Source organism: Sorex fumeus, unplaced genomic scaffold, assembly GCF_029834395.1.
Source record: "Sorex fumeus unplaced genomic scaffold, SorFum_2.1 ptg000044l, whole genome shotgun sequence".
Classification (NCBI taxonomy): Eukaryota; Metazoa; Chordata; class Mammalia; order Eulipotyphla; family Soricidae; genus Sorex; species Sorex fumeus.
In genome coordinates this window covers 15,115,143-15,187,231 of record NW_026606101.1, presented here as the reverse complement: position 1 = coordinate 15,187,231, position 72,089 = coordinate 15,115,143, and positions in this window count along the sequence as shown.

The following is a 72,089-nucleotide window of genomic DNA, read 5'->3' as shown; positions in this document are numbered from 1 at the left end:
AACATGTTATAATTTTAAAAATTTATGTTATAATTTTAAATATATTAGTTAAAATATATGCTCATTGTGTAAGAATACACATAGCATACTATTTTGCAATCTTTACCAAATGAAATGGAGCTTAGTGGTATAAAATATATTCATATTATTGTACAATTGTCACTAGGATTCTTCTCCTGAACTCTTGGCAAGATCTTGCAAAACTGAGACTCTGTGGGCTGGAGAGATCAAGAGTGGGGAAGGTGCTTTCTTTACATGCGGTCCACCCAGGTGCAATCTCCGGCACCTCATAGAGTCACCTGAGTCCTGTCATGAGTGACCCCTGAGCACAGAGCCAGGAAGAAGCCCTGAGCACCGCTGTGCGGCCCCCAAACTAAAACAACCTGTGTTGGCTTTACATTTATTATTTAAATTTTTTAATTAATTTTTTGAAGTCATATCACTGTGAGATAGTAACAAAACTTTTGTGATCGGGTTTGAGTCGTACAAAGTTCCAACACCCGTCCCTCCCTGAGTGTACATTTCCCATCACCAATGTCTCCAGTTCCCCTCCTGTCATACTCACCTCCCCTGGCCTGCCTCTATGACAGGCACTTTTCTTCTCTATCTCTGTCTCTGTCTCTCTGTCTCTGTCTCTCTGTCTCTGTATCTTTCTGTCTCTCTGTCTCTCTCTCTCCCTTTTGGGTATTATAGTTAGCAATACAGATACTGAGAGGCCGTCGTTTGGTCCTTTACCCACTTTCAGCACTCATCTCCCTTCCAGAGTCATCCCTCCCGACCATCATTGTCATAATGGTCCCTTCTCTGTCCCAACTGCCTCTCCCCCAGCCCTTGAGGCTTCCAACTGTGGAACAATCCTCCTGGCCCTTGTTTCTACTGTCCTTGGGTGTTAGTCTCATACTGTTTATTTTTTTTTAAATGTTCCACAAATGGCGACTCTACCTTTAAACAAAAAAAACTTTCCATTCCTTTCACCTCCTGGTCCTCGGGAACCCTCTGCTTCCCTTTCTAAGGATTTGACTGGTCTAGGAATTTTATGTAAGTGAAACTGTATGGCACTTGTCCTTTGGTGGATGGTTTGCTTCACTGACCATAATATCAGCAGGCATTTTCCTTGAGGGTGGTGTGCTAGATACCTTCCAGCGTTGCTCGGGAGCTGGTGACCATTCTCAGCCATGCCTGGTCTGGTGCTGTTGGCTGGAAGGCTGGAAACTCTGACTCAGTGATGCGGTGCTGAGGGGCCATCATGGTTGTCCTCAGGGCCCTCGCGGCCACACCTGAAGGTGCTTGGAGGCCACTTGGTGCGTATGGTCCTGGGCAAGTACTCCAGCATTTTCACTAGCTCCTTAGCCCTGCCCTCAGGGTTTACCTACATCATAACAGGTGCAAGAATTTCTTTCCTGCTTAAAGTCTAACAATATCCATACCCAATTGTGTTTTTTCAAGCTGTTTATCATCTATCATTATCACATTTTAGATGCTTGTCTAATCATCTGTTGTTGGATATTTGGAGTGCCCCTACCTTTTGGATACTGTGAATAATGCTGCTGTTTTCACGGTGAGGAGTGAGATTAATATTTTATCAGGATCCTGATTTCCATTCTTTTGAAAATATATCCCCCAAATGGAATTGTTAAATCAATAGCATTGGTTATTCAAGGAATCATTGTATTGCTGCCACAGCTGGGGTAATGTTTTACCCACCCCCTCCTGAAATTAAGTCTCAGAGGCTCTGATTTTGCTGACACTTGTTACTTATTTTCTCTAGTGAAAGGTGCCTGAGTGGGTCTGAGGTGCTTTCTCATTGTGGCCTTGAAGTGCATCGCCCAGCAATTTTAGGGCATCTAGCAATAGCACAGCAGATAGGGCGTTTGCCTTGCACATGGCCAACCCGGGTTCAATTCCCAGCATCCCATATAGTCCCCTGAGCACCATCAGGAGTAACTCCTGAGTGCATGAGCCAGGAGTAAGCCCTGTGCAACGCCAGGTGTGATCCAAAAAGCAAAAAAACAAAACCAAAACAAATATATTTTGAATACACATTTTTATGGCAAGTTAATATTTATGGAAAAATTGAGAGCAAACATTCCCTTTCTCTACCCCCCTCAATCCCCCCCCCCCCAAACACACAGCTTCTCCCTTTATCAGCATTCTTCCAGCGTGGTACATTCTCCCAGAGTGGCACATCAGTGACAGTTGGAAAGCTACATTTGTACCCTGTTTTCACCTATAGCCCACCATTGACATTTGGGCTCACACTTGGTATTGTGAGTCCTTTTGAGTTTATACAAATATATGACCCATACCCACCATTATAGTATCAGACAATAATTTCATTGTCTTAAAAACCCCTCTGTGCTCTGTACCCCTTCACCGAGTGGGCAGCCACGAAAAACATGGCCCAGCCTGATGCCAAAGACGTGACAGTTGGAAGGAGGGGGTGAGCACCAGGCCTTGCTGCTGACTAGCCATCTTCCTGGAAGCGAGACTAGCACTGCTCTCTGAAATAAAGAGATGGTGGCCTCACTAGAGAGTCCCCCCCGGGACGATCAGCGTGGAGCGTCGTGACGGACACTGGGGCAGATAAGACCCGGCCTTGCAAAGTGGCTTAGAAGTGAATCTTCGAAAGAGGGAGTATCTGGGCAGAGTTGGCAAGAACAGGGTATCAGCACAGAGTGTTTGGCGTTGAACCTCACTGAACCTCCTAATAACATGCGCCCAAGACACAGAAACTGTCACGTACGCTTAGCAGGTCATCCTAACCACAGCATCTAGCCTTGATTGGGATTGGACCGGGGCAAAGCAGAGTAGGAGAGATGATAGGCCAATAATGCTGGACTTCTTGTGATTGGGCCTTCTTGTAAGCCAAGATGCTCTATAAAATATGGCAATAAAGTGAACAGCAATCAGCTACTCCTGGAGGGTGTTTCTTCGCGCGCCTGTCATTCTTTGCCTCACGTCTGCCCGGACCTGGTGTGCAATGTGTTTGGGCACGTTGGGGGAAAACTGTTCCCCAATTCCCCAACAGATCAGGTTTCAGGTCCCCCAAGTTGAGCATGCATGGGGGATGGGTAGCAGGGATGGTATTGGGGCTTCACAGATTCAATAGCTCATGGGTATTTTTCCATTTAATTCCCACCACTCTTTAAAACGTAAAATAGCGGCCATGAAAGAGAGCATGGGGGATAAAGCCCTTACTTGTCTTGCATGTCACCCACCCTGGTTTGATCACACATTGTCCCCTTAGCACCATCAGGGGGGCACTCTTGAGCACCAAACCAGGAGTAATCCCTGAAAACTGCCAGGTAGAAAATATTATGACCCTTATCTTTCCCCCCTGATTCTTCTTTTTTTTTTTTTTTTGCTTTTTGGGTCACACCTGGCGATGCTCAGGGGTTACTCCTGGCTCATGCACTCAGGAATTGCTCCTGGCGGTGCTCAGGGGAACATATGGGATGCTGGGAATCGAACCTGTGTCGACCATGTTGGCTGAGTGCAAGGCAAACGCCTTACTCGCTGTGCTATTGCTCCAGCCCCCTTCCCCCCCAATTCTTCTTGAAGAAAAATTATTTTCATTCAGACATAGTAAGTGTTTATGCTTTCGGCGTACAAAGTTACTTCCCTCCCTCCACTAGCAAAATTCCCTGTATCTTCCACACCGTTCTTATGCCACGTCCCCCCCCAGCCACACCCCCCCACCCCAGCATCAATTCTGCATTCAGAGTCCAAGGTCCAAGGATTTATTTCCACTGCCCATTAAATGCCCATCATGTCTTGAAGGAAAAGGGAAGGTCAATAAGGTTGTTCAGTTGCTCCCAAACACTGAGGTTAGGATTTGAACCTGAGGTTATTCTTAGACGCTTCACCGTCACCTGGCTGTGTCCCCTGAGAGTCGCACAAGGCTAGAAGTTGCCACGTTCTGCATCCTGAAGTCACATAGGAATAGCTGAAGGGCTGTGATTATGCTTTTGGCCCGCGGTGGAGCGGGAAAGACTGGGATTAGGGACAGAAATGGTCTATGCACGGAGGACACTCGCAGGGTCCATGCAAAGATAAGAGAGGCCACAAGAGGGCGTCCGGGTTCAGACAAATGCCCACGGGGCCGGGCAGGCTGGGGAGGCGGTGGGCCGCTTCTGTGTTCTGATTCCCTCCTAGGCGGCTCACCGGGACCCCACAGACAGCTCTCCCCTCAGTGCTGCCAGCCTTCCGACTGCAGGCAGAGCTGACCCCAGGGAGAAACCGTCTTGAGAAATCACAAAACCTGCTGAGCTGCTCAGTCTCTGAGGTCCTTCCTGCATCCTCCGTGTCCCTCTGCAAACGTCCTTGCCTCCATCCTTTAGGGTCAGGATCCTGACCCTCCCCAGCCCCCACCAAGCCCAGATGCAGCCTGGAAGTCTCTCCAGGCGCTCGCCTCCCGTTGGTCAGCTCCGGGTCTGGACACCCAGCATGACTTGGGAGACACAATTTTTTTTTCTTTTTGGGTCACACCCAGTGTTGCACAGGGATTACTCCTGGCTCATGTACTCAGGAATCACTCCTGGAGGTGCTCAGGGGACCATATGGGATGCTGGGAATCGAACCTGGGTCGGCCGCGTGCAAGGCAACCGCCCTACCCACTGTGCTATTGCTCCAGCCCCTGGGAGACACGAATTTTGCTTCCTCAGCCATGAAGCATCCTCCATGGGCTTCCTGGCGTCGAAATACGCACATGTCTAACATGCCTATTAAGACACATACTCCATAAACTACAAATATACGTAAGAAACATTCTTCAGGATCACTGACTACAAGAATGAATGCAGAGGGGTGGTGTCTGAGTCCCACAGCCTCGTCACACCTGATGGCTAGCTCTCTGGGCAAACCAGGGCCAGTGACTGATCCCACTGTCTTAACAGGTGGTGATGGTCTCTCCTGAAGGTTGTTGAGAGGTTTTCTGATGATGAGTTCACTGGAGTACCTCCCTTCGGGCCTGACACATGGCAAAGGTTCATTATGTATTTCCTCCTGTTGTTTAACTGAGTCACTGTGAGATACACCGTTACAAAGTTGTTCATAGTTGGGTTTTGGTCATACAATGTTCTGACACCTGTCCCTTCACCAGTGTGCGTTTCCCAGCACGAATGTGCCCACTTTCCCTCCTGCCACCCACCCAGTCTGCCTCTATGGCAGACACCTCTGTCTCTTTGTGTCTCTGTCTCTGTCTCTGTCCACCCCTCCCCCCTCGCTGCCCCTGGGTGGTCCTTTATTTGAGATAAAAAGGCCTCAGAGAGAAAGATGAAGTTATGAAATTTGCTTATAAGTGGATGGTCATGGAAAGTATCATGCTTAGTGAAATGAGTCAGAAAGAGAGGGCCATAGAAAAACTGCACTCATTTGTGGAATATAAAATAACATAATATGAGACTGACACCCAAAGACACTAGACACAAGGAATACTGCTCCATGGCTGGAAGCCTGCCTCATGAGCTGGGAGAGAAGGCAGCTGGAATAGTGATCCTACTGGGATCACTAAGACAATGATGGTTGCAGGGAGATGTGTGCTGACAGTAGATAAAGGACCAAATGTGATAGCGTCTCAGTATCTATGTTGCAAAGCAGAATGCCCAAAAGTAGAGAGAGAGAGTACAGGGGACATTGTCTGCCATAGATCAGGGGGAGGTATAAAAAAAGGGAGGTATAAAGGGGACATTGGTGATGCAGAATGGGCACTGGTGGAGGGATGGGTGTCCGGTCATTGTATGACTGAAACTCAAACATGAAAGTTTAGTAACTGTATCTCACGGCAATTCAATTAAAAAAAAAACCAATAACTTCAATTTAAAAAAAGTGAGAAAATAAAGTTATGAAACTGTCACAAGTTCACAGGAAAAAAAAAGGCCTAAGAAAATGGCTCCTGTTTATTGGGGGATTTACCAGTGTGTCTGGAACGTGGCTTGCCTGATTGAGCTCCATGCCTTTTTTTTAAAAATTATTTCTTATTTAATATGAAACAGAACATCTAAGAAAACAAATATAAAATTTTAACTTAAGTGAACTTCTTAGGATTCAGTGCCAACTTTTATAAAGATGTGGTTTCCTGGGTATAGAGAGATAGCACACGGGGTAAGATACTGCCTTGCGTGAGGCCAAGCATGGTTTGAGCACTCATTCCTGAGAAAATAGTCAGGTAGAGCCCTTAAGAAATGCCAGGTGTGGTCCATTCTGCCTCCCAACCTGCGCACACCAAAAGAGAGGGTTTATTTTGGGAGTAAGAGGCTCCCAAGTGGTGCTGAGAGGTTCTGGGGGCGACTCCTGGCAACTGAACTTGTATTTCAATTCTAGAATCCAGAGATGCAGTTTTGCTCCAGCCCTAGAGTACCTAGGATTAACTGGTCACCCCAGAGATGCTCAGCGTCCTCTAAGATTGCACTCAGTGTTGCCTACGAGGCCGTGCGTTTCCAGGAATGGAACTGAGGTCAGTTGCATGCAAGACATGTGTGCTGATCCTTTCAACTCTCTTAAACCCAAGAGGAGATGACTTTTATAATGTACTGATAGTTCTGTCTTTCTATTTTGAATTAAAAAATAATGTGGCTAGGGAGATGGGTTTAGTGGTAGAACACATGGAGACCCTAAATTTGATCCCTTCCTCTTTTTAACTTCCCCCAAATTGCTTTGTGAGTCCCTGTGTACTGTGGAGTGTAGACATCATAATATCTGACACTGATGTGAATTCCATGCTCTTAACTACTCTTTTGGGAGTGATTAAGTAGCGCAGAGAGGTGTTGTAGCTTGTGCAGGGTCACCCAGTGAAGAAAAACAAAGTTGGATTTTAGGGTCTTGGCCGAAGCATGGTGGCACAGACTTCCTGATTCAAATCCAGGCAGTGTGACCTCAGGGACTTTCCTAGGGATCTAACTAGGGGCACAGCAGGCCACTGCATGGCCTAGGTGCTTGCCAGAACCCAGAGAGGTCAAAGATAACCAACCAGAAATGGAGCAGCTGCCAAGACCCCAGAAACCTGCTACCCTAATCACGCATCAGACTATTTCCACAGCGGATGCCCTGGACTCCATCTAGAGCTGACAATCTAGTTGGGAGACCAGGCCACCTCCTGTCCGCACCCTGGTCCCCCATGCACACAATTCCAGAAGGGGATAGTGTTGACTTTTGCTATGTCATCTTTTTTTTTTTTTGAGGGGGGTGCAGGTGGCAGGGTGCATGTGGTCACAGTGGTAGAGCTTATGACTAACTCCTGACTCTATGCTCATGGATCCCTCCTGACAGGGCTCAGGGGACCATATAAGGTGCCAGGGATCGAACCCAGGATGGCCACCTGCAAGGCAAGCGTCCTACCCACTGCACTATCCCTCTGGCTCTTGCTGTGTCATCTTGATGCTGAAGTCTTTGAGTCCGTGTTCCCTCATTGGACAGTGACGGGGGTGATGTGGCGAGTCTAGTAGGAGGCTTATCTCAAAAACACATGAGGGAGGGCTGAGTGCTGAGCACTGGAGGCGACTACGTGGCAAACGAAATTCCAAGATATATTGACATGAACACCAGGCTCTAGGGAACAGGGGGGTAGCTCAAACGTTAGAACACCGGCCTTGTGTGTGGGAGGTCCTGGCTGAGATTCACACAGAGCATGCCCCAGCACAGAGCAGGGTCCTATGAGCCCCTGAGCACCACTTCCCTAATGAACCCTGAGCACCCTGGGGTTCCCCTAGCACCGGTGGGTGTGGCCCTCAAAACAAGGATGAGAAAAACGCCCAAACCAGGGGTTCTGGGAGATAGTAAAGTGGTTGGGGTGCAGGCTTGCATGTTCCCGGCCCTGGTTGAATCTTTGCCCTATCCCCCACCCCAAGAAGCATTCTGAAGGCCCCCAAGCATTGCTGGGTGTGGCCTGGGTGGTTCCTGCGCTGCTGTGTCCAAGCAGGGACCGGAGGGAAACCAGGGACATTGGTGGAGGGCGGTAGGCACCAGAGAAGGGATTGGTGTTGGAACAATGGGCGCCTGAAACTCAATCATAAATATCTTTGTAATTTTGTAATTCACAGTGATTCAATTAGAAAGAAACTGGTTTGGGCCAGAAAAGCCCTGGAGCGGGCTGGTGTTACGCAATAATATGTATGAAGGGTCCAGAGTGAAGTGGCATGAGGAACAGTGAGGCAGGAATGAGGAGGGCACAGTGGAGCTAGGGAGGCCATAGAAGATCTCTTTGATCAGGGACATTTGACTAAAGAACTGCAGGAGGTGAGGAAACCAGCCAAAGAGATGTCTCAATCAGGCGGAAGAGGCAGTGCAAAGGTCCTGAGGTAGGAGGGTAACTGACATGTATGACTGGAACATGGAGAAATCAGAGGGGTCATCAAAAATTACACATAGGGAAAGACATGCAAATCTTTGGAGAGGACTCTTAAGCAGTGCTCTGGGGGTCTGGCATTACCTAGCCAACTGGGCTATATGGTTCAATGCTAGGGCACAAGGAGGTAGTGCTGCTTGGGTCCTTTGGTGCTAGGGACAATGTTGGCCATGCCAGTGGTTCTTGGAGCTTCTAGGGTCACATCTGCTAGGATTTGGGGTCAGGGTTATACAGTGCCAAGAATCGAACTGGGGTCCTGTGCATGCAAAGCCCACAACCTTGGCAACTTCTTTTTCCTTTTCTTTTCCATCCTTCCTTCCTTCCTTCCTTCCTTCTTTCCTTCCTCCCTCCCTCCCTCCCTCCCTCCCTCCCTCCCTCTCTCTCTCTCTCTCTCTCTTTCTCTCTTTCTCTCTTTCTTTCTTTCTTTCTTTCTTTCTTTCTTTCTTTCTTTCTTTCTTTCTTTCTTTCTTTCTTTCTCTCCATCACTTAGTATTTTTAAGGTAAAGGTAAAGGTAAAGGCCCTCCCGTTGATCGTCGATTTGCTCGAGCGGGCCCAGTAACGTCTCCATTGGAGACTTTGTTGTTACTGTGTCTGGCATATCGAATACTCTCGGTAGCTTGCCGGGCTCTCCGAGAGGGGCGGAGGAATCAAACTCGGGTCGGCCATGTTGGCCGCTTGTAAGGCGAACGCCCTACCCGCTGTGCTATCGCTTTAAAAAAAAAAAAAAACCTTCACCCCACAGCCTGAGAGCAGAGGCAGAGTCCTGCAGATTTTAGTGGAGAGGGGGACTGAGGTGTGGTAATCATGAGGGCAAAGGGGGCTGAAGCAAGAACCATCCCCTCCCAGCCTGGCTCTCCTGGGCCCCGGGAGGTCCAGAGGGAAGCAGAACTGTTGGTCTGGCCTTCAAGGCACAGCTGAAAAGAGATTTAACATTCACGACAGCCACAGCAGGTGAGGGTCTCCTCGGAGGTCACTGCAAGCCACCAGGAAATAGAATGGACCAGGGCCGCCTGTCACGTCTGCTAAGCTAAGCGCATCTTCTGAGTGCAGGTGCCAGGCCTGTTCCCCATCCAGGCCCTAAAGCTATGGGAGAGGGCCTGAAAGGTATAATAGGATCAGGAGACCCAAACCCTTGAGAGAGAACGTCTGCCCAGCACAGCACTTGATTTCTTGTCTTGGGGAAACTGAGGCAGAGAGGAAATGGCACAGCCAGGGTCTGACGAAGGCAGCTGCCAAGTTGGGCTTTGAATTGAGACTTCCTAATGCTAGAGGCAGCTTCCTTCTCGGTGCTGGGGGAGCAACCAGCCTCGAGCTAGATGCTGGCTCCGAAGACTGGCGGCACCCGCTACTGGCTATGTGACATGGCTGCGTCGCTTCACCTCCTTGGCCTCAGCCTCCTCACTTATAAATGGGGGGCTTCAATCAGAGCAATGCCTGTTGCAGGAGGTGGTGGTGAAAAAATTGAAGGGGAGACCTGCATAAGATTCCAAGAAGTGAAGATGGTATTGGAGGACTTCTGAACACTCCCTGTTTTAGGAAAGCTATGGGCGATGCTGGCAGAAATACTGGTTTTGAAAAGTTCTGACCTTTCCAGAATCCTGCCAATGAGTGGAAGGCTTTCAGCCATCAAGGGAGCCTTTGTTTGAGAAAAGTACCAAGTCAACAACAGCGACTTTTGCAGCATTTTGACTTGCCCCTGTCCCCACCTTGTCTCCTCCCAAGCCTGCTGGATTTGTTGTCCAGCAGTCGAGCCCCAGTAGAGAGGACAAAAAAAAAAAAAAAGAGGTTGAAATTCCCTTTCCAGAGAGCCATTATTCATTACCTGACCCATTTGGTGATATTTGTCATGCTTCTTTATTGGAATGAACTAGGATCTTATCTATTTTTTTTTTTAAAAAAAAACCCTTTTCAGGGGGTGCTTGTCAAAAGCATTTGAAGGCTGTTTAATTTGGGGGCTGCCTGAGGGGCTGGGCAACTTTTGGGGAAAACAGTAAGCTAACTAAAAGCTTGAAAGGATGGTCTGGAGGAGGAGCTATCTCAGGGGTTTTGAAAAGCTCTGACACATTCCTGGGACTCTAGAAAACCAAGTTCCTGGGTAGGGCTAAGTCCCGGGAAAGATCAGAGAAGGCCCTCAACCCTCCCCTCTGGCTGATCACAAGTCTCTGCACAAACAGGAAGTGAAGACTCAGGCAGTGCTGTCCCCTGCCTGGCTTGAGGACTGAGTGCAGAGTAGAGAGCCTTTGCATAGAGACCTGTGAAAGTAGCAGGTCCCGCAAATAACTGGGAAACCTAGGGGTTCCCTGTTAGGGAACATAAGAAAACCGCTGCCCAATCACTCGCTGTCCAGTGGGAATTTCAGTGCCACACATGTAAGAACACCAACTTATTGGAATTAGTTTGGAGAAGTCATGGAAATGAATCACTGTAATTCCTGGGGATAAGGAAGAATCTGATAACCAGGGTAGCCACCTTATATTATGTAACGTGTCCATTTCCAACAAAGTAATCATGAGACATGAAACCAGAAACTACCGGTCCTCGACCAGAGAAAAACAATCAATAGAAATTGCCCTGAGGAAGTCTAGACTTTGACTCATAGGACAAAGACGTTAAATACGGTAATTCAATTGCATTGGGAGAATTAAAGAAAACCATGGCTAAAGAAGAAAAAGAAAGTGAGAAAGATGTTTCACCAACTTGAGAATAGCAATAAAGACAGAAATTCCATAAAAGAAACCAAATGGAAATTTTGGAAAGGAAAAGAACTACTAAAGAGTCATAAGGGGAGCAGCAACCATGTGGCAGGTAGACAAAGAGCCCAAGAACTTGGTGTTTGTTCAATAGGGATGATCCAGTCTCAAGAAATGATAGAGGGAAAAGGGGGAAAAATGAGCAGAGCCTCAAATGGGGGGGTTATCATCAAGGATAACATTGTATGCATCCAGAGGATCCACTTAATCACTTAATCACTTAACTTCCCATTAGTCTTCGATTTGCTCGAGCGGGCACCAGTAACGTCTCCATTTGTCCCTGTCGCGTGCTAGTGTAGCCCAATGGCATCTGTTCGCTCTGGGAACATGAAGGGCCTCGAACCAATCGTTCATGATCTTGACGAAGAAGTCTGACCATCTGGAAGGTGGGCGGCCACGCGGTCTTTTGACATCCCGTGGAATCCAGTCAGTAACAGCTCTAGTCCAGCGGTCGTCTTTAAATCTCATTACGTGACCAGCCCATCTGATTTTCGACACCTTGGCAAATGAGACAGCGTCCCTGATTCTTGATCGTCTACGGATGTCGGAACTCCGGATTCTTTCTCTCATTTGAGTGAAACGTGATATTCCAAGCATAGCTCTTTCTATTCTTCTTTGGGAGACCTGAATTGTTTGCGTAGGGCCCAGGTCTCTGAGGCATATGTTAATGCAGGAAGAACAGTGGAATCAAAGAGATGTGCCCGGAGCCGGAGGTTCTTCTTCCTCTTAGCTATTTCTTCCACGTTCTTGAAGGCGTTCCAAGCCGCTCTCTTCCTCCTGCGCAGCTCGGGTGCCAGGTCATTTGTCATGTTGACTTCTCGACCTAGGTACACATAGCTGTTGCATTCGGAGATGGTCGTTCCGTTGAGAGCGAATGGGGCGTCAGGAACGAGGCTGTTTCTCATAAACATTGTCTTCGTAAGATTCAGCTGTAGTCCTACCTTTCCACACTCACGGTCAAAGTCGGCCAGCATTTGTGCCGCTTGGCTGATGTTTGGTGTTATTAAAACAATGTCACCAGCAACTACAACTGCAACTACAAACCAGTAACTACAACTGGTCTCATTCACCTGACCCTGAGGATCCAAGAAGGAAAAGATCTTAAGTAATGCTGTTGGAATTCTAGAATGATGCACCACTTTTATGGTCTTTTGTTTTGGAGTTTGTTTTTTTTTTTGTTTGTTTGTTTCCAGGCCATATCTGGCAGTTCTCAGAGCTTACTCCTAACTCTGTACTCAAGGAGCACTCCTGGTAGGATTCAGGGGACTATATGTGGATCTAGAGATCTACTGGGGCTCAATCACATGCAAGACAAGTACCTTACCTGCTGTACTATCTTTTCAGCCCAGTGAAGCATCTTTGGGAAATGATTTTGTCGATATTTAAATATTAAACATAGGGTTACCATACCTCAATCTTGGTTTTAGATCTTTTGACCTAGTTCTGGTATTGGAATTCATAGTTATATGGAAACATCTGACATTGTCACACTAAAAATTGGCACATTAGTGTCATTGGTGGTACCTATCATAATAATCCAAAAGTGGAAACCACTGGACTGTCCACCCATTGATAAATGGATAAACAAAATGTTTGTATAGAATATTGTTTGGTCAACCAAAATACCAAGTAGCGATACTACAAGAGTGAGCCTTGAAAATATTATACTGAGGGGGAAATGAGACAGAAAACACTACTATATATTTACAGGAAATATTCAGAATAGATGTAGAAAGTATATTGTGGTTGCCAATAGCAGGAAAAAGGATACAAATTAGTGACTGCTAAATTTTTTTACTTTATTTTTGGAGATGGGGTTGGGGAGGGTTTCTAAGAATTTTTCAGGGAGTCCTGGGGGGCTTCTCCCAGAGATTCTCAGACAGTTCAGTGTAAGGGTTTGAGGATGCTGCTTGGATCCTTGGTGTGGGAAGCCCCTATACCACCCCCATGGTGTTGGGGAAACCTCTAGGGTCATGCCCAGAGATACTAGGGGCTCTTACAGTCCTAGGGATTGGACCAGGTCTTGTATTTAACCAAACAGCTGGAATAGCTCCCCAGCCCCCCTTTTATCTTTAAAAATACAGATAAAGTATTTATTTAAAAGGCAAGTTTAGGTTCACGGCAAAACAGCCCCCTCCTGCCAAAGCCTCCCCCATGATCTAGATCCCACAGTGGATTTCCTGACTCTGCACCAGGTTATCTTCACCAGGGAAACTCTGAGGGGGGCAGGTTGAGTTTCCCTTCCTGCCCTAATAGAGCCCCGGCAGTCGAAAACTTCCAGAAGCCAATAGCCGCCATGCTCAGGGCTGCTCTTCACAGACCCAGATGAGCCTTACTCATGAGGGAATTTGTATAAAAACACAGGTTTGTGGGCCCCATGACTGAAGTCTCCAAGCTCGCTCCGAGTGGGAATGGGCCTCCCCCAGCCATCTCCCAAGTTTACCAGTAACTTGGCAGTCACACCCACAAACTGCCCTTGGTGCCATATAATCTCATCAACGGCCAAGATCCAGAGACTCAGAAACAAAGCTCCCAGAAGAGAGCGACATAGAACGTGCTGACCCCACACCAGGCTGTCTTTAACAGGATAACTAGGAGGGAGGCCTCACCTAATGAGTGAATCTGCTCTATAATCGTATTCTAAATTTTAGAATTCCTGGAGTGCTCATACCCTACACCACTGTCATAACCTACACCGCTGCTGTACCAAGAGCAGCACACAACATTTGACTGGCTTTAACAAACATAATTTATTAATAAACTCTTATACAAGGACTTAATGGCTTTAGGATGAAATACAACAATCTTCACACACTTTCCTCTAAGGAAACTTTATTGGACCATTTTTAGTGGATTATTCATAATAAGCAATACAAAATTAATTTAAATTAATAAATTAATTGTGGTGATGGGAAATGGGCACTGGTGGAGGGATGGGTATTTGATCATTGTATAACTGAAACCCAAGCACAAAATTTGTAAGTCTACAACCGTACCTCATGGTGTCTCAATAATAAAAATTAAAAACTTAAAAAAAAATTAATTTTTTCAGTTCTGCTTTTGGGGGCATGGTTTGGAATTTGGGGTGGAAAAATTTGAAATATGGTGGTGGGAAGGTGCAACGGTGGTGGGATTGGTGTTTGAATATTAAACGTAATGAATTATTGTGAACAACTTTAAAAAAATAAAATTAAAAAAAAATCTCACAGTGGAAAGGCACAAATGTCGCAATCAAAGGGCATATCAATACTTGGCAACATCAATGTCAAAACATACAAGAGGAGCCTTGCTTTACAGAGGGGGATCTTTTTAGGTGATACAAATGTCCTGAAATTAGGGATAGGTAGAGAGTTCTCCAGGCCGCAGTGTGTGCTAAGGATGCGGGGAGGCGCTGATTCCCTCCCTGACACCATGTGGTCCCCCAAGCACAGCAGAGAGTAGTAACCCCCAAGCACAGAGACAGGAGTAGCCCCTCAGCGCCACCAGTGTTGTCCCCAAACAAACAAATTGGTGGAAACTGAGGTTCAGTAAGGAGGGATAGGAACAGTTTCCTCGGCCATGAAGGCTCTTTCTGACCACGTTCTTTTCTTTCCCAAACTGATTGAGGGCAGGACTAGTCTTGCTCAGCTCCTATGTCCCTCCACTGAGCCCCTCTGAGTTATCCCTGACAATGGTTTCCCACTGGTGCTTGGGATCCCCTGCTCCAGAGATAATTCAGTCACTCTTTTCCATTACTGACCTGAAATTCAATTTTAATTCAATCTTAAAATGGATTCAACTTTAATACAAATCCATTTTAAAGTGGGTCTTTGAAACTTTACAATGGATTCAAATGGAAATTCACCTTTAAAACTGATCAAAATCCCAGGAAATTCTTTGTGTGTGTGTGTGTGTGTGTGTGTGTGTGTGTGTGTGAGAAATGTCGCCCTCATTCTAAGACTTACATGCAAATCCAAATAGCTATGTGTAGCAAATACAGACTGGACAAAGAAAGTTAGGAAAATACACTCTAAAAGACACCAGGGGTAACTGTGAAACCAGTAACCAGGTCAAGGTAATAGTGGTACAGAGACAAGTGGAAAGTGATTGAAAGGATGGACACAATCATGTTATTCCCACATGAATACTCGATTGGGACAAATTGACAGAGCTTGAAGTGAAAGGAAGATAAACTTTTCAATTCACCTTCTTTTTTTTTTTTTTTTTTTTTTTTAAATTTATTTATTGAATCACTGTGGGAAAGGTTACAAAGCTTTCAGGTTTATGTCTCAGTCATGCAAATATCAAACACATTTCCCTTTACCAATACTTATTTTTTACCATGAAGAACCCCAAAAAAACCCCACCCCCCACCCCTCCCCGTCCCTGTGAGGCAGATGAATTCTAGTTAACACTCTATCTGCTTTGATTAGATTCATTGTTTCAATAAAAGATTCACCACTATTATTTAGAGTTTACCCCCCCCCCCCCAAATCAGACACGCTGAAAAAGCATTGTGAAGTGATTTGCTTTCTACAGCTGGGTTCAAGAATTAAATGTTGGTTTTGGATTTCTGCTATTTTACCTATTGACCCTGGAAGTATTTCTACTGAAAGTCAGATAGTTAAGAAATTGGTTTCTGTGTTCTGGAGTCGTGGCCGTGCTGGAGAGCCGCTCGCGGGGGGCAACCGGTGGCCTTGGTAGGGCGTGAAGGGCGGAGCGAAAGGCCCCCCTTCCCATGAAGTTTTAGTCGCCCCCACACTCCCGGCTCATACCTGCTGTCCACAAGGCTCCCATGTGGCCGCCATCTTTCTTTCCAGAGAGGAGAGGGCGAATGGGGCAACACCCTTTCCCCTCCGGCAGACTTGATGGCCTGGATCAATGCATAGTCCGTTCACTTTTCTGCTCCAAGCTGCTGGGTTCTGCATTAAGTCCTTGTGCTTCTGGGGCCATGGCCGTGCTGGAGAGCCGCTCGCGGGGGGCGACTGCTGACCTCGGTAGGGCGTGAAGGACGGACCGGAATGCCCCCCTTCCCATGAGGTTTTAGTCGCCCCCACTCCCCCGGCTCATACCTGCTGTCCACAAGGCTCCCATGTGGCCGCCATCTTTCTTTCCAGAGAGGAGAGGGCGAATGGGGCAACACCCTTTCACCTCCGGCAGACTTGATGGCCTGGATCAATGCATAGTCCGTTCACTTTTCTGCTCCAAGCTGCTGGGTTCTGCATTAAGTCCTTGTGCTTCTGGGGCCGTGGCTGTGCTGGGGAGCCACTCGTGGGGGGCAACCGGTGACCTCGGTGGGGCGTGAAGGACGGACAGGAACGCCCCCCTTCCCATGAGGTTTTAGTCGCCCCCACACCCCCGGCTCATACCTGCTGTCCACAAGGCTCCCATGTGGCCGCCATCTTTCTTTCCAGAGGGAGGAGGGCGGAAGGGAGCAACACCCTTTCCCCTCTGGGCAGAAATGATTGCCTGGATTAACGCATAGTCCTTTCACTTTTCTGCTCCAAGCTGCTGGGTTCTGCATTAAGCCCTTGTGCTTCTGGGGCTGTGGCCGTGCTGGAGAGCCGCTCGTGGGGGGCAACTGGTGACCTCGGTAGGGCGTGAAGGACGGACCGGAACGCCCCCCTTCCCATGAGGTTTTAGTCGCCCCCACACTCCCGGCTCATACCTGCTGTCCACAAGGCTCCCATGTGGCCGCCATCTTTCTTTCCAGAGAGGAGAGGGCGAATGGGGCAACACCCTTTCCCCTCCGGCAGACTTGATGGCCTGGATCAACGCATAGTCCGTTCACTTTTCTGCTCCAAGCTGCTGGGTTCTGCATTAAGTCCTTGTGCTTCTGGGGCCGTGGCTGTGCTGGAGAGCCGCTCGTGGGGGGGGTGACTGGTGACCTCGGTAGGGTGTGAAGGACGGACCGGAACGCCCCCCTTCCCATGAGGTTTTAGTCGCCCCCAAACCCCCGGCTCATACCTGCTGTCCACAAGGCTCCCATGTGGCCGCCATCTTTCTTTCCAGAGGGAGGAGGGCGGAAGGGAGCAACACCCTTTCCCCTCTGGGCAGAAATTATTGCCTGGATTAACGCGTAGTCCTTTCACTTTTCTGCTCCAAGCTGCTGGGTTCTGCATTAAGCCCTTGTGCTTCTGGGGCTGTGGCCGTGCTGGAGAGCCGCTCGTGGGGGGCAACTGGTGACCTCGGTAGGGCGTGAAGGACGGACCGGAACGCCCCCCTTCCCATGAGGTTTTAGTCGCCCCCACACTCCCGGCTCATACCTGCTGTCCACAAGGCTCCCATGTGGCCGCCATCTTTCTTTCCAGAGAGGAGAGGGCGAATGGGGCAACACCCTTTCCCCTCCGGCAGACTTGATGGGCTGGATCAACGCATAGTCCATTCACTTTTCTGCTCCAAGCTGCTGGGTTCTGCATTAAGTCCTTGTGCTTCTGGGGCCGTGGCTGTGCTGGAGAGCCGCTCGTGGGGGGTGACTGGTGACCTCGGTAGGGCGTGAAGGACGGACCGGAACGCCCCCCTTCCCATGAGGTTTTAGTCGCCCCCACACCCCCGGCTCATACCTGCTGTCCACAAGGCTCCCATGTGGCCGCCATCCTTCTTTCCAGAGAAGAGAGGGCGAATGGGGCAACACCCTTTCCCCTCTGGGAAGAAATGATGGCCTGGGTTAACTCATCGTCCGTTCGCTTTTCTGCTCTAAGCTGCTGGGTTCTGCATTAAGTCCTTGTGTTTCTGGGACTGTGGCCGTGCTCCAAACTTAACTCTGACTTTCAGGGAGAAAGATTGGGTGGTTTACTTCTCATTGATCACTTTGTATATAGAGAGATGTCGTGCGGCCGCGTACGCGGCCACGCGGTTTTGAGAGAAAGTCCTCGTTCCCGCATACTCGAGCTGTGTTTGTAGAGGCTTCTGGTCACCGGGGTTCCATCTGGGGGAGGCGGGATGCGGCACCTACTCCATCTGGAACTTGCGGGTGATCTCGGCTCTTTTTGGAACCTGTTTTTTCTTTTTTTTTTTCCTCCGGGATCCCGCACCCTCCATGTGTTCCTTCTCTTATGCTGAACGCTTCAAAGATGGCGCTGGGGGGCGGGCTGTGGGCGTGACTTCCGGAATCAGAGGTTACCTGGGAGGTGTAGTCCGGCAGATTTGAGAGAAAGTCCTCGTTCTCGCATACTCGAGCTGTTTTTGTAGAGGCTTCTGGTCACCGGGGTTCCATCTGGGGGAGGCGGGATGCGGCACCTACTCCATCTGGAACTTGCGGGTGATCTCGGCTCTTTTTGGAACCTGTTTTTTCTTTTTTTTTTTCCTCCGGGATCCCGCACCCTCCATGTGTTCCTTCTCTTAAGCTGAACGCTTCAAAGATGGCCTCACCTTCTTTTTTAAAAAATATTTATTTATTTATTTATTGAATCGCTGTGAGAAGAGTCACAAAGCCTTTCAGTTCAAGTCTCGGTCGTTCATACATTGATGAAACACCCATCCCCCTTCACCAGTGCACATTTTCCACCACCAAGAACGCCAGTAACCCCCTCTCCTACCCACCCCCTGCATGTGTGGCAGATTTTCACTTTACTCTCTCTATCTCTCTCTCTACGTTGATCACATTCAATATTCCAACAAAAGATCCAACATTGTTATTTGGAATTTTCCCCAACATTCAGACCTGCCACAAAGACATAATTAGAAAATTTGTTTTCTATTGCTGATTATGAAGAGCATATGATGTCGTGTGGCCACAATAGTGGCTATGTGAATTAGGATTTCTGACATTTTAGTAATAAACCTAGAGGGATTACTGCCAGAAGCCCCTGGGTTCCAAGATTGGTATGTGTGCCTCTGGGATCATGGTCGGTCAGAAGCCAGATGAGGCATTTGAGGGTGGCAACTCGGAGCATTGTCATGGCGGGGAGCATGGCCGATTCTACCCCCATCCCATGAAGCCCCACATGCCTTATCAATACAGTCTCATACCTATCTGTTCATTAGGCTCTAAAAGATGCAGGCCACCATGCTGCCACCGCAAAGGGGGGCAGGAGAGGGACAGACACCTTTCCCCTCCCAGGATGGCATAGGATCATAAAAGGTAAAGGTAAAGGCCCTCCCATTGTTTGTCGATTTGCTCGAGCGGGCCCAGTAACGTCTCCATTGGAGATTTTGTTGTTACTGTGCTTGGCATATCGAATACTTCACGGGGAACTTGCCAGGCTCTGCCGTGCGGGCAAGATACTCTCGGTAGCTTGCCGAGCTTTCCGAGAGGGGCGGAGGAATCGAACTTGGGTCAGCCATGTGGGCTGCGTGCAAGGCAAACGCCCTACCGCTGTGCTCTCATAGTTAAATACAAAGTCCAGATGTGTTTTGGTTGGGCATTATCTTTTGCTCAGATTTTCCTATCACCATTCAAACCTGATTTTCAGGGAAAAATGCTAGATCATTTGCTTTCCATTGATCACTTTGCATATCAGGAAATGTCACGCAGCCGCATAAGCGGCTTCATGATTTGGAAGAAAGTCCTGGTACCTGCATGCCAGCCAGAGTCATGCTTGTAGAAGCTCATGGTCACTGGAATTTTATCTGGGAAAGGCGGGGAGACAGCACCTACCCCATCTGGAACCTCCCAGTGATATCGGCTCTGGACAGGTCCTGGAGCATTCTCCAGGAGCTGTAGGGCCCTCCAGCTGGTTTTTTTCTTCACTACTGTGTGCTGTAAGATGGCGCTGGGGGTGGGCTGTGGGCATGACTTCTGGAATCAGAGGTTTCCTGGGAGCCGGGGTGGCCCCGTTACAGTTCAGAAAAAAGTCCTGGTACCTGCATGCCAGAGCCATGCTTGTAGAAGCTCATGGTCACTGGGATTCCAGCTGGGGAAGGCGGGGAGAACTTTTCAATCACTTTCAAGTGATGGTTGACCAGTTGGTTATGTAACTAAGAAATAAAATGAATTTTGATTTCTACCTTTCACATCATATCAAAAATATTCTAAATAGTTTAGGTGAAAATTAAAATGATCAAGAAAACAATTGGTAAATATATTTATAAGCTTAGGCAAAGATTCCCTAGACATTTCAAAAAAACGCTAATTATAAAGGAAAAACTAATAAATTGGAATTTGTTTAAAAATGTCTGCTCCTTTAGACCGAACATGATTGCCACTCAATGTCTTTTTTTGCAAACTACAGCACTTAAAAGGAGAGAGATAACAAAAGGGAATGTCTTGCCACAGAGGTTCGGTCGGATTGGGGGTATGGGGGGGTGGGAGGGATACTGGGATCAGTGGTGGTGGAGAATGGGCACTGCTGGAGGAATGGGTATTTGATCATTGTATAACTGAAACCCAAGCACAAAAATTTGTAAGTCTACAACTGTATCTCATGGTGTTTCACTAATAAAATTTTTTAAAAAATGTCTGCTCTTGTAGCTGGAGTGATAGTACAGTGTGGAGGGCCTTTGCCTTGCATGTGGCCAACCTAGGTTTGATCCCTGGTACTCCATATAGTCCCCTGAGCCTGCCAGGAGTGGTACCAGAACACTGCCAGATGTGAGTCCTTCCTGCCCGTCCCCAAAATAAGTGTTCTTTCAGACACTGCTAAGAGACCGAAAAGCCATAAAATATGAGGAAGTATTTCCTATATGAACAACTGCTAAAGGACTTATTAGCCAGAACATATAAGAAGCAATTTCATTGACCCAACAATTTCATTCCTTAGAATGTAACCCCCAAACATACAAAAGTATTAATTCAAAAAGATATATGCACACCAATGTTCATGACACTACTTGGTACAATAGCCAGAATATGGAAACAACCTAAATGTTCAATAACAGATGAATGGAATATATATGTATATGTATATATATGTATATATATACGTATATATGTGTTACATATATGTATGTGTCTCTGTGTGTATACACACATATAGAATACAATAGTGTTTCTAGGGAAAATAAAATGCAATTCATTGCAATGTAGATGAAACTAAAAGGTACCATGTTGAATGGTCAGTCAGAGGGAGAAAGAAAAACACTCAAACACCAGATGATCTCACTTATCTGCAGGCAGAATATAACGAGAAAAAAAAAAACAATATCAAACAAAGACAAACCCTTGACCTTGGATTATAATACTGAGACCCGGCCCTAGGAGAATGGTGGGGGAGAGTAATGACTGAATTAAAGATGACCAGAGAACAATGGTGGAAGGTGGTGGGCACTCTAGGGGAGGGGGGTGGGATGCAGTGACTAAGTATAATGTCATATAATTTAGCACTAATTAACCATCTACTCCAACTATAATAAAACATTTAAAGAAAAACAATTTTGTAGCAGAACTCACTCAGACAGGTAAGCTTCTCACAAAAGAAATTTTCCAAGTGGCCAATAAAGCCCCCAAAAAGATACTAATCTTGTTACTTGTCAAATAAGCTAACATTTCAGCCTACCTCTACACATTCACCAGGTTGCTAAAAATGCAAAAGTCTGCTGATACCAATTGTAGACCAGGATGTGGAGCAATTGAAACATTTATGCACTTTGGCTTAAACTGGTACAGATATTTAAAAACTCTAATAGTGTATAAAAAAACATGTGCATCCCATGACAGGCACTTCCACTCCTAAGATTTTACCTAAGAGAAATTAGTTAATATGTGCAGAACAGATGTATACAAAGTGTTCCCAGTATTGTTATCTCTAACAACCCCAAACTGGTTCAAAGTCAAATGCCCATTGCCATGCAATGGACGCCAGCAACTCTGGTATATAAATTATAGTTGAATAAAATGGCCTAACTTTTATTTAAAAGAGTGTGATGACAATAATGACTTTGTGAAAAATAAATCATGATGATGAATAGTCAAGAGCATCAAACCTATGTATGTGTTGGGCACTGAGTAAATACTTCACACACATGTACCAAAGCTTAACATTTTGGTATACATCAACATGCTTACCCCTTTGACCTAAGTTTTCCCCAAGCAGCCAGAGGCAATCTTGTGCGTTCCTGGTGGATTAGGAAGTCCAAGTGAAAGAGCTGATATTTAGTTGGACTCTTGAAATAGAAATTCGGAGTCTCTTAAAAGAAATATTCTTGAAAGCATGTGTTATTTGGAGAAAAGCATTTTCCCCCCCTCAATCCCTAGGATGCCATTAACCGGTCAGGAAGATGGATATGGACCATAAACCAAATGAATGAAAAAAATCCTAGATGAGTTATCAGGGTTATTCCATCTCCTAGCAAGAAAGATCAGGATGAGAAATAGCCAGGGGAAATGGGGTCGAAGTGATAGTACAATGGTGAACTGCATGGGCGCCGTGCACAGAGAGGAACGGCAGTGATCGCTGTACGTTCAGTCTAGGTGGGCCAGAGCCCAGTGCATCTATATTTGTGTAATTACACTTTGAGCTTTGGCACAAGGAGGCAATCACTGCTGACCTGGTTCTTAGTGCTTCCCTGTTGCTAACAGAGCCAGTGCCCACGTTGGCGATAAGACATCCTGTTCCTCCCCAGGCTGTAGAGGGCGCTGTAATCAGCCAACAGAATTTATGCTTTAGACAACTCTGATTCAGCCACCAACCAGCAAGAAGCCCGGGAATGAAAGATAAAGTGGTCTCCCTGACCACCTAGCTCTTCTTCCTGCCCGCTGTCCTGTCTGTCCTTAAGGAGACACTCAAAGGTGTTGTGGGCCGGGGCACTGTGTCCACGAGGCCTGGAGGAGCAGAAAATAGAGGGGTGCAAGCCCAGAGACTGAAACCTGTTTGGAAGTGTGGAGCGCAAGGGCAAGGGAGGCAGTGGGGGAGGGGAGAAAGGGAGAGGAGCCGAGTGCTAAGGAGGTGGTTTTGGTTTTAGCTTTTATTTCTGTTAGGTCATAATGAGAAAATATTCAAACCAGATGCTGGTCCTAGTGGTTCGTGGTAGTTGAGTGTGGGGCTGTGCTGTGCTGATCCCCTCTTAGCTCTGAGCCATCCATCTATCCATCCCCAGCCCCTGCCAGATTGAAACAGTTGTCATTTGCAGGAACTGTGTCCCCACGCTTGAGTTCAGAGTTTGAAAGGGCTTCAGACCCGGGCTGGGTTTCCACACTTTTCCAAGAAGGAGGCGTTCTTCAGAGTCTGGCCAACCCGCATCTTCCACTCACTCCTCTGCAGACCACCCCACTCACTGGCCAAGGCTGAGACCCCAATCACTTACTTGGCAACATATCTGAGTAGATTGGGGAGGTAGGAGTAGCCCCAAAGAGCCGAGCTGGGGGAGAGGGGGGCATGGAGTGTGGCCCAAATAGCTCTTGGGTCAGGCCACAGTATTATTAGTTTTTAATTAAAAGGGCGTCTTTCCACCTTATTACAAAAGTCATGTTTGTTTATTTTTGCAAAATTAGACAGGCCAGACTAGGAAAAAAGAAAAAGCTGAAAAAGATCCATGACCCAATGAGAGACATTGCTGATGTCTGGAGGGTGACAGGGAGTCACAAACTCAGTGCTTGGAAGTCAGGCCGACAACGCGCATGGGCCATGGATGGCATTGCAATGCATATAGATAAATGAACCACGTGGGGTCAAAGTTCATATAAATGTACAAATAGAGTGTGTGATGATGCGTATTTATGTGCAAGTTACACATCGATATGTATCAGGAATCTGAATCTGTGGAGTAACGAAGAGTACACAGCTAGTCCCAAGACATTCAAAGTTAAAGTGATTTTATTTATTTTAATTGATTTTTATTAAAAACAGTGATTTACAAAGTTGTTCATTATACAGTTGTTTCAAGCATTTAGTGTTCTAACACCACCACTATGACCTTCCCTCCACCAGTATCCCCAGTTTCCTTTCCAATCCCAACCTGACCCCTTTGGCACACTACAAATTTACTTTACATTGCTTATTCCAACAAAACTTTAAGAGTTGGCAAATAAAATGATCAGAAAATAAGTCAGTAAGGGCCAATTAGTGATTTCTGTATGATCTAGTCAAAGTGATTTTTAATACTGGCTTCTGCTCCAAGGGATTCCAGCTTGAAACCTCTTCTATGTACTTTTCTAGATTTATATATGTATGTATCCTCCCATCTATTCACATATAGATAACAAACACACATTTACACACAGAGCAGGCAGAATTTAAGCAGAAGATCAACATGCTACTCAGGTAAAAGTGGACGTGATGGTATTGAATGAAGGAAACTAGTGCCTCTACCCTTTCTCCCCATAATCTCGCCCTAGAAGTAACCTCAAATAAAGGAATATTATGGCTGGAGCAATAGCACAGCGGGTAAGGGTGGTTGCCTTGCACACAGCCCACATGGCCGACCCAAGTTCAATTCCTCCGCCCCTTTCAGAGAGCCCGGCAAGCTACCAAGAGTATCTCGCCCACTCAGCAAACCTGGAAAACTACCCGTGACATATTCGATATGCCAAACATAGTAACAACAAGTCTCACAATGTTACTGGGCCCGCTCGAGCAAATCGATGAACAATGGGAGGACAGTGAGAGTCACAGTGATTTGAAGACCAGTTATCTAGTCCAGTGGCTCCTAGTCTCTGGCATCTCATGAACCAGTAAATCCTCCCTATCAAAAATTAGAGATCAGTGATTCTGAACTGCTGGAAGCAGCTTTTCTTTCTTTCTTTCTTTTTTTTAATTTCTGCACATGAGTTTATTTATTTATTTAAATTTTTCTTAGTGAGACAACATAAGGTACAGTTGTAGACTTACAAATTTTTGTGCTTTGGCAGCCTTACTTACTATGGAACAAGGTAGGCAAAACTAGGTGGCTCCCTTGGAAGGATTTTCTTAGGGTACATTCCTTAGAAGTGGAATTTCTAGATAGAAGAATATGTATGTTTTAGGCATCAGCTTCAAACAGTCAACTATCTTTGACAAAGAAAACACCAAGTTAGATGGTATTCTCCCTACAGTGCTTCAGGCAACTTGAATTGAAAGAAGTCATCCCTGGACCCTTCCCATCCTGTGCTTTGGGTCAAGGTGGTTGGAGTTGGCTGACTTCTATCCTCTGACAACCAAGAGTCCTGATTTACACACCTGTGCCACCTCCAGCCCTACCCAATAGGATAGCAACTTGTCTGTTTGTAAGTGGTGACAGGACCACCTTTCCCTCCCCTTCCCTCCCCCAGTCCTCACCTGAGAGCCAGGAGAACGACAGGGTTCTGAACACTGGGCCGCATCATAGACCCACTGGCGTTGGCAGCCTCATTGCCTACTTTATCCCTGAAAGCCCAGCCAATGAATCTATTTCCTGTTCTACCAACACATTGTGTTTTTGTGCTTCTATACTGTATCCATGGTGTTCCCATCCCTGGGCAGGTCTTGTGTCTCTCTTGTGCCCACTCATATCCATCTTTCAAAATTCAGCCCAAACATCACGGCCATGTGGGCAAAGGCCTCACTTCTCTCTGTGATGAGCCTCCTCTAGTGTCCTGGTCCCACTTGATGGCAAATTTTTGTCTGTCTGTATTATTCCCCCATCAACCAATAAGGTGCAAAAAGGGAGGAGAGAGAGGAAGTGAGAGAGAAACAGACAGACAGACAGACAGACAGACACAGAAACAGAGACAGAAAGACATAGAGACAGAGACAGAGAAAGAAGATGCCCTGAGAGGGAAATTAGTTTTGCTTCCTGCTCTCAGGCAAAATTTGTCCACTAATCAAAGACTTTCACAACCTGACACCCAAAGGCCCTTCCCTGGTGACCTCTGGGCCCTATTGTTCTTTTCCTTGTCCACACAGGAGGCAGTTGACTGAGAGCAAGGATTAGAACCATACCTGGTCTTGTCCTTTGTCTTCACATAGGTAGCTGCAACAGAACACTATACATAGGGGTGTGTGTGGGGAGGGGGCAGTGGGGTCAGGGAGTTGTGGAAGAAGAAAGTGGGGGCCTTAAATAATGAACATTTCTTTATCTGGTTGTTTGATTTTGGACCACACCCAGCGATGTTCAGGGGTTAATCTTGGCTCGTGCCCACATGGGGCACTGGGATCAAACCTAGGTTGGCCGCATGCAAGGCAAGTAGTGCCCTACCCACAGCACTATCATTCTGGCTCTGAACATTTCTTTCTCATGGCTCTGAAACTCAGGAAGCCCAAGATGAAGGTGGTGATGGCAGGTTTTGTGTCTGTTGAGGGCTCCTTCCTGATTTGCACATGGCCCCCTCCTCGCTGTGTCCTCACCAGGCAGAGAGAGGATGCTGGCCTCCACCTTCTCCAGCAATGTTGCATCTCATCAAAGGACCCCCACCTCCCTGACCTCAATCAAACGCAATCGCCTTCCAAAGGCTCCCCTCTGATAACAGCATCACAGCTGGGGTTCAGGTTTCTACAGATGAATGGGGGGAGGGACACACACATTCAGTCCTTTGCATGGTGGGAACACTATGTGGCCACAGGCACAGACATTCCTTCCCCTCTTGCCAATTTCAAAAGGGAAGAATTTGGAAAACTTCTGGATTTGGAAATTTGAAAGAAGATCTGGAAAGTTGAAAGGAGGCATTTATAATTTATGACTTTATCCAGCCCAGCATCTACAGGCTTTTTGAAAAACAAAAGAAAACACACACACACACACACACACACACACACACACACACACACACGTTTTCTTTCAGGGAGCCTACTGTCCACCTTTTTTCAGCCCAAGAGGCTAGGGGTGGGGCAGTGAATTCAGGTCAATTTGACTTCCATTTTTTTCCCCCTGGCCATAGTGATTGGTTCAGGCATGTGGGCATGTGACCTGAGAGTGGATTACTGCGAATTCTGTATAGAAAGATTGCTGCTGCCTTTGCAGTGCTGGAACCTAAGAGCTCTGGCAACCGGCTTTGTTGCAGAGTGGACTCCACACAGATGCATCAAGAGAGAGACACACCAGGTTTTGAGAACACTCAACCCATAGTCCTGCCCTTCCTGTACTAAGCAATCTTTTCTTACCCTTGCTTTTAAAAAATTTTTCCTTGGAGGGAGGGCAGGCCACTCCTGGTGATGCAGTGCTCAGAGCTTACTCATGGCTCTCTGTGCTCAGAGATCACCCCTGGTGCTGCTCCAGGGACATGTGCAGTGCTGGGGATCGAACCAGAGCCGGATGTTTCCAAGGCAAGTGCCTCAGCTCCTGTGCTATCTCTTTGCCCTTACTTTGCTTTTTCTCCAATTTCTCCTCTTCTCCTTTGTTTCTCTGTTTTCTATCTGCCTCCACACCCACCCCATGTCCTGTTTCTTCTCCCTGTTTCCCTGATGATCTCACACATACAACATTTCAGCCTCAAGTCTGCTCCTTCACCCCAGAAGTCCTGATTCAACCTGCAAAGGATGATACAAGAGAACAAATACTGGTGGTAGGTCTGGATTCATCCTCAATCTTCTCTGACAATCCAATTTACAGATGTATATTTGTAGATCTGCACCCTGCTTTGAATCATTTTTCAGTTGGGAAATATCACAAAATATCAGAATTATTTCAAATTTCCACATATAACGCCATCTCCTTTGCATGGGGCATGATTCTTTCCAGTTCACCCCAGCACCCACCATTTCTCATTGCCTACTGTCAGGAAAACTGGCTTTTAGTGATCACATAATTCTTCTTGTTTTTTTTTTCCCCCTACTGGAGAGGAATACTTCTCTGCAGCACCATCTACATTAAAAAGAGTATAAACATAGATTAAAAGGGCCTCATATTAAAAAAAAATCAGTGTGACTACATTCTTACTAGGAGAGAAGAATGCGTCTGTGTAATAGGCATCTAAAGTAATGTATTTTATTTTAAACATTTTTTTCTTGGTTTTGGGGCCACCCTGGATGGCTCGGGGCTCAGGGGTCACTTCTGATGGGGCTCAGGGGGCCTACATAGGATGTTCAAGACTGAATCCATGAGAAAAGCAAATAATATATTTTAAACTACAACCACCACAGTTTATAAATGTTATTGCCTGACTTATGGAGGCTAATGTCCTTAACTCCCCATCAAGGAGTCATGATAATCTGGCCCTTCCAGGCTTTAAGACACCTTCTCATAGAGATGAAAAGCCTAGATCCCTGCGTTGAGGAGGTGTTAAACAGGTTAAGGTACATGCAAGGTGGACTCCCCTAACTCTCAAGCTATCACCCCAATCCCTTGGCTTCAATCTTAAAATTTTATTTACCTATATATTATTTCTCTCTCTCACTGAACAACAAGCTTATAGCTTGAGGGACTTGCTCAGTGTCTGACACAAGAGCCGTTAAAAATGGAATGGTGAGATGCATGAACAGTCAAAGAAAAAGGTACATCCTAGTACACAGTGTCTGAGTCAGAATGAATGGATGAGCGTGTGAGTGGCCCCTTGTATACTCCTGCAGCTCATTCATCTGCAAGCATCTTCTCTTAGACCCGACTCAGCGTGAGAGGCAGCAGAAGGCCCACGTAAGGGGGGATCTTGCTGCTTTCTTTTTGTTTTTGCCCCTTTCTGCAAAATTCTCCTGTGACCGTTTAAAGCCAGGAAACAAAATCAAAGGGCCATGGATTCAAAGAACACTAATTACCTTTCAAAGAGTTCCTCTTGGCTTTAGCCACACGATTCCCGTCAGAGGCTGTGGGAGTTTGTGGTTCCTGTGCTGGGCTTTGAAACTGGGAGGGATTAATGGGGCTTGATTAAACCACAAATGTCAGGAAGTGTGGAGGGCAGCTCAGAAGGCTGGCCACCTCCATCCTGGGAGTGGGGACAGTTGTTGACCTCTCTCCTTCCCCCAAGTTTGAGTGGCTGATAAAGGAAGTTGAATAGTAGCCTCACATTCCACAATAGGCTCCTGCTAAAATAACTAATAGAGTGATGGTCCTGGGTATCAGCTCACTGAGTATGAGTACTAAGATTAGAACTAGAAAGTGAGGTTGTTCACACTTTATCCTCATATCTCGGCTGAGCAGAGAGAGGGGATTTCATGAGCTCATTTCATAGATGAAGAAACTGAGGCTCAGAGAGAAAAAGCGCCTGGCCCAAAAGCACAGCATGGAAGTTGGCCCTGACTCTCTTCAACTTCAGGACTGCAAATGCACTTCCCTCCTTGCATCTTCTGGTAAATTCTGAAGTTCTATCTTTATGATATTTTAGAAGAAGTAATTCTGCAGAAAGGAAGACAGTAAGATATGAGAAATCAAGACACGTTGAAGAAATCTGTACCAACTATAACATAGTCTCGTTTTATTTTTGCACCAGATGTGGGCCTGAATTTTACTTTATTTTATGAACTCTCCCAATCTATTGAAGAAGAAGCTAGATACACTTTCCATCACAAAGTTTTTGTTTTTGTTTTGACTGTGAGTATCCAAACTCAACTCAGCAAGCAAGACTCTGTGGACTTGCTCACCCCACATCATCACCAATCCTCGTGGGCCGTTATTATAAAAGTGGGGAAAAATATAAAAAAAAATTTCCCAGACTCCTTTGGAGCTAGAGTGCCCATGTGATCAAATCTGGCCAATCAGAGGTACTGAACTTCCCCCGGGCTTTAAGCTAAATTCTCACTTCTTCCTGGGAGAGGATGCGACAATGCTGAGTAGCCAGTCAGTCTTAGATGCAGCCTATATCTAGGTTGTTTTTTTTTTTTTTGAAACTGAGAAGAATAAAACCCCTGTTCCGTTAAGCTTCCATTGACTGTTTTTTCTATGGCTTGAAAGCAAGGACATCACAATAGGTACTGCCGTCCATCCTATGTTCCTTAGTAAGAATGAAAACATTTGATATTCTACAGGGCTGGAGCGATAGCACAGCGGGTAGGGCGTTCGCCTTACAAGCGGCCAACATGGCCAACCCGAGTTCTATTCCTCCGCCCCTCTCGGAGAGCCCGGCAAGCTACCGAGTAACAACAAAGTCTCCAATGGAGACGTTACTGGGCCCGCTCGAGCAAATCGACGATCAACGGGAGGGCCCTCGAGCAAATGTGAGGAAGATCCTATCACTGTAGGGGCACAGGGGGATTAGACAGGGGTGGGGGACATAGGGACAAGGTGGAGGGAAGCTGATGCTGTGGTGATGATGTGGTGCTGGAATATTTTTTTGAATGAAAACCTGCCATTATCAATATTGTAAATCATGGTTTAAAAAAATTAAAATTTAAAAAATGAGGAATTCTCCTCGCATCTCTGTCTAAAATTCCATCCAACATCTCTTTCTAAGCTGATTGCGGCTTAGGGAAAAAGGACCCCTGTGGTCAGTTAAGCAGGAGTTCTCAAACTTGGAGTGTGTCAGTATCTTACCTAGGAGATTTGTTAAAGCCTTAGCTTTTGATTCAGTAAGTCTGAGGACTTGCGTCCTAGGAAAATGTTCCGCTCCACTATATGCAAAGTGCAGATGGGGGTGGGGCGAAGGGAAGGAGACAGTGAGAGAGAGAAAGAGAGAGAGAGAGAGAGAGAGAGAGAGAGATTTCACTGTGGAGTGGTGGAGAGGTCAAGGAAGTCTTCTTAGAGGAGGGATCACAAGCAAAACCTTAAAGAAGAATTAAGAAGTGGAAGTTTTGTGGAAGGAGGTTAAGTCTTGAGTGAGACCAAAACACTTAGAGTGGGGCATATCAATAAATCTGTATTTGGTATTTCATGAGTTGATGGTTAGAGTGGATCTTGATGTCTTGTAGGCTAAATCCTTCTCTATTTAGGCTTGTTGTTTCTTGTCCTTTATTCTTTGATTTGAATTATAGCGTCGGCTTTTCAAGCTCAGGAAAAATCTCTGATGTGATATTTTTTACTAAAATTGCATTATATTTATAAATCAAATTAGGGGAAGAATGACCACATTTATAAGATTGCGCTTGCCCGCCCACAAATTTGGTAAATTTCACCAGCTCTCTTTCATGTGTCTGTGGGATTCCCTAGGAATTGCCTATGAAAGGTTGTTTTGGAGGGAAAGTATTTCCCTTTTGAGAGCACATGAGTGCAGCAGAGGCCGTGATGTCAGGTCACCTGGCCAAAGGATATGATCAGTCTTTTCTGTTTAAGGACTTAAACAGAAATCTTTTTAAGTGCTTGAATGGGAACGTTCTTTCTAAAGAGGAATCTCCTAGAAATGGGATTTGTGAGGCACTGGTTCCCCAAGAAAGAAGCAGCCTCAGTGATGCTGTGGTATGTTTTGAAGCCAAGCTGCGGTTTGGGATGGCCCCAAGTCTGTGGACAATGGAGAGGATGGTGGTGAGCTGGCACTGTGGTGGTGTGTGGTTGGGGTCTGGACCACAGGTCCCACTGCTGTGTGTTCCCAGGGAAGCCCATTCCATTCCTCCCCTCCACTTCCATTCCTTCTGCTTTTGGTTCCATGCCATTATCTGTGCTCGTAGAGCAACCCTGCTAATCTCCACTGTGTGAGCTGGGTCTTTGCCCAAGTCTTGCCCTGTGGAGACGCTGCCAGCAATGTCTGGCCATTTCAGTTGTTTCAACGTGGCACAACTGCATAAGGTGCTTTACAAACACTGCAATTTCTTGGTTATACCAATCATTAAGAGAAGTTTGAATGGTCTTTCTTTGAATCTCGGTGAGTCTGTAGCTGTTTGGAACAGTAGAGATTGATGGAAGGGACATCAAAGGGCAAGAGCCTAGCTCATGAAAAGCCACGCATGGCTCTCTGGCAGTCTTCTTCTTCATTTGCAGTGCCCACTCATGGGTACTGAAACCCAGTGCATTCTGCGATAAGCCCAAGCCACTTGGAGAAGCCAAGCACAGATGAATAATTTTAGCTGAATCCAGCCCAGGTGCCACACAGGAGCAGAGAAGCCTCCAGAAGGCTCTAGACCCAGTCAATTGAGTTTTCCCAACTGAGACTACAGGCAAAGTACAGCAGAATCAAGCTGTCCAACCCCACTGTGCCCTGTCTCAAGGTCTGATAGCATGAAAATGGACATAATAAAATGGTTGCTTTACATCATTACATTTGGAGAGATTTTTTTATGTGGAAATATTAACTTGAAAATAGTGCTTTAAAAAATTTTGCTTCTGTTGCCAACATTTAAAATGAGAGGATTTTACATACAATTTTGGATTTCTGGCTTTAATGAAAAGTCAGAAAATCTGGACACACTGACATCATGGTTTGGCAAAAAGCAATCAGAGTTGCCCTCTGGAGAAGGGATATAGATGTTCTATTTGACATCTATATCAATGGATATAGATGTCCATTGGGCCATCAGTGCTTCCTGAGGTCACCTGTCTGGTCCCTATGGGCACGTGAGTGTGCTGGCCTTGGATCAGAACCATCCTATCGCCTTTTAGACTCCAAGATCTTACGACCCATTTGTTCCTCTTCTTTGATGCCAGGATGTCCTTGACTTCTGTGGGAGTGCTCACCCCACTCTTTTAAATACCAGGAACTGTATAAACCCACCTAACCAGGCAGGGTCTCACACTTTTCCCTCTCAGAAAACTATTTACGTGAAATAAAAACCAGGTGTGGATTTGGGGGTGGTGATGGCTCCGTCTGGAACTTGCTCCTCCTGTAAACAATTTCCTGGTGATAATCTTTTCAATTATCCCTCCAAGCTGGAACTGTTGTGTGGAATCAAGCTGGGTGCCCATGGCTTATCCTGTACATCTTGGAATCATTAAGATCTGGCTTTATATTTCAGGTTGAGCTGTAATTCAGAGTCACCAGGCCAGGATTTCCAGACTCCTTGAGACACACACAAGAGAGTCTCAGTATTATAGAAACAGAATCTGAAATATGGGGCAGGCTATAGAATCTTATATACAGCAAGACAAACAAATCCACCTATCTTAGCACCAAGCATAGTCAGGTACAAATTCCAAGAAATATTTTAATTTATTTTTTCCTCACACAAACTAAATTCCTTTAATTAGCTTATATTCCCACAAGTAACAAAGATTACTCATTTGATAAAAGTTTATTAATAGACATCTTCCTTGGGGGATGGTAGGAATACAACCATGACAAGTCAGATAAAAAAATTTTGCCATCATGGAGTTTAATTTTCACCTTAGTGGAAGAGAAATTGAAAAACAAACAAACATATGATATAATATCCTTAGTGGCATTAAGTGCCCTGAAAAATATAAAAAACAACCAACCAGGGAAGAAGGGATACATAGTGATAGGGAAAGAGAGTTATTTTATAGAGGGTGGTCAGAGAATATACACAAATGAGTTCATCTTTACACAGAGACTGGGGATATAGGGGCATGAGGTCCATGAAAAATGAAGGGAAAAGTGTCTATTTGGGTTCAGGAATAGGAAGTTCAAAGGCCCTGAGGCTGAGATGGTGTGTGCTTGGTCTGTGATATGAGAAAGCAGAAATACCTGAATGGTGGGGCACAGGTGGGGTTGGGGTGGTGAGAAGAAATTAAGTATGAAATATCAGTCAGTTTAATATTCTTCTTACTGATTATATGCAAATCCTGAGGGGGGAATCATATAAACCCAGGATGGGAGGGAGATTCTAGTCCTCCATATTTTACCAGAAGTGATGGATATATAAAGGTATTGGAAGAATATAGTTAAAAATTATTAGACAGCCCAGAGTGATGGTAACATATATTATCTATACTTATTATATAGTTATTAACATATAATATATAATAATATAATATATTAGATATACATTAGATACCTTACAGCAAGTAAAGTGTTTATCTTGTGCATGGCTGGCCTGGGCTCGATTCCTGACATCTAACACTTAATCACTTAATCACTTAACTTCCCGTTAGTCGTCGATTTGCTCGAGCGGGCGCCAGTAACGTCTCCATTTGTCCCTGTCGCGTGCTAGTGTAGCCCAATGGCATCTCTTCGCTCCGGGAACATGGAGGGCCTCAAACCGATCGTTCATGACCTTGACAAAGAAGTCTGACCATCTGGTAGGTGGGCGGCCACGCGGTCTCTTGACATCCCGTGGAATCCAATCAGTAACAGCTCTAGTCCAACGGTCGTCTTTAAATCTCATTACGTGACCAGCCCATCTGATTTTCGACACCTTGGCAAATGAGACAGCGTCCCTGATCCTTGATCGTCGACGGATGTCAGAACTCCGGATTCGTTCTCTCATTTGAGTGAAACGTGATATTCCAAGCATAGCTCTTTCTATTCTTCTTTGGGAGACCTGAATGGCGTTCTCATCTTGTTTGCGTAGGGCCCAGGTCTCTGAGGCATATGTTAATGCAGGAAGAACAGTGGAATCAAAGAGATGTGCCCGGAGCCGGAGGTTCTTCGTCCTCTTAGCTATTTCTTCGACGTTCTTGAAGGCGTTCCAAGCCGCTCTCTTCCTCCTGCGCAGCTCGGGTGCCAGGTCATTTGTCATGTTGACCTCTCGACCTAGGTACACATAGCTGTTGCATTCGGAGATGGTCGTTCCATTGAGAGCGAATGGGGCGTCAGGAACGAGGCTGTTTCTCATAAACATTGTCTTCGTAAGATTCAGCTGTAGTCCTACCTTTCCACACTCACGGTCAAAGTCGGCCAGCATTTGTGCCGCTTGGCTGATGTTTGGTGTTATTAAAACAATGTCATCAGCAAAGCGGAGGTGGTGTAGTTGCCGACCATCTATCTTCACTCCCATTCCTTCCCATTCCAGTCGTCGCATGATGTTCTCGAGGGTGGCACTGAAGAGTTTTGGTGAAATGGTATCACCCTGCCGCACCCCTCTCTTGACATCAACGATCACTTCTTTGTAGAATGGTGAGATCCTGGTAGTGAATCCGCAATACAGCTCACGGAGGATCCTGATGTATTGGGCTTGAATGCCCTGATTGGCTAGGGCTTCCATAACCGCTTCCGTCTCAACAGAATCAAAGGCCTTCTTTAAATCAATGAACGTTAAGCAGAGTGGCATCTTGAACTCCCGAGAAACCTCAATGAGTTTGGTTATCGTGTGGATATGGTCGATGGTGCTGAATCCTTTGCGGAACCCTGCTTGCTCACATGGTTGTCCTTCATCTAGTGTTCTGCCAATCCTATTCAGGATGACTCGAGTGAACAACTTGTAGATGACAGACAATAGGCAGATCGGGCGATAGTTGCCAATGTCATGGATGTCTCCCTTCTTGAACAGTAGTACGGTCCTGCTGGTTTTCCATTGAGATGGAACCTTGCATTCAGACAGGTAGCGAGTGAAGAGCCGAGCCAGTGTATTGATGAGTACTGACGGCAGGTTCTTCAGGTGTTCAGGTCTGACCTTGTCTGGGCCGGGTGCTGTTTGCTTCTTTACTGACGAAATGGCGTGTCGGATTTCGGAAGGGAGAACGTTGGGAACGACATACCCATCCTGTGGAATTTGGTATGTCGGCAAGTGGACATGGCTATCGAAGAGATTTGAGTAGAAGTCATGGATAATCTTCTCCATTGCCGTTCTGGAGGATGTGATGGATCCATCAGGACGTTGGAGGGCAGTCATCTTGGTCTTATAGTTGGCGAAGGACAGGCGGGCGTTACGAATACTTTTCCCAGCTTCTGCCGCATCTACCATTACTTCTGCTCTTCTCTCTTTGAGGTCTTCCTTGATCGCATCTCTGCACTGCTTTGCAAGCTCGGACGTAAAGCCTCTATACCTCTCGGAAAGACTGGCAAGCTACCGAGAGTATTCCGCCCACACGGAAGAGCCTGGCAAGCTATCCGCTGTGTATTCGATATGCCAAAACCAGTAACTACAACTGGTCTCATTCACCTGACCCTGAAGGCTTCACCGACATGGCAGCACTGAGAAGGATGAGAAAGGAGAGGCCGACAAAATCTCAAGGCCGACCTAGGCTGCCACAACGAAGGAAGACAAAAATGATCGTCTGTACTTTCAATGCACGTACGCTAGCATCAGATGCATCCATCGAGGACCTGATGGTACAAGCGCGAATGATCAAGTACGACATCATTGGTCTGACCGAGACAAGAAGACACGAATTTCACCATGCCGTTTTCGACACTGGAGAAGAATTGTTCCTCGGAACATGCGATAAAAGAGGTGTTGGAGGCGTCGGTGTCCTTGTCAACACAAACTTGGCCAAGAGCATTGATTCATTTGAATGCCTAACAACCCGAATCGGACGTTTACATTTGAATAGATGTGGCTCACTGCCTGCAGTTTCTATCTTCGTTGTCTACGCACCAACATCTCATTATGATGAAAGAGAAATCGAGAAGTTCTACATGGAGCTAGAGAAGTTCTATAAAGAAGACCACACCTTCTACAAGATCATTGTGGGTGATTTTAATGCCAAGATAGGACCGAGAAGATCAGCTGAAGAACTTCACATCGGAACCCATGGCCTAGAATGGAACGAACAGGGTGAGAGACTGTCTGAGTTCATCATGTCGACCAAGACCATTCATGGTAACTCACAGTTCCAGAAGGCAGAATCTAAACGATGGACATGGGAGTCTCCCGGTGGACGATTCCACAACGAAATAGACCACATCATATTCAATCGACGGTTTTGCCTGACTGATGTCGCTGTTGTCCCAAAATTTCGAACGGGATCGGACCACCGTCTCCTTCGTGCAAAATTCTACTTCACAGAGCGGGGAGAAAGGGCTGCAAAGTTCAAAAAGAGAACTCCCAGAATGACCACCAACTGGGAACTCTTTGGTACTATTGCGGCAACATGGGAAGATGCCATTGTTGACAACATTGACGAGGAATACGATCGACTGGTTCAGCACCTCCATGAATGTGCGAGGAACGCCAAGAGAGAGATAGCCACAAAAAGTCGCCTATCTTCGAAAACTCTTGAGCTAATTCGCCAGTGTGGTTTGGCGCATGCCTCAGGCAACCGCAAGCTAACGTCCGAGCTTGCAAAGCAGTGCAGAGATGCGATCAAGGAAGACCTGACATCTTTGAATATTGGAAATGAGCATAGAGATTTGTAGAACTATAAACACAGGTTCTTTGGAAGTGTAGTTTTGTGGTCATTAATCACTGAGTCCTAGACATATATAATAAAAATACTGGAGAGTTGAAGTTTGAAAAAATATCAATCAAATCTTAAAGTCACTTAACAGATTTGTAGAATCTTAAAAAATGGGAAATGCTACATACAGTCAAATAGTACATAATATTTTTGTCAACAGTGAGCCATATACATTGTGGTAGTTTCCAAATTCCTAGAGGCTAGTGTTAGCCTAATTGAACACTGACAATTTACTACAGAAACTATAGAAAATCATAGAGGATTCAGCTCTTCTTCAAAGATGTTCTGAATTGCTATGCTACAAAACAGAGAAATATAATTCTGAGAATAAAGTATTCTCTATGACATTTGCTCAGTGAGGAACTCACCTAATGATGTATTTCTCAGAAAGCAATCCCTATAATTAAGCACGCATGACCGTAATTAAGGAATATTTTAATTTAGTAGTATCAGAATTGAGGTTCCAGAAGATGACACTCTTTCAAAAAAATCTAAAAGAAATTATACCATAACAAACGTAATTTACTTGTGAGATTAAAAAAATCTTTCAGAATTTGGAACTGTGGAATAAAATAAAGACTACTTTAAGATGAAAGGGCTTAAAAGCACCGATCGAGCTCAAGGTCATTATTTCACAGGTGCATCATTTGTGGGGCATCATAGTGTTGCTCTTACTTCTTCATCTCTCCTTGTGTCTGTGCTCTTAGTTATGTGTCTTGGTTTGGCCAACTAGATGAGACAGAAATGACAGGAGTCCAGGGCTTACAAAGCCTCTGAGGTTTCCATCGATGGTTTTCTCATTTTTCCATCATTGTGAGAAGGATATGTTTGAGCTCCTATGTCAGGAACATGAAAGACCTGGGGGAAGAAATGCCTCCCATCTAACTTGCTTAGGTCAATCCCAACTTTCGGAAAAGCACCAAGCAACCCCCTGTGATGTGATCAAATCCAGCCAAGATCAAGAGAGTTCCAGGTGAGGGACGGGAGTGATAGTACGGGTAGGGTGTTTGCCTTGCATGTGGCCGACCTGGGTTCAATCCTCAGCATCCCATGTGGTTCCCCAAGCACCGCCAGGAGTAATTCCTGAGTGCAAAGCCAGGAGTAACCCCTGAGCATCATAGGGTGGGACCCAAAAAAGCAAAAAAAAGAGAGAGAGAGAGAGTTTCAGGTGATCCACAGGTTCATGAGCGATAGTAATAAAGGCCTTTTCAAGCACTGAGGCTTTGTTACCTACACAGGCAGCAGTGTCTTCATGGTGACAGTGACTCCTCTTTGTGTTCTCTTCATGTGTCTGTTTCACCACAAGAGTAAATAAGATAGAACAGGCAGGACTCAGCTATCCTTGAAAAGAACTGCTGCACCTGGGGGAATGTTATTACATTTTCAATTCTTCATCAGTCCTGAAAAGGTCCAAGAAAGTCTGAGGTACTTTAATGCATCTTTAGCACCTGCTAAACATGATTATTACCAAAGAAAAACTATGCTTCAGGTTCACATTTTTCAGGTATGCCAGAGTACCTAGAAAAATTTTATAACATTTCATTTTAGAGTGCTTTTTAAAATAAATGTTCATTATTCATAACCTGAGATAGGCGCTGCCTTTGCTCTGTGGTCGTATTATTTATTATCCCAAGTACATCAATAAATATGTCTCATGAGATTTGAGTATAGACAAAAGGGAATTTGGAGAAAAATATGGAGTCAATCAAAGTGCAGATATTGGTGAGGCGGGCCCAAATCATGCCATGGTAAGACAGTTTCTCAGTACTATGTACCCTTGTAGAAGAGGGCAGCGCTGGATAATTCAGGTCTGTGTTCTGAGTTTGGAGGAATTGGTATTGTTTGAGACAAACATCACCATGATCTTGGTCTGCCTAGGATGCTATTGCCTAAGCTCTCTCCTAGAATTCATCCTTGCAAGATGATTTCTATGAAAGGGTAACTCTTGACTATGATTTATATTCAGAGGACTCAGTTCTGTTCCCTTCTCTGAGTGACCTCCGTGTAACTACCTTGACCAACTCTTCTTTTTGTGGGGTTGACTTCATGGGCCATTCTCTGTAACTAAGAAAAGTAAGTGAACTGAGATTTAATTTCCAGTGTGAGCTCAGACTTGGTTGAAGAAGAAAGTTGCTCATGTCTGCTGGCTTTCCCTTCCTTACACGTTTTGTCTGGCGCTTTCGTGGCATCTGGTTTAGAAACAGGCTGACCAGGATCCCTGAAATCTGGACTGAGAAAGCTAGATGGTTTGCAACCACTTTCTACGGAAACATGTTTCTCCTACAAATGCTTTGACTGATACAGTCTTGGTTTGAATGTCTGCTGGAACTTCAAGGGCATTGGAGACCAGGGACTATTTACCAAATAAAAACTAATGAAAACCTGGTCTTATAAACTGAGTTAGATATCCCACAAACTCATATGCTGAAATTCTAATGCTAAGTATTTTAGAATATGACCTTTTAGGAAATAGGATCATGGCAGCTATAGTCAGGATAAGTGGGAATGAGGTCATGTTGGAGTAGACTAGGCCCCAAGCCCAGTTTGATTGATGTCTTTATAAATAGGGGGAATTTTTTTTAAAAAAGGAAAACATGCTGTCTAGGCAGAGTCTTTATATTAAGGAGGAACATTAGATTCTTATGAGATTCTTGGAAACTCACACTTGTTGGTAAAGAAAATAGAATAACATAGGAAGATACTGAAAGATGGTGATTAAGAATTTACATATTTCAAAATTAATTTTAAATAGAAAGGTCACATTTTACTGCAACACATACAAATTTAGGAAATATTTTCCATGAGCTCTTCTTGAATAGACATCAAAAAATAGCTTCAAATAAAAGAACAAATGAACGGAAAGAGGCAAACAATAAGACTAGCAATAAGCATTAATATAGACTTAAAACTAAGACCAGGAGTTAGTTGAAAAAGCAGAGTACAGTTTTTAAAAGTCATTCTCTGTGCAGCATAAACTTAAAGGTGGAGAAGGGAGTAGGAAAGATGCAAAGATTTAAGTTATTCTCTGTATTATAACTAGTGATGGTGATATTGACATTATTTTCTAGATTGTTGTAGGGAGAAGGTATCAATTGTGTTATTAGCTAATAATTGTGACTAATTGTGTAATAAACAAGTGAAAATAACTGACATTGCTCTTTTGCCCTATGATAGTAAGAACTAGAATCTTCAGTGCATAGGAAAAAATAGATATACTTTTAAACTAATTTTTTAATTGAATCACAGTGAGATACACAGTTACAAAGTTGTTCGTGACTAGGTTTCAATCATATAATGTTCCAACATATATCCTTTCACCAGTGTACATTTCCCACCACCAATGTCCCCATTATCATTCTCACTCACCCATCCCAGCCTCTTTGGCAGGTACTTTCTCTCTCTCTCTTCTCTATTCTCTGTCTTTCTCTCTCCTCAGATAGGCATATTTAAAAGAAGCAAAAGAAACAACCTGAACAATAAGTTAGAAAGAAAAGTACCAGTTACTTGTACTCATGTGTTAATTTACATATGTAAAATGCAGTTCTAACTATTGAAAAGGCCTAGAAATATAACTTATCTCTAGGTCACTCTTTTCTTGGCATGTTTATTATATCCCCAGCTTTCAGACTGTAGTATTAAAATAGCATTTTCTTTTTAAAAATTGATTTACTATGAGATAGAGCATACAAAATTGTTCATAATTGCATTTCAGTCGTACAATGTTCCAACACCCATCCCTCTACCAGTGTAATGTTCCAGCTCCAGTATCCCCAGTTTCCCTCCCACTCCTTCAAGCTATCCCCAGTCCCAGCCTGCCTCTATGACAGGTACCTCTCTTCCCTCTCTTTCTCTTTCTCTCTCTCTCTCCTAAAATAGCATTTTCTAATAAATGTAACCAGCCCCCACCCCCCAGTGAAATGGCTGATTCTGTGTCAGAGGCAGGAAATAAGGGCAAGGAAAACTTAAAATATATTGAAATTAGCTACAAAGACAAATAGAGTTCTGTCAAAAGGACTTAGCATCTAATTTGATAAGTTTCCTACTGATCAAAGATGAGACAATTTTGGTGTCAATTAGAATTAAAATTCAATGGGTGTAAATAATAAACTGTAATTAAAAAGCTATGCTTAAATGATAACATAACAGTCTAATTGGCAAGTTTTGGGGATGGCTTTTTTTTTTGGCTTTTGAGTCACTCCCGGTGATGCACGAGGGTTACTCCTGGCTTTGCACTCAGGAATTACTCCTGGCTCAGGGGACTATATGGGATGCTGGCACTTTCTCTCTCTCTCTCTCTCTCTCTCTCTCTCTCTCTCTCTCTCTCTCTCTCTCTTTCTGTCTCTCTCCTCCCTCTGTCTCTCTGGGAAACGAACCCAGGTTGGCCATGTGCAAGGCAAATACCCTACCCACTGTGCTATCACTCCATCCCCTGGGATGGCTTTAATAGATTTATAGTCCTAAAAGCTATTAAATAAGAGAAATATCTCAAACAGTGTCTTCCTTTTCCAGTATGGATTGTAGCACTAAGTAATCTGTGGCCAAGGAGAGAAACATTTCTTTAAAAGTTACATCTATAAAAAGGAGAGCAGACTTACATCCCATCTCAGACCCTCTGCTTGCTACTTAACCCTTCCAGGTGAGGTTGACCTCCTGGCTGACGTCTTCACACACTTTTGGAATTGGAAGTAGATTCCCCCTACCATCCCCACCCTCCAGCTAGATCCCAGCGGGTGTAACAGCCACATCTCAGACCCTCTCTTTGTTCCTTTAACCATCCAGCAAGCAGATACACTGTAACTACAACAGGGAAAATGCAGAGAAGCTCACCAATCTCAATGAGTGAAAATAAGACAGAATTTGGTTCATTTACTTTGGTTCTAAAAGTACTCAACAGCTCTGTCAACTTTCAAAGAATGACTTTACCGATACCATGTTGAGGATGTTTAATGAGCTCAAAGAAGTGGTGGCACATCTAGTCGACAAAAAAAAAACAAGAAAACATGAGGGTGGGAATGAAGAAACTAGAATCAGAAATGGCAGAAATGAAGACTTTATGACAGGCAGTGTAAAAATACAATGAAAAGTCTGAGCAACAAAATAAAAGTAGCTGAGGAAAGATAAAGGATTCCAAAATGAGATGCTGAAGAAATGAAGATGAGATGATGAAATAAAGGTTTGAAAAGAAAAGCTAGCTGGATAGTACAGTGGGTAGGGCAATTGCCTTGCACACTAGGTTTGCACCCCAAGACCCCAAATGGTCCCAGATCCCTCTAGGAGTGATCCCAGAGCTCAGTCACTAGTAAGCTCTGAGCACCACAAAATGTGACCCCAAAACCAAACGAAAACAAACAAAATAGCAGCAACAAAAAAAGAAATGAACAACACACCAGAGAACTATGGCCTGAGTACAAGAGGAACAATATAAGAATGATCAGAATCCCTGAAGAGCAGAAAGGCAAATTCAATGAAGAAACATCTGGTTAAATTAACAAAGAAAAGAGTTCCCCAGAGTTGAGGAGTTTAGAGGAGGTTAGGCACCAGATCTAAGAGACCCAAAGAGTGCCAGCAAAAATAGACCCAAATAGAAAAACTCCAAGACACATTGCAATCAGAATAATGACAAAAGCCAAAGCCAGAGACAGAATGTTGAAAGCAGCAAGATCAGAAAAGGAAATTACAGACAGAGGAAATCCCATAAGATTCATAGCAGATCTATCAGATGGGATCCTCTGAGTCAGAAGAGAATGGTGGTATATAGTTAAAAAGAAAACAAACCAACAAAAGTAACTCCTTGAGGGCCAGAGTGATAGTTCAGCAGGCAGTTTGCTTGACTTTTACACAAACAACCCAATTAATTAGGGTTCCATCCCTGGCACCACATATGGTCCTTTGAGTCCCACCAAGAGTGATCCTTGAAGCACCAAATAAAGGGTGTTGGAAGGATCCTCCCAGGATGGGAGAAGCATGCTGAAAGCAGACTATAAACCAAACATGATTGCCACTCAATGCCTCTTTTGCAAACCACAACACCGAAAAGGAGAGAGAGAACAGAGGGGAATGGCCTGCCACAGAGGCGGGGGGGGGGGGGGGGGGGTTGGGGGGTGGGAGGGATACTGGGACCTGTGGTGGTGGAAAATGGGCACTAGTGGAGGGATGGGTATTTGATCATTGTATAATTGAAACCCAAGCACAAAATTTCTAAGTCTACAACTGTACCTCATGGTGTCTCACTAACAAAAATTTAAAAAAAATAAGAGTGATCCTTAAGCTACCGATAGTATTCAATATGCCAAACACAGTAACAAGAAGTCTCACAATGGAGACATTACTGGGCCCGCTTGAGCAAATCGATGAATAACGGGAGGACAGTGTTTTTTTGTTTTGATCCTTGAGCAGAGAGCCAGGAGAAATCTCTGAGCACCAAAGAAAAAGAGAACCAAAAGGTCAATTAATGAACACCTTGTCGAGAATGCTCTATCTAGCTCAATTAATATTCATAGTTGGAGGAATGATACAGAGCTTCATGGATAGGCAATAACTTAAGGAATTCATGGCCTTGAAATGAATCTTGCAAAAAGCATTAAAGGAGCTTCTTTAAAGGAAAGCTTGTCTTTTTTTTTTTTTTCTTTTTGGGTCACACCTGGCGATGCACAGGGTTATACTCCCTGGTCTTTTAAACACAAACTTCTCAACTCTTTGTCATTGAGTGTGGAATCACCGTGCTTGCCCTATAGCTGCCCTCAAGCAGATTAACAAAGGTCTATTAGTTCCTAATTTACTAAGGGATTTTTTAAAAAATATCTTTCAATAATAAATTGATGTTTCATTTACATTAAATGTTTAATTCTATGTTTGTTCAGGTGAATTTTTACATCCATAGAAATTTTTATTACAATCTTTTATTTATTAATGCAGATAGTTAAGTCACCGTCACTGTCCTCCCATCGTTCATCGATTTGCTTGAGTGGGCCCAGTAATGTCTCCATTGTGACACTTGATACTGTGTTTGGCATATCGAATACAGTCACGGGGTAGCTTGCCAGGCTTTGCCGTGAAGGCGAGATACTCTCCGTAGCTCGTAGCTTGCCGGGCTCTTCGAGGGGGCGGAGGAATCGATCCTGAGTGGGCCAGGTCGGCCACGTGCAAGGCGAACGCCCTACCAGCTGTGCTATCACTCCAACCCAGATACTTAAGTATTGGTTCTTAATACCTAAGCATTAGATTTATAATATCTTCTAATATAACACTAATATTCTCTTTTTAGGATAAAGCACACTTTTATACCTTTATAGACCTATTAAAATTTTTGCCTTAAAAATTTCTTAATTCGGAAGGGAAACTGGGGATACTGGTGTTGGGAAATGTACACCTGTGAAAGGATGGGTGTTGGAATATTAGATGACTAAAACTCAATCATAAACAACTTTGCGGGCTGGAGCGATAGCACAGCGGTAGGGCATTTGCCTTGCACGCAGCCAACATGGCTGACCCAAGTTCGATTCCTCCGCCCCTCTCAGAGAGCCCGGCAAGCTACCGAGAGTATCTCGCCCGCACGGCAGAGCCTGGCAAGCCACCCGCGATGTATTCGATATGCCAAACACAGTAACAACAAAATCTCCAGTGGAGACGTTACTGGGCCCGCTCGAGCAAATCGATGAACAACGGGAGGGCCTTTACCTTTACCTTAAACAACTTTGTAACTCTATTTCACTGTTATTCAGTTAAAAATTTTTTTCTTAATTCTCTTCACTCTTACTAATTTGCATATTTGAAGGATTTATCCATTTTATGCAAAACTCAAAATATATAAGCATAGAATTATTCATATAATTAGTTTATATCCTTGTAAAAATGTTTTTGACTAAAAACATTTTATCAACTTATTATAGATTTACAGTTTTGTGGAACTTCAGGAATTTGTGTGGAGGTGTTACCACATTTTCAACACAACAACAACAAATCTCTCTTATATGGGATATAGAGAAATACAGTAAGAAAACAATAAATGGTCAGAGTCATCAGAGAGCTGGATATTTGCCTATACAGGACTTAGCTTCTGTGGGGTGGGGGAGGGACCTTGGAACAGGGGAAGGAAGTGGACACTCTGGTGACGGGTTGGTGGAAAATATGAGTGCATGTAGAGTAAAATTAATAGTATGTAAATCCCAGTACCTCAATAAAACTAGTTTTAAAAATGATAAAGAAGGGGCTGGAGCAATAGCACAGTGGGTAGGGCGTTTGCCTTGCACGTGTCTGACCCGGGTTCGATTCCCAGCATCCCATATGGTCTCCTGCTCACCGCCAGGAGTAATTCCTGAGTGCAGAGCCAGGAGTAACCCCTGAGCATCGCCTGAGTGTGACCCAAAAAGCAAAAAAAAAACATGATAAAGTAAAGATAAGACTGAAACATACCCATTTCCCCAATCTCCAATGAACTAACGGATATGATTGCAGTTGAGCATCAAAGAAGATGGGAGTTGAACATCAAAGAAGACTGCTGGGACACACCATTTGATGAATTATGGCTGCATCCAAAACTATCAAGCCTCTGAACCAGCTATCTCCTTAGAGTAAATATGGTAGGCAAAGGGACATACTGACTTTTATCTACAAAAGTCACAATCCAAACTGTGGGACCCTTTTAGGGCTACTCTCTGCAGAGATGATTTTGAATGAAAGGAACAAGATGATACAGAAGTATGTAGATTTCAAAACAAACACAAAAGTGAATCTTACAAAATTCAGGATTCCTGAATTTTAAACACAAACTTCAGAATATCAGAATGTGAATTTTTTTCAGAAATGATGGAATCCAGAAGATAATGAGATAACATTAATAAGTGTTAAAAATGACTGCCAACTTAAAAATTATATGTATGGGAAAATATACTTTCAAAATAAGTTCATAGAAAGATGTTTTTAGGCAAAACAATGTCTGAAAGATTTGCATTAAAAGAAATAGTAGAGTCCACAAGTAAAAATAAAATAATCCCCAAACAGAGAACTTCATGGAGAAATAATGATAAGAAGGAGAATTCAAATTTATCATGCTCCTCAAATCATAATTTATGACTGCCACTAGAATGTATGAATGTTTCCATTTGTTTCGTATTCTTTTTCTTCTCTTCATTCTGAGTCAACATTTCTATCTCTATGCTTCATTCCCCACCTCCAACTCCCTTTGTGTGTTTTCTTTGTTGCCTTTCTTTTTTTTTATTTTTGGGTCACACACAGAGATGCACAGGAGTTACTCTTGGTTCATGCACTCAAGAATTACTCCTGGCAGTGCTCAGGGGATGATATGAGATGCTGGGACTCGAACCTGGGTCGGCTGTGTTAAGGCAAACGCCCTACCCACTGTGCTCCAGCCCCTCTTTGTATCCTTTCGCATCCTTATACCCCAGGAATTGATGAAAATATATATATACCTGTGTTTGATTTTATTTGAATTTACTCACTTTACTTAAACACCATATTTTACAAAGTTGTTCATGATGATTTCCTACTGGCTTTCATATTCCAAATCTAATCCAATCACCACTGTCACCTTCCTTCCACCATTGTCTCCATTTTCCCAACCACCCATCAAGCCTGCCGCCAAAGCTGGCCCACAATAAGTAAAGTAAAGTAAAGGCCCTCCCGTTGTTCATCGATTTGCTCGAGCGGGGCCAGTAACGTCTCCATTGGAGACTTTGTTGTTACTGTGTCTGGCATATCGAATACTCTCGGTAGCTTGCTGGGCTCTCCGAGAGGGGCTGAGGAATTGAACTCGGGTCGGCCATGTTGGCTGCGTGCAAAGCAAATGCCCTACCACTGTGCTATCGCTCCGGCCCACAATAATTTATTTTATATTGCTTGTTACTACCTTTTAATGGAATGATTAAAAATATTTCCATAGAAGAAAATTTGTGAAATTTGTTGTATCTCACCATGGAGACAGTAAGTCCTGGTCTGAGTGTTTACTAAGCTGTTGTTGCAAGTTAAGCCTTCTGTGTTCATGTTTAGTTAGTCAAGATTAGTTGGCTTCTATGTTACAACCCATTCAATCTGGTGTGCCACTACTGGGATGTCAGTGTTGTAAAGTTTGGAGATGTTGTGTGGTCATGAATGCAGCAGTGTGCTCCAGAAGATCCAGACCATTTCATTCTGCAGTGTGGTATAGCTCAGTCCTATACCTCTGGCCGGAGGTATAGCGACAGCTTTGGGGTGTGGGACAAGCTGAGCAGGCTTTGGTAGGTCAGGAGCAAACCACCCCCTTCCCAGAGATCTCCCCAAATATGATCGTTTTTCAAATGTATACAAATGATATTGGATAGTAGGTAACAAAACAAACATATTATTAGATTATACATGCCAGCACTGTAGCACTGTCCTCCCATTGTTCATCGATTTGCTCAAGCGGGCACCAGTAACATCTCCATTGTGAGACTTCTTGTTACTGTTTTTGGCATATTGAATACACCACAGGGAGCTTGCCAGACTCTGCCGTGTGGGTGGGATACTCTTGGTAGCTCACCAGGCTCTCTGAGAAGGATGGATCAAACCTGGGTTGACCACGTGCAAGGCAAATGCCCTGCCCTCTGTGCTATCACTCCAGTCCAATAAATGTCATGATGACAAATAAAGCAGAATAAATATCCGTATGATTTGGGAAGCTCTGTCTGAAGAGGTGATACAGGAGCATTGACCTGAATGGAGAAGGAAGGGAGAGAGGTAGAGGGAACTATCGTACAGGGAGCCTGCTGTAGGAACGTTTTTGGTGGGTTTCAAATAATCCTTGGCAGGCTATGACCATACCACCCTGAACACTCCTGGTCTTGTCAAATAATCCCTGTCAGTTTCTGAGACCTACCAGCAGACTTCCTGAGAAACTGTATCTCCAGACCCAAAGGACTTGCTTGGTTCCAGTTTTGGTGATTTGTAGCACCTGGTGCTGGTGGAAGGCTGCCTCTGGACTTGTCAACACCTTGTAAATATGTCCCTTTTAAGTGGCACCATGTGCATCTGCTTTGGCACAGATATAATTGCAGCTTGGGGTTGAATTAGAGGAAGCCCCCTGGGGGGGTTAGCTATGTGCTAGCAAGAACAGGCAGACACCCTCCTGTAGTGAGCTCCTAACTAGGAGGAGGGCCCCAGCTAGCGGGACACGCCAGTTTGTGGGAGTCGCTTGGGAAGCTTAGGGTGCCAGATGCCGCAAGGGCAGCTAAGGAGCCTCGCAAGTGGAGGTGGGGCTGGTGAGTCTTACTACCACACTGGGTTCCTTCAGTAGCAAGCAGCTCGTGGGAGCAGTTATCAGAACCACTTGCACCATTTGTTGGGGGATGAGGGGCAGGGTGGGGAGGCGACCAGACAGTGGGTTGCATTCACTCAGCGAATGCTGTTCAAATGGTTCGTGAAATGTACTGAACACCCTCAGGGTCAGGGTCTGTGCACACAGTGAGTCTAAGAGAGAAAACAAGCCATGGTTGTCAACCTGTAGTAACTCAATGGTTTTGTCATACTTCGGTTTTGCCCTCTGAATGTTTTATCTTGTAGAAGCAATTCTGAATACCCAAGCTGGAAATTGTGATCTAATTAATCTATGTTTGAACCTTCTCTTAAGTTGAAGTATAGTGGCTATTTCATAGACTCTGAGTTCTATCACACCTCCCTTTAGCCTTCCTCTCTTCCTCCTCCCCCACATTTTATTTATTTATTCATTCATTCATTTGCTTATTATCCTAAAAATCACTGTGATTATTTTGAGCACCCATTCTGTCTCCTTCCCTTTCCTGGCACTGAAGTTTTATCAATGAGCAAGACAGATCTAGTTTCTAGCCTTGTGATGCTCAGAGTCCAGTGAGAAATACAGTCGTAGCTAAGTTTGCAAATCAAACCAGCAATAGACCCATAGGTGCTCAGAAAGTTGTAGTGCATGATGAGAACAGTCAATTGTTTCTGGGGAAGTGACCATTCAGTGGCCTGAAGGATGAGACGTTGCTAGTCAAGCCAGAGATGTGGGGAAATAGAAATGCAGTGGTGGGAACAGCAAAGGCAAGGAGCAGCTCGACGTATGTGAGAGAGAAGTGGGTATAGTTGGTGCATGGAGAGGGGTGTGGCAGAGAGTTGGAATAAATCAGAGTGAGAAGGGGCAAGATCTCCTCTGTCATGGGCAGGAGCTGCCATCTGATGCCCAGGGTCAGGGGAAATTTTGCAAAACCTTCAAGAGGAATGTGTCATGATCTGGTGCATGATTTTCAGAGATCTTTCTGGCTGCCACATGAAGGATGCCTTGATGGGCATGAAGACTGGAAGTGGGGAGAAGGTCAGATTGCTGTGGAGGACCAGCCAGGGGCGAGCTGGTGGTATCCCAATGCAGGCATTAGCAGGGCAGCAGAGCAGAGTTGAGTCACAGGTGAAACTTCCAGGATAGATCGCAAGATGGGACCTAAGAGGCAGCAAGAAACCCTGGGGAATTGCTAGCATTTTAGCCGAGCAGCAATGGTGGAAACAGTTGCTACCTGCTGAGAGTGGGTGGGAAGGAGAAGGGACATGCTTTGAAGTAGCATGTGCCTCATTGGATGCATTAGCCTGTGTGGAGATACTGAGTGGGGAACCCTGGGAGTCATGTGCTTTACGTGTGTTGCCTCCAAGCCAGTGATCTCAATTTGGGGTGCATAATGGAATTACCGGGGGAAGGCTTGCAAGCAGCATATGCCCAGGAATAATGTAGAATCAGAATCTCTAGATGGTGCAATTTAGGTATCATATTTCCTTTCATTGTTTTGATTGGTATCTTCCCTTATATTCCTTCCCTTCGCGAGGTCAACATAGTTGGGTAGTATCCTTACCGGAAGTATCTTGCAGAAGGCTTTATAAAGGCATGCTGAATGAACAGCTATAATATCCCCCCAAGAACTCAACTTGGTGGCATTCTTCCTTGGTACCCTGATGCCAGTAGATGGCCCCTGTCAGTGCCATGGGTGGGTTCATAGGCAGGCATAGACCATGAATTGTATACCATAAAGACTGGCCACTCAAAGGAAAAGAATATGAAAGTTCCATGAGGGAAAATTCCAGAGAAAAAGGGACAACTCAGCTCAGTCCTGGGGAGAGTTTCTAGAGGGCACTGTGAGCAGTAATTACATATGACTCGAGGACAAGGAGCTTCAAAAAAGATGTGAGAATGGGCCCCAGTGATCATTTCTGCCCTCCCAGAATTAAAGATCCTTTGAAAAAGATCTCCCTAGTTTTCACTGAGCTTGGTCCTGGTGGGATGATCCCATCTTACCTGAAACATCTAGGGCTCAAGTCTGGGAAGGACTCTTGGTCATCAATGCCCCAAGTCTCTGCCTCAGGTCATTTGCTGGAATTTACGGGAAAGAACAGACTCTGTGGGATGCCTTTAACTGCAAATACAAAACAATCCAAAGTACGGTCAACAGAATAGCTTGGGCTCAAGCACGAGACAATGCGTGATTTCACATGGTGGGAAGTTCATGACCAGGGCACTTGAAGGACTGGTGTTTTGTTGAATGATATGGTCATTGGCCTTGTTCTATCTCTTAATTGTCCACCGGGTGCACAACACTGCTCCTCAGAGTCAGAGGTTGCTGCAGATCCAGCCATCCCCTTCAACCACAGTAAATACCCTAAGTGGGAAAGGGGGAGTTTCTTCCTTCGAGAGTCTCACATCTATGTCTGCAGTGACCTCAAATGCCCATGTTTTTAAAATATTTTATTTATTTTTGCTTTTTGGGTCACACCTAGTGATGTCCAGGGGTTGCTCCTGGCTCTGCACTCAGAAATTACTCCTGGAAGTGCTGTGGGGACCATATAGGATGCCGCAGATTGAACCAGTGTCAGCCGCGTGCATGGCAAAAGCCCTCCCTGCTGTATTATGACTCTGGTCCCATATGCCCATGTTCTAATTCAGCACTTCTCAACTAGTGGCCCCATGGCTGGGTCTTCCCTGGAGTTCTCAGGATATTCCAGTGGGAACACAGGAGAGGTGTCAGAGACCTTGGGGGAGGATGGTAGGTACACTGGTGATAGGTGTAGTGCTGGAATTAAGTACATGGAAAACCATCATTAATAGTACTGTAAATCACAAAGCTTCAATCAATAAATTAGCACTGTAGCACTGTCCTCCCGTTGTTCATCGGTTTGCTCAAGCAGGCACCAGTAACGTCTCCATTGTGAGACTTGTTGTTACTGTTTTTGGCATATTGAATATGATGCAGGGAGCTTGCCAGGCTCTGCCATGTGGGTGGGATACTCTCGGTAGCTTACCGGGCTCTCTGAGAGGGACAGAAGAATCGAACCCGGGTTGGCCACATGCAAGGCAAACGCCCTACCCGCTGTGCTATCGTTCAAGCCCATAATCAGTAAATTAAAAAAGAAATAAAAATAAAGGGCTAGAGTGATTGTACAATGGGTAGGGCACATGCATTGACATTGGATGCAGTTGACTTGAGTTTGATCCTTGACACCCCATATCGTCCTTTGAGTCCCACAAGAAGTGATCCCTGAATTTAGAGCCAGGAGTAAATCCTGAGCATACCATGTGAAGCCCCCAAACCAAACCAAACCAAACCAAAACAAAACAAAAAAACCAAAACTAATAAATAAAACGTACTATCAGAGAATTATTCACACTATTACTGTTAAAAAGGATACCTGTAGAAAGATAAGATGCGTGATTTTTGGGAAAAAATTATCAACGTACATTTTACAATTTTGTAGAATTTCAGTTTAGCTTTATTTGCTCATATGAGTGTAGGTGTTACCATTTCCACAAAAAAATTTTAAGGGTGTTGAAGAGATAGTAAAGCAATCCAAGTAAGGCACTTGCTTAGCACATGGCCAACATGAGTTTGATCCCATGCATCACCTATGGTCCCCCAAGCATGCCAAAGTCATCCCTGAGCACAGAGCACTGCCAGGGGTGACCTACAAGTTAAAAAAATAATTAAGGTTTCTCCCACATGTGGAACATAAAGAAGCATAGTAAGGGAACAACAAATGCCCAAAGTGATTGAAACTGGCATTCTTGTCCATAAAACTGAGATTCATAGGAGGAAGACTGGCTGGGAGAGGAATGGGGAACACTGGCAGAGAGAAACAGGCACTCTGGTGATGGGGATGTGTGCGTGGAAAGTGTAACACTATTGTGAATCCCAGTACCTTAATAAAACTTGTTTAAAATAAACTTTTTAAGAAGCACCAAAACAAACAAATGAGCAAACAAAACCCAACATATTGAGGGCCAGAGAGATAGCACAGGGATATACTTTGCACAAGGTCAACCTGGGTCCAATCTCTGGACCCCCACAGTCCTCAGGGAATTGCTAGGTGCAGTTGTGGAGGTCCTGAGCACAACTGGGGTAGCTTGGGCGACCCTTAGCATAGCAGGATCTAGGAAGCACCACATCCTCAGGCTCTCGCATTAAATCACTAACCTATTTGGCTGAGATTTGACAGGCAGGGCCCCCTGGACCTCCTGAACATTCTTTGGGAGAACCCCAAAATAAAACAGAATAAAATAAAAACATAGTGTTGAGTGGAAAAGGTAAACAATAATATTAATTGCACTTGTGTAAATTAAAACCATGCACAAAGAAAACAGCATAGCGTGTTCTTCAAGGTCATGACATATGAAAAATTAGACACCCGCAAGCCAGGCAGAGTGCCGAGCCAGAGGAAGATGTGCTAGGAAGATGGGCCAAAGAATCAAATAAGGGAGGGGTCCCTCTTGGACCAGCCCCCCAAATGACTGTACTAAAATCATGGGATTCACCCAACTCTTTGGGCATCTTCCATTTTAGGAGGAAAAGGAACTGGTTTCCCCACTTGGGGATCAAGGGCCAGTCCTATGTGGCTGGAGGGTGCAGGTAGAAGGAAAGTTAGGAGTATGGAACCTGAAACGTGACATCTTCATAGCCTCCATCCTGAATCATGGAGTGGTTTGAGGTTCTGTGGACAAGCGGGGGTGGTGGGATGAAGGGAGAGCTTTGGAAAGTTTTAAAGCCAGAGAATCATCTGATACGAGTTAGACTTTTAGAAGGTCACTCTCCATGGTGAACAGTTGGAGCAGGGTTGGAAGAGAGTGGCTGGATGCTATTAAAGTGGTACCTTTTAGGACCCAGGACTGGTGTCCTGTGTTGGCACCTGAGTTGGAAGAGAGTTTCACTTTCACAGTTCATTATCTCAACATCCAAAGCAGTGAGCATGCCTAGGAACTGGGGGTTTTAGTGAGTGCATTGGTGTTGATTACAACATATGCTGCTACCTGCATTTCTGCTCTGATCCCTAGAGCCCCCTGGAGGATGCAGAGCCCTGGGAAGGAGGCTCTGAGCCCACTCTCTCCACCAAGAGGGCAGGCTGACACTCAACCCACCCTTCCTATTTATGTTCTGTTTTCCAGTTTAATTGGGGGCATATTTTTTCTATTTAAAGTTATTTGCTGGCAATAGAATACAGTACTCCAAGAGACAGAAATACCCAGCGTCCCCTTAATGAAGAACAGGGGACACTCCCTGAGGGAAAGAGGGAGGAAAGAGCTCCAGGCTGGCAGAGCAAGGCGTGTGTGTGTGTGTGTGGGGGGGGGGGGGGGCGGAGTCAGGGGGAGGGAAAGAGGGCCAGAGTTGAGAGGGATCCCTGTGGAGTGCAGGAGGAGATTGGTTGCTTATAACAGCCAAGCAGGAAGGGCTTAATGACCTCTTCACGCACCTCAAATTGCTCAGCTATAAGATGCAGACCGGAAGCAGAGATTTATTTCCAGATGTCTCCAGGCTCTGCTCTGTCTGTTCAAAATTCACTCCTCCAGAGATGCTGGTGCATTAGGACTGGGTGTGGGTCAGGTAGCTGTATCTTCAACTTCCCCAGGTCATCTGGGCAACAGGAGCAAGAAGCTCCTTCCGGTCTCCATATACACACTGAATGGGTGATCTCAACCAGAGTATTGTTATTTTTAGTTGATTAATTAATTTTTGGTCTTTGAATGACTTTATTTATTTTTTATTGATTCACTGTGAGGTACAGTAACAAAGCTTTCATGTTTGAGCTTCGATCATACAATTATCAAACACCCATCCTTTCACCAGTGCCTGTTTTCCACCACCAAAGTCCCCAATATCCCTCCCCCTGCAACATTCCACACCTACCCTTGCCTGTGTGGCAGACAATTTGCACAATACTCTCTTTCTCTACTTTGGTTACCTTTGATATTTGTGCTCAGTTCCACCACCACTCACTATCACTATCACTATCACTATCACTATCACTATCACCCCATTGTTCTTCAATTCGCTCAAGCGGGCCCAGTAGCGTCTCCATTTGTCCTTGTCACGTGCAAGTGTAGCCCGATGACATATTGGGAGCTCCTTCAGGGTCAGGGGAATGAGGACCTCTCATTGTTACTGTTTTTGACATATCAAGTACACCACGGGTAGCTTGTCAGGCTCTGCCGAGCAGGCGGGATACTCTCGGTAGCTTGCCGGGCTCTCCGAGACGGATGGAGGCTTTTGGAGCAGCTTCTAATCACCTTTACGGGTGTTCCTAGTCAGGAATATAAGCGGGTATGGTACTCTCAGGAGCCTGCCAGGTTCTCTGAGAGTGAGAACTAGAGAATAAGAGGTCATGCGGCCATGAAGGCTTCTGGGAGCTTGGTTTTATAGTCTCTGGATGGCCGTTGATGGGTTACACAGCAGTTGGGGGGTGTAACTGTCTAGCTACTGGAAGGTGGGGGAGCTGGGTGGAGGAGGCCCAATCCCGAACCGAGCAGGCTTGGAGATCTCAGCTCCGGGTCCCGCACACCTGGGTTCCTCTGCCAGTTCCTCATCCAAGAGTGTGGAGAGTGGTCTCAGCATGACTTTGACTGGGTCTCAGAAGTCTTCAGCTGTCGGGGCTCTGCTCGGGGCAGAGAGGGAAACTCAACCCGCCCTCCTCCAAAGGGCCCCGGTGAGGACAACCAGGCGGGGGCAGGAGACTCTGCCTTGTTCTCTTCTGGGAGCTTGGTTTTATAGTCTCTGGATGGCTGTTAATGGGTTACACGGCAGTTGGTGGGTGTAACTGTCTAGCTACTGGAAGGTGGGTGAGCTGGGTGGAAGAGGCCCCGTCCTGAACTGAGCAGGCTTGGAGATCTCAGCCCTGGGTCCCGCATACCTGGGTTCCTCGTCCAAGCTTGACCACCATTCATACCTGCCTAAAATGCAATGCTAGACGATGTGCTTTGTATTGCTTTCAACCAGAGTTTTAGATTGGTGTTTCAGTGCAGGTGTAGACAGATGGAAAACCACTGACTTATTGCCTTCGCTCTGTTTTCGAGGAAGGGACACAACTGGCTCTGCACTCAGGAATTATGCCTGGTGGTGCTCAGGGATATCAGGGATGGAACTTGAGTCAGCCATATGCAAGGTGAACACCCCACCCACTGTATTATTTCTTTGGCTCCCACTATCACCTTGGTTCTTCTTGTGGTAGTTGTTCCAAGTCTTTCTTTTTTACCTTCACTGAAGAATTCATGAGAACCCATTCCATAGATGTTGTTTTAAACAGACTCAGGATATTTGCAAATGAGAGAATATTCTAACCACACTGTGCTCATATACTGGGAACAGAGTTTTTACTGAATATAGGAGGAAAGAGAGGGGGAGGGCCTGTCTGAGGATTGTAGAAAGTGAATGAATGGGCTGGAATTTGAGACCCAGTGACTGAACGTGATACTGCCTGTCAGTAAGAGATCTGGGGAGAAAGGAGCCTGGATTATGCTTCAGAACTCTGGAATAAATCTCCAGCAGAATTGGGTGGAGACTGTATTAGTTTAAATCCAGATCCTGACTGATCCTTTAACCATTTTCTGCCTCTGTTACCTCATCAGCAAAGTAGACATCAATAGGTCCCAAAGGGATGTGGAAAGGGTGAGAAATTATACCTGCAAAGAGCCTGGAACAAGGAAACTACTTAATAGAGAGCAGCTTGAATCCTGAGAGTTTTGGTCAAGGGAAAGTAAATTGCAGAAAGTAGTAGCATGTTAATAATAATATCAGTGTAAACGCTCCTACTTAGCTCATTCCCACTAAATTCCATTTGGGATGTTCCGGAATATTCTAGGAGATAAAGTGGAGATTCCTACTGTGAACTGGTTCCTACGTATTTTTAGTGAAGAGAAACATCAGGGGCCGCAGGACCTGCTCAGTGGTCGGGTGCTTCTTTGCATGCATAAGACTGTGTGTTCCATGCCTGGCACCACACCACAGGCCAGGTGCAACCCCAAACACTGCTGTTGTGATCCCTGGCACTCAAACAAGGGTGACCCCCAGCACAGCACAACCAAGTGTGTGCAAACACCACAGTCAAGCCCAATGCTGTTGAAGAGAAGGGGGAGCAAAAAAAGGAAAAAGAAAAAAGTATTGGTTTGGTTTATAACGAAGCACCAATGGGAATAGTCTTCAAGATTGAAGAAATGGTGTATCTCCTCCTGCCTCTTCCACACCAAGGGTAGGTGCAGATGTCTAAGCTTTGAAGTGCTTTCGGGGGCTTCTGATGGGTATGTAGAAGGGTAGGGGCCTACGTAAATCTCTGGTCAGATTTGCATGGACCATATACCATTAAAGACCTGTCACACCACCTGATGTCCAGAGCCTAATGGAGGGTGGTGACTGGGAGTAATGAGGTGCCCATCTCCGTTGCCCAGGTTCAAGGCCAAGATGGAGTAGAGCCCAGCCTGATGCTGGAAGGAAGGACCCATGGCTGACAGAGAGACTGCACAGGGTCAGCCCTCCATAGGTCCTGATGAGGTTAGGGTTGGGGTCAGGGCACTCACCACCCTGCTGCTTGTCCTCACAGGAGGTGCTCAATGCCCATCCTGTCCTAATAGCCACCTCTACAGGTCAAATGAAGTCATGCAGGCAAGAGACTGGGCACCGGGGCTGGCATCCAGCAGGAGTCACTAGATGATAACTGGTGCTGTCCTGGATGTCTTGACTCCTTGCCGAGGTGCTCTTGCTTCTGCCACAGATGAAGAAACAGAGAGATTCCGAGAGGTTGAGTAGCTGACCCAAAGTTGCACAGCAGACTGGGAAATGGCAGAGCTGGAATGTGAACTCGGATCTGTCCGCTCTCGAATTCCTGCCCTTTCCCTTGCTGGCCTGGGAGGGAAAGTGGAGATGTGTAGCGTGTGAGGGAGAGCGCTGGCATTTGCACCAGGATCAGCCTGGCCCTGAGGTCTGTGCTTGTCGGAGGGATACAGAGCCTTTGTCCCTCGACTCTGACGCAGGCTCAGGAGACGAGGCTCCGAGAGGGAGAGTTTCTGACAACTGGACCTTGTTTGGGGCTTAGTTATTTTGGAAAAGCAGAGACAGGGGGGTGGGCACAGGAGGAACGGTCTCACTCGCGGGCATATGGGAGCCGGCTGTCAGCTAATATGGAAAATGATTAAGACAGCTTAATTTTTTATTTTTTATATATACTAATAACGAAGCGGGAGGAATTTGGAGGGGGAGGTCTGTGAGGAGAGGCGAAAGTATTGCAGATGTGAGACTCACGCATGGGGGTGGGGGGTGGCTCCAGGCCTCTGGGTGTCCCTGCAGCCAGGGCCGCTGAGGGATGGGATGGATCTGGTGGTGGATTTCAACCGTGGGGCCTCAGCAACTTGGAAAATCTTTGTGGCCTGTCCAGGGGGAAGAGTGCAGCTGGCCTTGGGTGGAGAGTGGCCAGGGAAGCTGGGGTGCCCTCTGGGCTGCTCCTAATGCCCAAGGGTTGGTCTCACATGCAGGCTGGCCCCACATACAGGCTGGGCAGGAGGGTTGGGTTGCCAAGACATTGGGTCCCCTGAGGCTACTTGGAGGTCCAACATTTTGTTATTTTTTTCTCTCCTGCATCTCATGTTGGCTGTTAAAAATATTTAATGCCTTGTTTCTAACACGGGGCTGGCCCCAGTGTAGATATCTAATCAATATTTGCTCCATCAGTAATAGGACGAAGACATCACTGACCAGTGGAGACACGGAGGACACTGACATCTTCCTGGACAGAAGAGGGCTGGCTCCAGGCTTGGCCCCCAGACAGTTCCTTTCCCTCTCCAGGCTCTGGCGTGAGGCTACTGATTTCAGGGAAAGGCCAGGCCAGGGAGTGATTAGGAGGCCTGGCTTTGAATCTGGCTCTGTCCTGGCTTCTGCTCTTGCCTCTCTCCTCTTTGCTCCCCACCTTGGGTTCCCAGCCTACATGATGAAGGTGGAGCCCTCAGGGCCAGGCAAACGCATTCCTCGAGGCCCAAGTGAGATGGCCACCCCAGAGAGCGTCTGTGCCATCTTTGCCCAAGTCTTGACCTTTGGGAGAAAAGTCCTCCCTCTTCTTCTTCTTCCCATTCTGTGGGCTTAATAAGGCTTAATGAGGGGCCTAGCCAGTCTTCCAGTGGCCACCAGCCCATACTTCTACTTAAGGGTAGGGTAGGGGGCACAGGGCTAATAACAGGGTCCTGGTGGGGGGTGAGCTGCCAGCCTTTCCTGGTCTTTCTGGCCCCTTTATTAACAGACCACACAGGGAAATGTCTTCCCAGGGCCCATGATTTTCAATTTTCCACTGGAAGAGGCAGCTGGGGAAGAGGTAGCGAGGAGCTCAAGATATTTATCTGTGTTTCTGTTACCATCTCTCCTTCCATCTATTCGTCCACCCATCCATTCATTTACCACATGAGAACTTAAGCATCTGCCTGCTACCCATTCATCTGTGCCTGTCCATCTACTCAATTACCCTTCAGTTTAGCCTATAATCCACCATTCACCCAATCTTCTGCCTATCCAACCATCCTTCTACCCACTGATTCATTCTCTCCCATCCATCCATCTTTTCATCACACACATGCACACACACACACACACACACACACACACACACACACACACACTTTCAAGGTCACCCAAGATCTATCTAGTAACTGTATTGTGCTTTTGACTAAAAAAGAGATGAGGAGCTGGAGCAATAGCACAGTGGGTAGAGCATTTGCCTTGTACACGGCTGACCCAGGTTCAATCTCCAGCATCCCATATGGTTCCCCCAAGTACCACTAGGAGTAATTCCTGAGTTCAAAGGCAGGAGTAACTCCTGTGTATCACTGGTTGTGACCCCAAAAAGCTTAAAAAAAAGAGAGAGAGGGGCTGGAGCGATAGCACAGTGGGTAGGGCGTTTGCCTTGCACGCAGCCGACCCGGGTTCAATCCCCAGCATCCCATATGGTCCCCGATGCACCGCCAGGAGTGATTCCTAAGTGCATGAGCCAGGAGTAACCCCTGTGCATCACCGAGTGTGACCCAAAAAAGCAAAAAAAAAGAGAGAGAGAAAGAGAGAGAGAAAGAGATGAGTAACTCATTCATTCCATTCTCTTCAGCCTCTATTTGATCATATAAGGAAAAGGATGCAGTGAAAAGCATGATTTTGCTGGTTGTAAGACGAAGGTTTAAGTCTGAGTTCTGCTTTTATGAGTATTGTGGCTAATTTCATGCTGATATTAAGCATTTCCTGATTTTTTAGTCCTGCCATATGCAACCTTCATTCTAAACACATTTAAACAAAAGACTCAATTCTTTTGGCAATGATCTGAGACATCCTCAAACTTTTCATTTCATAGACGTGAACATCTCCCTCTGGTCCTAAACTAAGGTTAGGAAGGTTGCCCCTTGCACATCTTTTAGGACACCTTTTATACCATCTGCTGTAGTGGCACTATCAAAATTGGACTTCAGATCTGACTGACTCCAAAGTCAGCAATCTTTCTAGAATCCTGCAATTCCCAACCCCTAAGTGAATTCTTCCCCTGGTCTCGGTGGTTTGATCGTATAAGTCTAAGGATAGGGGTAGGAGGGGGATCCTTTTCCAAACTCTGGACTTGGTTTGTTTGAATGGAGTAAAGGCAGAAGAGAAGAAAGGAGATAGAAGGAGCTGGAGTTATGATGTTGAAACTGAGTTTTGGAGAGATGGCAGGAATGCGAGTCCTAGAAAGATACAGCAAGTCCAGGGCCTACAGGTATCCTGATGATAAGGATCAACAGGAGAACGTGTGAGCATTTCCTCTCAGTTGAAGCCATATGGTATCTCCACCCCCACAATAAGAATACCAGCCTCCCAGGGCTACTGAAGAGATGAAAGAAAATGGAAGCAAGAAAGAAAACACTCCACGAACAGAGAATAGAGCCTGCCCCGGGGAAGTGCTCGATGATGGCTACTTGCTGTTCTAATACTCAGAACAATCCACAGAGCACTGGGAGATGGAGCCATGCTTCCTGCAAAGTCTGGACTCAGACATGGGTGAGGTTGGGAGTGAGGGGGGCAGCTGTGGCTGTTGCTTCCTGTCTCTTCTCTCAATCCAGAAAGTCGCACACACGTTTGAAAGCCAAAGCTGTCTGATGCCACGTTGAAGCGTGTGTCTGGGGAATGGCACGGTTCCCCTTCTGATCCCAATTCTAGTGGATGCTGCCTGGAAGGCAGGATGTGGCGACACTTGCCAAGATTGCACTCCACTGCCAATCAGAGAGGGGCATGAGTCTGCCTCTCCCTGAGCTCAACTGTGCCCTCTTCTGAAAACTCCTCTAGTGAGCCTTAGCTGCCTCAGGTAAGCCTTCATAGCTCATGTCCCCAGAATCTACTCCCCTTTCCACTTTTTCTTTGGGGAACTCCTTCCCGCTCTTTGGCTGATGTCATCTAAGGAGCATGATATTCTCAGGCCTGTGCATTGAACCAATGTCCCTTTGGGTGAGTTGTGCTGGGAAGCCTTCCTTTAAAAAAGACAAATAGGTTCAGAGATGCTAGGTGTTCCCTAATCATACAGCAAGTAAATTGGATAAGGGGGTATAGAGTAGTGGCCGAGGGGGACAACAGGCTGAATTGGATTAGGACCAATCTCTGGCGTTGCCACTTACTGTATGTTCTTGGGTGGGTGAGTTAGTTCTTACTTTTGTTGTTCTCTGTTTTTTTATAAGCTGGGGCGACAATAGTTCCTACCTCACTGGCCTTTGAGGTCAAATACTGCCATACTAATGCCTTTATCTTTCCTACAGTATGGGCCAACTCTGTGTGTGTGCATGTGTGTGCGTGTGTGTGCGTGTGCGTGTGTGTGTGTGTGTGTGTGTGTGTGTGTGTGTGGTGCAAGGCAAAGTTCTAGGTGTTGGGGGCAGGAACAATGAGCAGAGGTCCCTGCCCCATGGAGCTGACATCCTCCTGGAAATATTGACTGACTCAGTGTTTGAATGATAGTGATTGGTTTTAGTTGTTATTTGCTGCCATTCCTACCCCTATCTATCTGACTCAGAGAGGTTTAGTCGCTTCAGCCCCCTGTAATATTTTCTACCCTTGCTCTTATCACCACTGACATCATATTGTCCTATTTATTTTGTTTATGATAGGTCTCCTCCATGAGAATGTTAGCTTGTTTTTATTGAATCTTTTATCTAAAATGGCACAATGGTATCTAGGCTGTAAGGAAATTTCTGTAAGTTTATGTCTTCAGATCAGGTAGTAGACAAGGATTTTAATAAAAGGACACCTAGCAGATGATCTCCAATTTATTTGAAAAAAATTACTCAGCACCCCTTTGGAAATATACCTTCTGCTTTCTTCCATTTTTGTGTGTTTTGGGCCATACACATTAGTGGTCAGGATCTTTCCTGGCAGTGCTTGGGGAACATATATAGCATCAGAGATTGAGCTTGGGTTGGCCCGTGCAGGGTGAGCTCCTTAAACCATGTACTATCTCTCCTGTGTAGATCTACCAAGTCCTCTCCCCACCCCAACCTTCCCTGAGTCTAGAACCATCTCCTTGGATTGTTTCAGCACCCACACGTGGTTGGTTCTGTAGATTATGCGAGAGAGAGAGAGAGAGAGAGAGAGAGAGAGAGAGAGAGAGAGAGAGAACCAGAACCAGGAAGGACTAGGGAAATTAAATGAGATGTGCACTTGGAGCAGAATTTAAGAAGTGCCGGGAGTCTCAGTAAACAAGCAGTATCACACACTTTGGGGAACAAAGACAAGGAGAGGATCACTGTGATTTGAGGACAGTCAGGGCTGGGCTTTTGGAGGCAGCCATGACAAGGAATAAATGAGCAGTCAGAGAGCTAGAAGGATCTCAGAGGGGGCCAGTTAGTTGCCTTTGCAAAGATCTCGAGATTCGTACCGAAACTTCAACTCATTCAAGATTTCTCCAGGCAGGCCAAGCTCTCTCTTCTCCCACTTGATGGATGCTGGAGGTGCGAATGTGGGGCAAGCACTGAACATGGGCAGCATCGTCCCTACCAGTTAGCCTTGGTTGCTGATGCTTCCAGCAGTCTGTGTTGCCTCTCCCTGGGCAGTGCCCAGGCCACTGCACACTGCTCATTTCATCATTTTATCATTTATTTATTTATTAATAATGACCTTATTGATTCGGTAGATAAATGTTTCCTCAGGATGTCATAGGCACCAGGTGTGACACAGCTGTATCAGACCCAGTCAGTGGAGCAGAGTTTGGTTTCTGCCCAGCATGAGGGGAAAGCATTGGAAGGTTTCAACTGGAACAATGAGGAGAACCTCTGGCAGTTAGGGATGAAGGAGAAGAAGAAGGCCAGGGACGGCTGCAGAGGCATCTGAACCAGAGCGAGTGGATGGTTGGTCCCCTTTCCTCTGGTCTGATCTTGAATCCCTCTGTTTGCACACATACCTCATGCATCAAATCTCCCCAAGTGTGGGCAGTTGGAGCTGAAGGAACCACCTCTCTTTGGTCTGGGACTGAAGGTCATGCTGTCTCCAGCATCATGGGAATGGAAGGCAGAGGAGGGCCTTTTCAGAGTTGTAGGGCTCTCAATTTTGGGGGCCTTATTATCCCCTTTTACACTCTTCAAAGTGATTGAGGATCCCAAGAGTTTTGGTTCTGTAGATTATGAGAGAGAGAGAGAGAGAGAGAGAGAGCGAGAGAGCGAGCTAGGACTAGAGAAGTTAAATGAGATGTTCCCTAGGAACAAAATTTAAGAAGTGCCAAGAATCTCAATAAACAAAATAAATTATTTTTGGGGTGGTGGTGTGTTGGCCCACACCTGGTGGTGCTCAGGAGCTGCTCCTGCCACTGTGATCAGGAGTCAGTCACTCCTATAGTGCTCAGGGGTGATATGCATTGTTGGACATCAAATCAGGATCTGCATACACAAGGCAAGCATGTTAATCTCTGTGCCAATCTCTCTAGGATCTATCTCTCTGACCCCAAAATAAATGCAATCTTTTGAAAAACAAACATTGAAGCCTGAAGCAAAAGAAAAACAATTAATATTGATTTTATATTTACTTTAAAGTATGACATTTTGTCCATGAATTTGGCATAAAAATTTTTTTCACCATTTTCAGAGTGATGGTACTCTCGTGAGTCACATCAACTTTGAAAAACTCGCCTGGGAAGAGAAAGTGTAAATGATGATGACTTAGCGTTGCTCTAAAAATTATTTTGACCTTGTGAAACCTCTGGAATAGTCTCAGGACCTCAGGGAGTCCAGATGGCTCTTTGAGAATCTTGTCTCCTGAGGGAATAAAATCTTTTTTTAGGCCTTTCCCACTCTTTGTCAGGTTCCTCTTTTACTTTCAAGTTGTTGATGATGATAATGATGAGGATGATGATGATGTTGATGGTGATAATGATGGTGATGATGATGATAATGATGATGTTGGTGATGATGATGTTGGTGATGATGATGATGATGATGATGGTGATGATGATGGTGATGATGGTGATGATGTTGGTGATGATGATGATGGTGATGATGATGATGATGTGCTGGGAGTTGGGCCATACCCAGCACTGCTCAGAGTTTACTCCTTGGCTCTGTACTCAGGCATCACTCCTGGTGGGGCTCAGGGGACCATATGGAGTGCTGGAGATTAAACCCGGGTTGACTGCATGCAAAACAAATGCCCTGCCTGCTGTACTATCTCCACCCTATTCCTCCAGATTTTTATTATTTTGAAAAATCTGTGGGGCTGAGCTAGTCTTGCAGACCCATACATCTGTTTTCTCCATGCGAAATCCCATATTAGGATTCAACTTTCTCTGTCCCCATCCAACACATAGGCCAATTGACTCATCATCAATCTAACTGATTTTCCTAGCCCATTTGGCTAATTGGTTCTCTTTGTACAGATACCTAGAAGGGAAATCAAGCAACCAGAAGTTTCCTTTTTTTTTGTGGGTGCCATACACAAGGCTTCACCTACCTCTTTTCTACCTTCAAGGCTCCAGAATCCCTCCCTCCCTCCCTCTCTCCCTCCCTCTCACCCTCCCTCCCTTCCTCCTTTCCATCCTTCTTCCTTCCTTCCTTCCTTCCTTCCTTCCTTCCTTCCTTCCTTTCTTCCTGCCTTCCTTCCTTCCGGTTCATACCTAATGATGTTTAGGGAGTACTGGATCTGCACTCAGGAATCACTGATGGTGGTGTCTGGGGGAACAATGTGGGATGCCAGGGATTGAACCCAGGTTGACTGCATGCAAGGCAAGCACCTTACATATGTACTATCTGTCCAGACCCCTGCACCAACTGTTTTTGTGCTTTCCTCTCCTTGCCTGGAGAACTGAGTGTTCACACCCTTGGCGGGCTCCCCTAGGGCTTCTGGCAACAATCTCTCACCAAGAAGCACTCGCAGGCAAAGAGAACCTTCAACATCTAAGCCAGCATCCCAGAGACCAACTTCTGCAAATTCAATTTGTCAGTTGTATAAACAAAATATTGATCCTGGTGGAAGCAGGCCTGGAAGAGAGTATCTGAGGGAGTAGAAAGGAGGCAGCAACCTGCCGGGACCAGGCACTGGCGACTTGGAGCACATTCCTCAGCCCATGGAACCCACAGCACATCACAAGCAAATCCCAGTCCACCAGGTCCTGCCTTTGTTCCCGGACTTGTCTCTCAAATTTCTCCCTCCAAATACCAACACTTCCAGGCTCCTCCTCTCTCAGACCCTCTCTTCCAAAGCCTCTGTGGGCCTCAGTTTCCCTGGCTCATGGACAAGAGGACTGAACTGGGATCCAGATCCAAGGGTTTGCATTCTATTGGTCTAACATCCCAGAATTCAAATTCCTGACTCAGAGCCCCAAAGAGTTTCCAACCTCAGGGATGTTGGGTCTGAGACCTGGCAGTGTGCTCAAGACTCAGGTGACCCACCTCTTTTCTCCCCGGCCACAAGGCGTGCCTCATGACTAGGTGCCTGTGGGGAAGTGACATGACCTTCTGGTGCCTTACTTTCCACATTTGTGAAGTCAGGAGCAGGGCAGGTACTGTCATATGAAGGCCTCATAAGAAGTCAAGGAGTTCATACCTATGAATAGTTCCTGCAGCATAATAAGACCCAAGAAAACATTCCTTCCTGCTGTAATTGCTGTAGGCTGCAAAGCTTCAACCCTCACACCTTTGTCCACGATATTTCCAGCTCTCACTCTGGTGTTAGAAGCTGCTCAACCCATTGCTGTTGGAACCAGTTGCTCAAAGATTGGATGAGGCCCTGAGTCTGGAGGTGGACTGCAAACATATAGGTCTTGATGTCTGGGCCCTAGTACTATGGGGATTTATTAAAGCAAGCTGAAGGCCTCAGCTGGGCGGCCCAGTCTGGCACCTTGAGCCACCAAACCACGGAGCATGTCGAGCTGGGGAGTCTATAAGCTTTGTGATGTTCCCGTCTCTTCCCTCAATACACAGATGTCCTCTGGAGATAATGTGACTGTCCAGCCAAAAGTTCATTGATTTCACCTGAAAATCAACTCCAGAGTCCATGGGAACACAGGAAAACAGTTAACCTCATAGCTTGGACCTCTCTTTCTCAAGAACCTATTGTATTTGACTGAAGAGGCAGTACAGCAGGTAGGGCATTTGCCTTGCACGTGGCTCACCCAGGTTTGATCCCTGACACCCCATATGGTTGCCCAAATCCACCAGGAGTGATCCCTGAGCACAGAGCCAAAGTAAATCCTGAGCACTGCTGGGATATGCATGCTGAAAGTAGTCTATAGACCGAACATGATCGCCACCCAATGTCTCTTCTGCAGACCACAGCACCCAAAAGGATAGCTAGAACAAAAGGGAGTGCCCTGCCACAGAGGCAGGGTGGGATGAGGGATGGGGGCGTGGGAGGGATACTGGGATTGATGGGGGTGGAGAATGGGCACTGGTGGTGGGATGGGTACTCGATCATTGTATAACTGAAACCCAAGCACAACAACTTGTAAGTCTACAACTGTACCTCGTGGTGTTTCACTAATAAAACAAAACAAAACAAAAATTCCTGAACGCTGCTGAGTGTGACCCCCAAAACAAAAATAAATAAAATAACCACCTTTATCTCCCTATTGGCCTTCAGATTAAGTGCTATTGCTCGTTTTGGATTTTGAACCCCTTAATACCTTGTCCACTTTAAGGTCAGTTGAGTCTCTAATGGGAAACAGGGAAAGGAGAACTGGGACAGTGCCTTTGGCGTTTGTTCATCCATTTATTTACTCCACAAATTTTACTTCATTCTACTTTGTTTATTTGTTCATTCATTTATGCTACAGAGAACTACTAAACATCTGCTATCGACTAAGTTCTATTCTAGGCCCGGAGGATAACACGTGAGTAACCCGATTGAGGTCCCTGTCTTTGTCCAATGTTATGCTGGGGGCTGGGGAGTAAGAGCAGAGGCGATTTCCTTACTCTGGAATTTTGGCCTCATGCTCTGTGAGTCATCTATAAAATGGGCCAATAGCACCACCTACCCCCATGGGTTTACCAAAGAGATGGAAAGAGACGGTGCCTGTGAAAAGCTCAGATGGTAGGGGTCAGAGTGTTGGTAATAAGGGTATTTTCCCACTTTCCTCCAGTTCTCTCTCATGTCCCCTCCGTCCCCCCCAAGTCAGTTCTACTCAGCACATCACTTGAAACATACTTTTCCAACCGTCTTCCAGTTTCCTCCACATAGGGCCAAAAAAGGGAAGCTGAGACCCTTGTGTGTGATACAAAGGGTACTAGGGAGCCGAGGCTGGCTCTGGAGAGAGAGTCTCCAGAAATGGGCATCCTTGTCCACCAGTGGCTTCTTTGTACCATCTTGTCCTCACAGCTGCCTGGGTCTCCCGCCAACCACTGGCCATGAGCTGCTGCTGTGTTTGGGGGTTAGGTTACTTTTTCATTAAGTTTCCAATTATTACAAGAAAATGCAAGTCAAATTGTGACGTGCTGTGCCGAACAAGCTGGAAGTTAAAGCTTTTTCCCTGCCTCCGGCCCACTGGGCCCCCACCCTGTTCTGAGTAAAGGGGAACATTTTTTGGGGAAAATAAACAAGGAGGCCTTAATCATTTGGGGACTTTATGAACTTGACCCTACCCCCCCCCACCCTGCTCCATACTCCACCCCGTTAGCAAGCTTGGTCGCTCTCCCTGTTAATTAAAGGGGAGACAGGGTTCCAGGGCAATTTCAGCTCTGGCCGGGGCCTGTGCCCACATCCTTGAGAGGGAGGCCACGGTGATGGACCGGAGAGGCGACTGGTGGCCTCGGAGGTAACAATTTGTCTCGAGACGGAATCCACTTCTTGGAATAAAGGGGCTTTCTGTTCTCTCCCTTTCTCATAATCCCTGGGGGGAGTTCGGAGGAAGAGGGGCTGCATGTTGGAGGTCAGGGGGCAGCACCAGACCCATCAGCAACTCTCTCCTCCCCCTCCTCCATCGGTGTCCTCAGAGCCCTTGCCTGGGCCTAGAAAATATGCCTGCTCACCCATTTTCTTGGGCTAACTCAGTGCCCATATTCCAGGCACCGTTCTAGAAACAGGCAGTATAGAAATGAGAAAGGGAGAGCTTCCTTCTTCCCAGAGCTCACCACGTGGTGTGGCAGGCAGACTCCACAGGCCAGCTAAGTTCACCCTTGACTCCACGGCCATGTGAGAAGAGATGAAGCAGAGTGAGTGGGTACAGAGTGAGGGGTGGGTAGGGTCCTTCTCTGGGAAGAAAGTGGGGGTCGGGGAGGGTGGGCTGGGAGGAACACTGGCACTTCCACCCTGGTAGGAATGGGCTGGCTCATGACACCACCCTCATTTGCCACTGCCTGAGACACTGCTCTCCTTTTTGTTCTCTGCCCAGCCAGCAGTGATTTATCTCCAGTTCCCGCACTACACTGTTTGCCATCTTATTAACTTTATTAAATGTGTTCGTTAGTGCAGAGTCGGAAGTCATCTGAGTTACAATATGTGCTGTCCCAGGGAGCATTGCACATTCTGTTCAGACTGCTCAAAATAATGGTGCTTTTTCCCGCTGAAAATGATGATGAAACGGGATTTTAAAGATGGTAGACAAAAAAAGCATAGCTACTCCTTTTCTACTCCATTCCACCTTGTTTTTCATTTTGTTCTGTTACAATTTCCACAGGACAAACAGAAACACAAGCATCGACTTTGAGAACTCTGTGCAAGACATTGTAATGCTGAACCACAAGTAAAGAAGGAAAATGGATTAAGAAAAGGCCAGTGATTTAGGGAGGTGGTTCACATAGCTTGGGGGAGGATTTTTGCAGAGATGCCTCACAGGTTCAAAAATTAGAGATATCAGGCAGAGGAGCTGCTCAAGAGACATTGAAAGCAAGGGGAATGATTTGGAAGTTGGTACCAAATCATTGTTTCCAACCAATAAAACTGAGGATCACCAGCCCCTTGCTTTTACCCAGCCAACAGCCCCTCTCACATCCAGATCAGCAAAGGCTGATTTATTTTCTGGAAAAAACGGAGACGAGAATCTGTAAAAGCAAGGACAACAGGACTAGAGAGGTTGACTAAGACAAAGGCCTACAGATCCACAGATCCAACAACTGGGGTGTGTGTGTGTGTGTGTGTGTGTGTGTGTGTGTGTGTGTTGAGGGGAGTGGGCAGGGACACAGTATCACATAAGAAGCCAGTTAGTTCCTTGATGGTGCCCCTGACACAAATATCTTCTAATTCCCCATCCCAATACTCCTAACCACTGCTTCCAATCCAAATGCTAATATGCGTGGACAGTGAAAATTCATCACACATTTAAATTTCTTTGTGTATATGTTTGGTTTTAAGGCCATACCCAGTGGTACCTAGGACTTACTCCTGGCTCTGGGCTCAGGGATTACTCCTAGTGGGGTTTAAGGAATCATATGGGATGTTCGAGATTGAACCTGGGTCAGCAGCTTGCAAGGCAAGCACCTTACTCACTGTACTGTCCCTCAAGCCTGCCCACACATTCAAATTTCTAATATGAAAAACAGAGGCTAATGCAAACCATGCAGGTAGAGAAAAGGAACTTAGAGAATGAGATAATGCAGGTAACAAGAGAAAATATATCCTACCATTAATGTTCTTTGAAAAGTGAAGATATTATTTCCATCAGATACAAACAGGAAGCTACTAAAAAGGAATAGAGTAACCAAGTAGAACTAAGGCCGTAAGGTAAGTTGTACAGGTGCCCACAAGTTCTTTCTGTCTCAGAACATCTATCCCTTCACTTCTGCTATGATGAAGTCTACTTTGGTTATTTACTGCTTCATAATAACCCTCCAAATTGGAGTATTTATTTTGTGGTTGAGGAACTCAGGTGGTTGTTTTTGGTGTTGGTGTGGGTAGCATATGTCTGGGCCTTTAACAGAGTTGATCAGCACGTTGCCATGTGTCCTTCTAGTATGATGGTCAGAGGGATGTGGACATATTCCATGATGGCCTGTGGCCCCCAGTCTGAGCATCCCAATAGGTGAAAACTGCTTGACCTTTTCTGATCTAACCTAATCTCAAAAGAATCAAAGTTACAGTAGACATTACATAGACCCTGTTTTTCAGTTTTATTCACACTGGTTTGGGTTCAAGTGTGTCCCAAAGCTGTTTCCTAACAGAAGCAACATCAAAGAATTTGTGGACATGTTTGAAAACTGCCAGGCTACTGGAAGATTATTGCATTAAAAAGACAAATGGTGCCAAGGAAGAGAGAAATATGTGTATCAGGTAGTTTTCCTGCTTGAAAACCTCCTCACAACATACTGCTGTTGAGGTATGGATACAACCCAAATGTCCAATGACATACAAATTGATAAAGACCTGCAAAGAAAAAGCAAACCTCAGTTTGCTGACGTTTAATGGAATAATGTAATGTGAGATAATTGGAGGGAGAAGAACAAATATGGAATGCTCCCACCCATCTGTGGTGTATGGAGAAACAAAATAAAGGAAAGGACAATAAGTAATAATGACAAACTTTTGCATTTTGGTTGATTACCAAAGAGCGGAAATTACTGAGCAGTGAGGGAGGAGAGGGAAGAGTCACAGACTAGGGACAGTGGTGGAGGGCCACAGACTCTGTGGAGATAGTGAAGGTGTTGTAACATTTGTAGATCAAAACTATAACATCAAAAGTGAAAACTCTCAGAACCATGTTACCTAAACTTACAACTAAAAAATTTTCAACAGTGGTGTCAGAGTCGCAACAGATCTCCCAACCCTGTGGTTGATAAGAATGAGCTGGGCTTGCCCATGTCTGTAGCCAGCTGGCTGTTGATGGCTTCATTTGTGTTTTTGGTGGTTGACCTCACCTGACATCATTTGGAGGTTGTGGAGGTCACTTGTTCCTGAGTCTCTGAGCTCCAGAAACCCAGCGTGATGGTGCCCGCAACTATCATGGGTTGCAGGTGAAGGTAGCCCACACCAAGATTACAAGAGCCAGGTCTAGTCAATCCCTCTAACCATCCTCCCAGACATCCCAGGCCTTCTGCATCCTCTGTCCTACGCAAGCAGAAACTTCTTCTCGAATCAGAAATCCCTTTCCAAGTCATGTGGCCTTGGGACCCTGGTGCATCCCCAGTTACTCCAGTTTGTTATGGGGCAACTTTATCAGCTCAGACAGCTGATATCCCTTGGGGACATCCAAGACCTTTATCTGCCTGCCCTTTCCTGGGGTAAGAATGGGGATGGAGGGAGGTACCATTCATCAGAATGGGCAGGACAAACCCATCTTTGGACTTGAGAACCAAATGAATTTGGGGAAGCAACTCTTTTCAGAGGTTCTGAAAAAAACGGGGATAAAACAAACAGTTAGAAACTTGGTTCCAACACCAGAGGACTAAACTTTAACTATTCTGCTAAAACAAACTCAAAACTTCCAAATTAGTTTAGGGAAATAAAATTGTGATCAAAATTCAATGAGAGGAACCCCCCTCCCTGACTTCTATCAGCAGGAGTAAATGTTCCCATTGCTCCCAATAATTAAGTCTACATTTTAAATGTACAATGGATTTGGCAAGGACAGATATTTAATGAAGATAGTAAAGTCTACCCATAAAACTTAATTATAGAAGGAAAGGTGGAATCTTTATGGTGGGAAAACTGGACCCCAAGTACTTGAAGTTAGCACTGATAAGGGGGAGCATAACCCTCCCAATGTGACCCTTCTAGAACGCAGCCACACTTGTTGTTTTTTGGCTTTTGGGGTCACACCTAGTGATGCTCAGGGGTTACTCCTGACTCTGCACTCAGAAATTACTCCTGGTGGTGCCCAGGGGACCATATGTGATGCCAGGGATTGAACCCAGGTCAGCTGCGTGAAAAGCACACAGCCACACTTCTAAAGCATTTTTGAAACAAAAGCATAACTTGAGAGTAATGGTAGGAAACTCTGCACAAGCCCAAGTGGAGGAAAATGGGTTACTATGAAACGGCTCGTCCATATTTTTAAAAATGAGTGGCTATTTAAAAGACGAAAGAGGCCAGGGAACAACTCTAAAGCAGAATAGTCAGGCCCTCTAGTGTGATAAGTAATCCCGAACTGCATCCTGCACTGGAGGGAAATTCCACAGAGGATAATAGAGGGTCCGTTGACAAAATTAGGATGGACACAAATCGATGAGAAACACTAAGAGCAGGCTTTCTGTTACAGCACTGGGAGTGTCAGAACATTTGATAAATACACCCCCCGTTACAAGACACATCCCCTCGCCCCACTCTTGGAGTCAAGTCTACACATTCTCATGCTTTCAAAATGCCATCTGTCCATGGACAGGCCTTGCAGTTTGTGGCACCAGCAAAAGGCAGGAAACCATCTAAATACCCATCACTGGGGCACCAGTTAATGAGTGATGGCACATCTAATCCGTGGAATTTACGCAGCTGTGAAAAGTGGGCCTCTCTCCAAGGGTTGATAAAGAGGAGTGTCCAGGATG